General features: G+C 38.5%; 2 long non-coding RNA genes and 1 other non-coding gene across 3 annotated transcripts; all 3 read right to left on the minus strand.

The window, feature by feature from the left end:
- Positions 1–22,052: 22,052 nt before the first annotated feature.
- Positions 22,053–24,954, minus strand: LOC145107355 (uncharacterized). The gene is made up of 10 exons (XR_013707831.1): positions 24,869–24,954; positions 24,679–24,769; positions 24,397–24,496; positions 24,116–24,199; positions 23,375–23,433; positions 23,173–23,272; positions 22,616–22,687; positions 22,451–22,517; positions 22,292–22,345; positions 22,053–22,180 (listed from the first exon to the last, which is right to left on the minus strand). It is a non-coding gene; the product is annotated as an uncharacterized LOC145107355 (long non-coding RNA).
- A 508-nt stretch (positions 24,955–25,462) lies between these two features.
- On the minus strand, positions 25,463–25,893 carry LOC145107362 (uncharacterized). Its single transcript, XR_013707833.1, has 3 exons — positions 25,865–25,893; positions 25,608–25,774; positions 25,463–25,530 (listed from the first exon to the last, which is right to left on the minus strand). It is a non-coding gene; the product is annotated as an uncharacterized LOC145107362 (long non-coding RNA).
- An 18,128-nt stretch (positions 25,894–44,021) lies between these two features.
- LOC145151677 (small nucleolar RNA R71) lies at positions 44,022–44,128 on the minus strand. Its single transcript, XR_013732238.1, has one exon. It is a non-coding gene; the product is annotated as a small nucleolar RNA R71 (small nucleolar RNA).
- Positions 44,129–72,089: the final 27,961 nt, after the last annotated feature.

Genomic DNA, 72,089 nt, shown 5'->3' on the forward strand with positions numbered 1-72,089 from the left:
CAAAGGGAGACGTGTCCAAATCCGAAGCGTGCACTGATCAGCGGTGGAGGGTCCAGATGCTGCCACGTCATCGTTTCTCTCTTTAGCTTCGCAAATCCGACTCCGAACTTCAAAAATCCGTATCTTCCTCGTACAAGCTCCGTTTTTGACGTTCTTTATATCTACGCGAAGGCGGAAATGTACTCTACAACTTTCGTTTAGACTCCGTCTGCTAATTTTGACCTTATTTTAAATTTTATATTTTTAAAAGGCCGGGACAGGATTGGTCCGTTAAACATCTGTAACATATTCATCCGACGTCCGTTTTCGTCTGTCTTTTTATCGTTACGCTACTATTAACGAGATCTTCGATTCTCGTTTTGGTTGTGTCGGCTAAAAATCGCTCGATCTAATATTCGAACTTCGGGCTGTACACTGCTAAGCCGAAACTTCGAAAAATCATAACTTCCTCATACGAAGTCAAATTTGGGCATTCTTTTTATGGACGCTCTCGGTTTAACGTTTTCTACGACTTTCGTTTAGATCGCTAAGGCTAAAACTCGCTCTATCGTAAATTCACTATTTACGCTTCCTGGTATCGTGCCGGTTCCGTCGCGAAACTTCGACGGGTCATAACCTCTTCGTTATAACTCGGATTTCGGCGTTCTTTATATGTACGGAACCCTTGAGACATATTCTACAACTTGGTTAAGATTATTTATTCTAAATAATCTTTTGAAAAGTCGTTTTCGACCCCTATTATCTCCGGATTGACTAGCCCGGATCTACGGGCGTTACAATCCGCCCCCGGACGTTTCCGCCGTCCCGGTTCGGGGGTGTGACAGATTGGTATCAGAGAATTGTTTATAGTGAACTAGTATATCTAACCATACAAGATATTCAACTATAAATACAATGGGACTAAAAACACTCTGACTAAAAGTATACCTTAAGAATATAAGTATTTTCTAAAAGTATACGTACTTGCTAGAACCGTATCATAGTACGAACAAAACAAAGGTATTTAGATGCTGAACACTACTGTCAAACCTGGGCAGTTATGTAATCATATCTGGAATAAATAGAGTCTGATCAACTGCATTTATTCGAGATACGACCAACATGTGTTTGGGAGTGATGGTGGTGTTGCAACGAGTCTAAAACTTACAAATCCTACATGCAAGGGAGCATTAGAATCAAACCTAAGGTTTAAAATACTATAGGAGTATTTTATGATACTAAACAATAACAACAAGTCTAAAAACGTATCGATTTCGTACATCAGGAAGCCCTAGGATCAAATATGTGGTAGCAATTTAGAATACCATATGACCTCCATACTTAAATATTCTACATGTATCTCATACCTCCACTCTCGTGAAGACAACATGACTGAGCTTCACCCCGAAGACCCGTGCCACCCTACGGTAATAGCCAACGAATGGATCGAGGGAGAACCAGAGGATGTGCAAAGGGAGAACCCAGAAATGGGTCCAGAAGAATACCAATAGATGAACCACGAGGGAATGGATTTTGATGAGGAGTCAGACATGGATGAAGGCGTCAGAGAGATCCTTAGCAATCCTTACCCCCTCGGAAGCAATACCGAACCAACACGCAGAACAGGAGGACCTTACCAATCATCTCCGCCCCTTAGAAGAGGAGGTGACCACCTTAAGGCAACAGCTCATGCAAGCTGAGGCTAGGGCAGCCTTAGCAGAGCAGAGAGCGGAAGAGGCCACTCGTGAAATGAGCGAAATGGTTGGACACCTTTACGCTATTTAGGCATATGAGAGTCATCACACTATTCTCATTAAGTCCTAGGTTTACCATGTAATTCGTCACAACTAGTAGTAGTAAATCAAGAGAGGTACGCCCTACAAGAACTCATGTAACCTGAGCCAGCTTAAGGATCAGATGTCTAAAATCTATTAGTGTAACTTAACATTTGTACAATACCTATTTCTACATACTACCATTAATACATCATAGGGATGTAGGTCGAAACAACGAGAATCGTACATCAAAACATGTGATTTATATGCGTACATGCATAAGTTCATATCTATAATCATAGATGAGATATGACTAGAAATAACCATAGTTACTCACGAACCTATTGCTCATCATGCAACAGAATCATGTCTTCCCATGGAAACAACCAGCTAGCCAGCGAAACACCAGTTCTGCAGATGGACCCCGCAACCTTCCAAGCCGATGTAACAGCTGTCGTGACAGCCGTCATGGCACAACTCAACGCCAACAACCCAAATGGAAATGGAAACGGTGTCTACAACTCCAACCGTAGTAACAACCAAGGAAGCAAACGAGGGACAACTTACCCAGACACCCCAAACTCCAAACCTAAGTTCATGAAGCGAAAGCGGTGGAACAAGAAAGGAAGCGGATCGACTCAAGGGCCTACCAAAGGGCAACAAGTTGTAGCAGCCCCTACCCCCACTGGCCCCCTACCTCGGCACCGAGAAGACCATATCATGGAAACTCCCCGCTCTGCAGCAATTGCAGCTACCATCATTATGGAGTCTGTCGGGAATTGCATTGCAATAGGTGCAACAAGAAGGGGCACACCTCCCGCTACTGTAGGGCCCCGACCCCATGCGTCACTCCAACCCCCAACCCAGAAGTAAGTCCCGTATGCCACGCATGCGGTGAGACGGGACACTTCAAGAGGAATTGTCCAACAGAGAAGAATGACGAAGGACTAGGAGGACTTTAACAACTGAACGTGAAAAGGACAACGAGGAACCCTACCGAGGTTTTTGGTACGTTCCCAAATCACTCAGTCTCACTTAGTATAAACGTAAGCCTGTGTGTAATTAAGATTCTACAAGCTTAGAGTGCGCAGTTCCGCCTTTATTCCTGTTTCTTGTCTAACTGTGGATTTAGGGCATGACCACTCAGTCTACAATCTTTTCAATCTTAAATTATGTACGACTAGGCTACATCAAACCATCATAGAGAAGTCTAATAGAAATCAAACTATGAAATCACATCATTTATACCAAGGCACTCGTATTGCTAAGACACTCAAAAATTCAGAACGAAATAACCATAGTAGTAATACCAAGAACGAAATGGGTAACATTACAAACGTGTACATAGAACACACTATCATTTCAAACAACCATCCCTTTTCAGATCAATTCAACATCTATTACAATGAGGAGCCCAACAGTGTCAATTGACATGAGCTGACTTGATCCTCACCATACGAAATTCGTGTACCAACGAGGCTCTTCTCCCTAATCAATCGATTAACGAAACCCCTACAACTTGTAACGACAATCCTCGAATTATCTCGGGTATCTAGACCCTTAGGCACCCATTCAATTAATACTACACTTTTTCCTAGCCCTTAATAGGGATAAGGAAACAAGAAACAAAGGACACCGAGGGTAACCTAGAGAATTATAACCCCCCTAAGATGTTTCCAACATTCCTTTGAGAAATATCACCTACATGCCAAGTTGAGTTCGGAGATCGACTCAACTCATGGAGCCATCCTCATAACTAGACCACCAAGACCACTTAGCAGCAATATAAACACCGAAGATATCCGGTCGATGGGACGACCCAATAAGTATGAGAGTTATCAAACCAAGACTTGAACATTAGAGAACGCCTATATATAACTCATAAATAGGAAAGGCTAAGTGTCCATAGAACCACTGACTACTAAGAATCAAACGAAACCATCCTCTAGGATCTATATCCCTATCCCGAATTGAAGACTTACTCGACCTGCCCTCAGGAACAAGCAAAGATCGACCTCCCACTAGTTCAGAATCCCATAGTAAGAAACTCCACTGCCAACTTAAGAAGTATGAGGCCAACTATGCCGCATGAAACTTTAACTTTAGTGAAAATAGTGCTCGCCCTAAGGTTTCGAGCCACTACTTTTGGGGTGTCAAGAACACGGACCTCATTAACCGTGGCCATCTATTCACTTCCCCCTTATAGAATGCAAAGGTAGAATACCTCTGTGTTGGGTTGGGATGACCAACACCCAACTAACCAAATGAGCAAAGTCAAGGGCCGGTAGTAAAGGTTCGTTAGAACACTAAGCAAAGACTTAAATTCTTCTAAAAACGAAGAGACTAGACAAAACCGAGACACTCACACTTTTTCCTTAGTACTTGGGATGCTGCTTTAGAATGAATTTCGGGACGAAATTCTCTCTAACGGGGGGATGATGTCACAACTGGAAAAATTAGGTCAAGATGTGAATTCCTAAACAATATAATCTTCTTCGTATAAGCCCAAGAACTTAAACCGATAAGCTAAGACTACTCAATTTTGGGCCTTAGTCCAAGCTTTCTCGGCCCAAATCCACTACTTGGGCCAAACCTTCCTTATTGGGCCCTAATGGGCCGATAACCTCTCATTGGGCCTTAATGGGCCGAAAACTTTTATTAAACATTATTTTGAACCAAAAACTCCTAGTAAGCCCTTCATTGGGCCGAAAATCTTTATTGGGCTAACCAAAAATCGAATTTGACCTTTTGGGCCAACATTGGGCCGAATATCTCCCCCATTCTCGGCCCTATACAAAAAAAAGAACACCAATAAGAGGAAGGTTGACTTTTGTGTGCCACCTCAAAGTTGTATAACATACATCTAGGTTGTTACCTAGCATGTATCTAGAAGTGAGTTTATTGTCCAACATATAACAAGGAGGGATCCTCCCCCTCCTCTCCCTTATCTCGGCCAAACATCACCACCATCCCCTCTCCATTTTCACTTTCAAATTTCACTCACTTCTCAATTATCTCTAACCTTCAAAGTGTTTTCTCACTCCCTTTTTCTCCAAGAAATTCGTGGATTGTGTGTGGGTGTTTCAAGAAGTTCTCTTCAAGCCCTCATAACTTGGTTCACCACCATTTCGATATTCTCTCAAAGAACTCAAGCTAGGTTCAAAGATTCTTCTTCATCTTCATGTACATCTCAAAAACCCCCAATGTGAGCTTCGTACCCCCTTGTTTTCGGTTTATAATGTTTTTGGGGGAGGATACAAGTGCTTTTGTGTTAGATCTATGTATATCTGCATGTTAACGTGTTTAACTTTTAGATCTTTACTTGAAAATGAAGTTTATCACCTAGATATTCATAAAAACCATGAGAAAAGTATGTTTTGTCTCATATATTACATGTGAACTTGTAGATATGAGATTATACACCCTAAATAGCAAAAACAAGTGTTGTGTTCAAACATCTATAACCTAAACTCAAAAATTCAGCTTTAACAAGGTAATATTTTTAAAAACTGTTTTACATGCAAAACGTTCAGGTTATTACCTTTAAAATTACTACTCTCACGTTTTCATACGCTTTTTCTACAATTTTTGGCGAATTTTACAAAACTGCCTATCATATTTGAAATAATCTCAGACCAGCCTGTGAAGGTGAGTAATTTCACACTTCTTTGAGGCCATTAAAAATTATGAGAAAAATTGTGAACAAAGTAGACAAAATTTCCAAACTTCTAGAGTTTACGGATCCAAATTTCGTCTTACGATGATTTTTCTACAAATTTTCCAACAACCGGGTCAGAAAAGTTAAAAAACAGAAAAATGTGTATTTTCACAAAAATCAAGCCAAAAATGATATTCTTGATAAAAATGGGTTAAAAATTTTATTTTTACCTACAACCAGCCATAAATACAAGTTTGAACAAAAGGGGAACTAAAGTGCTATTTTTACTAAAATTGGGCCTTAATTGAAAGTTTGTGGTATATTGGGCCAAGAACGTCATTTTTACAAAAAGAGGGCTTTTTTGTATCAATTTAGTAAATAGTCGAGCTAAAACTAGCAATATAATAACAAACGGGCTAATTAGGTTATTTACATGTTTATTGAGCCTCATTGACCCATTAACATGAGCGACGGACATTGGATTCTATTTGCGTGCTGTTTGGGCCTGTACCATACATGTGAAATGGGCCTTAGTTGTCCTTTTACATATATTTTGGGCCCAAGTTATATAATCTCATTCCTATAGGGCCTTTAAATGACTTACATGTTTAGCGATACCTTAGTGGTTCACTTACATGGTTCATTAGGCCTTGGAATGAGTTTTGTATGTTTTTTTTTTCTTTTTCCGCGTAAACTTTGATTAAGGATCTAGTGAGACGTTTCATTTGGCACCATATAAGTGTACAAACGTAGCCTGTAGTTATAACCAGAGTCTCCCGGAGCGAGAGCGTGAGTTTGTGTATAGATCTATACGGGGGTGACACCCCACACCTGAGCTGTTCGCTACAGTTAGACTAGGCCAGTCTAGGGTGACAAACCATACCTTAAGCAAGTCGGCATCTAATAGACGTCATGACAGACGAAATTTTCATTATCAATTATGGTTATAATGGCTCACTTAAAGGAATTAACATTAAAAAATTTACGGGAAACCATTCTATGTTCTTTTTGGATGAAACGGGAAACCATTCTATGTTCTTTTTGGATGAAACGGGAAACCATTCTATGTTTTTTTGGATGAAACGGGAAACCATTCTATTTTCTTTTGATAAAATGGTAATCTATACGCACTGGTACTCAACCACGGGGTTGAGATTCCAACATTCTCTATCGCAGACAACATCGGGTTGTCTGGAATCATTCTCTTTCTATTTCTGCAAACATTAACACACATGCAATAATATAAGATCAGGCACAAATATTTCAAACCATTTCTTTTTACAAAATATCGGATTTTCTGGAAACGTTCGCTTTACTTTTACAAACAAAAGATAACAAAGGACATGCATGAATATATTCATAGTTTTAGAATGAGACTTACAAACTATTTTATAGAAAATATCGGATTTTATGAAATCACTATGAAAACTACTCTAAACAAGTACAAAACCATTTTATACAAAAATGCTTATGAACTCACCAACTTTTTAGTTGACGCTTTTCAAATCCACTTGTATCCTCAGGAAATCCAGTAGCAGGTAATATGCTCGACTAGAAGATCGAGTGGTGCGACTTCAAATTTTTTTAGTTTTATTACTTTTGTGTAACTGGTGAACAAGTTCAATATGTAAACTATGTAAGTGTTATTTCTAATGTATGATGTTTGGTTGGTATGCTTTATTCATATTCAATTGTTATGATAATGTACAGGAAGTCATCCGCCATCCCGGTTCGGGGGTGTGACACACACAAATGTTCTTTGTCATACTTCAGAAGAGGGAGTCCTCACACAAGGTCACCAAGTACGGTTTTGTTGATGTCCTTGAAATTTAAATGCGAGAGGCTTCGGTGCCAAATCCAACTATCATCCGAAGATGTTTCGAAAGAAGGCAAATGGATGGCTTCCCGACTATTGGTTTAATGTTCAAATAAAACATCTCTCCCTTTCTGTTGGATTTTAAAAGCACCGCCTTTGTTTTCTTCTCAATTATTTCAGATCCTTCATCGTTAAAAGAAACCTTCAGTCATGTACCTACAACCAATTGAGAAACGCTTATTAGGTTGTGTTGCAGGCCTTCTACATAGGCTACCTTCCGAATAAAGAATTTGCCATGTGATCATGTCATATCATTCGATCTCTCCTCTGGCGTTATATCCATACTTCACTTTGCCACCATCCTTTAACGTTTGGAATTCCCTGAGCTCTTCCCTCATCCCTATCATGTGACGCGAACAGCCAATATCGATGTACCGTTTAGAGTCGTACTATTCGTCACGAATTACCTACAAAAATCAGAGAGATTTAGGAACCCAAATTTGCTTGGGTCCTTGTGAGTTTTTCGTAATAACAGGAAATGTTATTGATTCATCTACTAAATAATATCTCTTTATTAACGTAGAATTCTCTCTTTTCATTATTTTGAAAACAATAATCCTTTCATCATTGGGATTTCTTTTAAAAGGAGTTTTTGTTTGTTTTGAGGCTATTTGTTGCTTAACAACCTTTTTGGCAATTTTCTTTTCCTCCTTTTTCAACTGAGCTTCGGAATCTTTGGAAGAGATTTCGGGTTCCGAAACTAGTTTGCATTTGCCTTTAACATCATTGAAGATATTGGCAGTTTTTTGAAAAGTTTGATTTAGGAGAAAAAGTTTTTTTGGCCTATACAATTGGTTTCGAAATTTGAGGTTTTGCACGAAATTCTATTTTCACAACAGGTTTTGTAACTGAAGGTTTCACAACCTGTTTCGGAACAAAATTTGGTTTCGAACTCTGAACAGGAGTAGATTTTACATTTCGAACCTGAGATCTCATTGAATGAACAGAATTATACTTAGAATTATGACTTTTCCAGAATTGTTCCTAGCTTGTTGATTTTTCTTATATCTACTGTTCATTATCTTTTTCTTAACTATCATTTCTTCAGCAGACAAATGAACCTTAGCTCTAGGATTTTCCTTTCGGATCTTAGGACAAGAATGTTCGGAAGAGGTTTCGCATGGGATGTCTTTTGTGCCACTAGGACTTTCCTGATTGCTACAGGGATTGGCGGAATTGATGGGATTTGAGACATATTTGACTTTCGTCTTCCAAGAGGTCAATTCGGACAGACCTCTTGTCTTATCGGCATTGTCTATGGGGCCATCCAAGAAAAATTCGGGACAACCATCAGCATTATCATCATTCACGATGGTAGTGAGTTCTGGAGTATCTTTTGTATCTAGTCCGGTCGTTATGAACACTTGGTTCAGAACTATTTTGACTTTCAGGAAAATGGCAACCTTTTCTTTTAAAACACCTGAACCTTTATTTTCAACAGTCCGAACATATTCAATAGAGTATTCAGAAATTAACTTATTCTTGGGTTCAGATTGTTTTCAAACAAAAACCGAACAATCAACCTCATCCTCTACAGAAATTGCACTCATGTCGCTCTCATCAAATTCAGAAACATTGCTAGCACCAAAAGTGTTTTCTGAACTCAATTTTGTGCATAACGAGTCAAATTTTTGCACAGTATCCGACTTAATTTTCTCTTTATCTTTTTTTATCCAAAACTGGTTTTAACATGTTCTTATGGTCTTTGGAATGAATGTAGGCTTCGATTTTGTCAAGTCCAACTCGGTATGCATCTTATACCTCTTCGGAAGAGACCATGGACTCGCACTTGTAGCAATTTGCATCGATTTCATCCTCTTTCAATTCAAGGAAGGGCAAAATCATTATGTGTATCTTTTTGCCTATTTCACAATCAAGATGCAGTTGGGTAATGTTAAAGTATAACCGTTTCGCAATCAAACAAAAATATTTTGTTGTTTTAAAAGCGCTAAATTGTCTCGTTTCAAATAAATGACATCATCCCTAGAGCTAGTCAACTCTAACTCCTGCTTCTCTATCCAAATTTGTCTCTCTTCACTTTTACTTGTTGTCCTACTGATTTGATCAGTTAGGTTAGAATTGTTTAGATGAGTTCTCTTTAAACTATCACTAAAACTAGATAAAGTATAATTCAAATCATCTAATTTAGATTCACAACGTGTAGCAGAAATTTTAACAGATTGAAGTATCGAGTGTACCTTGTTGATGATGTTTTCGCACTCCTTCACTTTTTTGAAACAGACTTCGCTGCGAAATAGCTTTCAGTAGGACGACCTGCATCAGTTGCGAATTCCTTCTGCTCCGAGACTTCGCTTTTCACCATCAGACATTTCTTAGCATACTTCTACATATCATCCTTCGCAACTAAGCATTCACCATGCGTCGGCTTTTGAACCTCTTCATCCTATGAATCAGTTAACCATACCTCAACTCTTCCAAAATCATCCCCATCCTCTTGCACAACCAAGGCAGGTTTCACATTCTCTGCATTCTTTCTCTTTCTCAGCTCTTCTATCTTCTGAAGATAGTCAGCTTCATTCTTTTCTTCTTCTTTTTTCTCATTCATCTATCTCAGTGTGCATTCTTTGGAAAAATGGTTCTTGCCATGGCAGTAGTTACAATCGTAACCCGAATCACCAAGCAACTTTTTCTCTTGGTTTTCCTCATCCTTTTGCGAACCTTTGAAGCTCTCATCTCTAGATTTCTCATAATTGAAGCTTCCCGCCCTGTTTCTGCCCTTGAATCAACTGAAGCTCTTTTTAATGAACTTTCTGGGATTAGAAACCATCATTGCATATTCATTTTTGGTTGGTTCATAATCCGAGAGGTCAGATTCTGACTCTTCTTCTGAAACCGTTTTACCCTTCGTAACCAGGACCAACGAACCCATACTAGATACAAGTTTCACGTCTTTTGTCACTTCATCTTCATGGGATCTCAGAATCCCCACCATCTTCGCCAACGTATAGCTTTTAAACTATTCATGAGATTTCACAGTTGAAACCGTTGCTTTCCATTCAGACCTCAAGCCCTTCATGAAAGTGACTTTTTGCTTTATAGTTTCACGCTTTATCTTGTGTTTCAATATTGTACTCAAGAGATGATTAAAGCGATTGAAGGTTTGATCCAATTTTTCTTCTGGCTTTTGAACGAAAGAACCAAACTCCGACAGAAGTAATATTTGAACATAATGTTCAAGATCTGCATTGCTTGAATAGAGTTCTTTCAACATGTCCCATATTTCCTTCGCAGTTTCACATGGAATTACCAAACGAAATGTGTCTGGAGGCAAGGCAAACCTGATTATCCTTGTAGCGTTTATTTTACTCAACAACTTTTCCTTACCATCTTGTGCAACGTCCTTAACAGTAAGAAGAAGTTTGTTGTATTCAGCTTGAGTCTTAATGGTTTTTCTTGTACTAGAATGCATGAAAGTCTGCACCGTGACTACCTCCCATATTAGGGTTCCATTATCCTCAAGACCAAGGATGTAGCCTTCAAAGTGTATAGCCCAAACTTCAGAGTCTTGTGGGAATAGGATTGGGATCCTGGTTGTCGATCCAATGCTGCTAGAAAGATTGAAAGATAAAGTATGTGGATCTTCTGGATTCATCTTTGACAAGATTATCGATACTGTAATGAATCTGATGTGTAAAATACTAATCGCGATTAGGGTAAAACAAAGACACAAATCTAACGTCTATAATCGATGATAACGATAGAGACGGCTAGAACAGATCTGATTAAAACTCAAAACCCTAGTAAACTCGACAAGAGATAGGCATATGTATTACACAATCTCCTGCTCTGATACCAATTGTAGCAACAATAAAATAATAATCGATAGATTCAAAACAGTTTATATGAATCAAACTACAAGAACAAAGATAGAATATGATTGAAAGGGTGCCGAATGCTTTATTATCAATATCTTAGAAGAGTTCGAGTAGAACTTCTATGTAAAGATACGTAGGGCAATCAAAACATTAACCCTAAAACAATACATGCACGATATATGTATAGTCTAACCCTAGCACCATAATGACGGATGGATAGGCCCAATTCGATAATAATAAAGACTAAATACATGGATAGCAAAATTGACACAACAAAATAAATATCCTAACAATAAAGGACTTCAGGATTTGGTGTTGTATCATGGGAAGCGATTGGGGTTATCAGACTTGTTGAGATTTCAGGGAGTAGTCATCTGGATTTCAAGATTTGTGTGATGATCGAGATTGGATAATAATGGAACGCTAGTATTGGTAAGTGCAGGTCATCGACAATTCAAATTATAAGGAGGTAAGATGGGTTGGGAATCCATCAAATTTTGTGGGTTGGTAGAGCTTCAATGAATCCAAGTGGGGGAGAATCATTTAGTTTTCCAGGAGTTGAATCAGGTGTGAAACTAGGGTGAATTTCACACCCCAATCGACAGGGAAGACACCTTAAGTGGTCATCTGGCTTGAAGTTGTGTAAGTTGGGAGTTCAGGAAACTTCCAACAGCTAGTTGGCATTTTCTTTGTGGTATAGCAGGCATGTGGATGGAACTAGGTGTGGGTTGTGTTAGAGCCTCGCTGTCGGTTCTTGCTTGATGAAGGCTTTGGGGTTCGAAGCATGACCTGAACACCTTATTAGATTTCAGATGGATGTGGGTTCGACTCAGGATGACTGGGGTTAATGTGGTAGAGGTATGTTAAGACCATGGGCGGTAACAGTGGCTGGATAGGCATGTCGTAAGACTACGGGGTGGCCGTAGCATTCACTGGATTGGAAGATAGTATTGGAAGTGTTGTAACTCTACGATGAGATCTTAGCATTCGCCAGGTTGAGATAGACCATCGTTTGGGGGTCGTTGGTATAAAGAAGGATTAGTTCATGCCTTGGGAAAGGCGGATAGGATTGTCGGAGAGCGTTTCTCTATTATAGGAGGAGGACCATTGGGGTCTTAGGCGGGGTTGGACCTTTGTAGCTATCAATGAGGGGAGACTCGTGGGCGTGGCCCGTTCGTTGGTATAGACTGGGTGAGACATGTGGGTGAGGCCCATGTGATTATGCTAATGCAGGTGGGACCTGGTAGAGACCGTTTGGGTCAAGGTATTGGATCGTGGTTTTAGTAGGGATGATTATGTATTTAGTGAGTTGAAAAGGGTGATGCATAGGATAGGGTAGCCTTATCAGTTGGACTTTCAAGAACCTGGTGGTTGGACCAGGTGTGAGACTAGCAGTCTCAGCGGTGGTTTGGGGATCTTTATATCCCAGTTTAGTGAATAATTGTCGTGAACCAGAAGATTTCAGCTGAAATACAAGTGTAAATCCTTGGATCTCCGGTTATAAGTTATGTACCGAGTTGTCTTTTTGTTGAAACTTGCGTTGGGAATTATGAGTATATATGTACAAGGTGTTTATTTAAGCAAGATATAAATTAAGGAAACTATATGCCAAGGGCATCAACTGAATAGTTTAGGGCAAATAGGGATGTTTTGAGTTATGATGACAGAAAAGGCCTTTATGATCGTGCTTTGGAATGATTCTACCTGTGCATAGGTATGGCAAGTTATGGGACTTCAGAATTATAGCACTAGCATATCGGTTCAGCTGTTAAGGAATCAGTGACTTGTTCAACACTAGAAGGTTAATTCCCAGATTGTCCCTTGTTGTGCATTATATTCATGGATTTGTTAACTTCAGAATGAGTATTTTACTCGAAGGATTATCTAATCCCTTTTTGTCAAGTAAAAAGTTTCCGGCAGCAGCAAATGGTCAATGATTTTGCTTTCCAGTGGAAACAACAAGTAATCAGAAGTTGGGTAGTCATTCTGGAATTCAAAGTGGAATTGAATTAGTAGTTGTTCGATATGGGTTGTCTGTTGTGGGGTCAGACAAGTTTAAGATTTCAAATTTCGAGTAACGTAGAAATGGTTATTATTCAGGGGTTAATTTAAGTTGAGTAAGGACCCGTTCATTGTCAGCATTTGGGAGCCCTGCTAAGGCTGGGTTCGGTTGCAGAATTGGTTCCTAGGGGGGCAGATTTTGCCAACCTTGAGAAACAAGGTTCTTGAGTTGGTGAAAGTCCAGTGGCAGCGTCTCAAGGTTTTTGATTGGACGTGGGAGCTGGAAGATGATTTGAGGGAGCACTATCCATAGTTATTTGGAGCAACGGATTTTGACAATGAAGTTTGATTCAATTTGGGGAGATTTGTAACACTCGATTCCAGGTATGAAATTATTTTCGATTGTTTATAATATTTTCTTTTGAAGGCCACGACGTGGTTATAAGCTTTTGGGCTGCGGGAGTTTAATGACCCACCACGACATGGTGTTTTTTGCCATGACGTGGTGGCGGCTGTTGGAGAAAATCCTAAAGTTTAATGGTTGAGCATATTTAAACTCCTTAACCCGTTCATAGCCCCCCTCCCATCAGCCTCCATCTCTCCAAATCGTCTCTTGCAAACCCTAGCTCCCATGTGTGAGTTTTTAGCCTCAAATTGTGTGTGTGTGTTTGGTGCTTGTAAAGGAAGAAGGTGGTGGAAGATCTTATTAGGAGTCCAAAGTAATGTAGGTCCAGGATTTTATCTTCCTCAAGCATCTCAAGAAGGTATAAAGTCTTCATCTTGATGAGTTAGTTGATAGATCTATGGATTTTTCCCACTTTTCTCTATGCCTTGTTGTTTTGGAAGGTTGAATCTCATAAAGCTTGCAACTTTATGAATCGCCATGCCATTTGGAGCATATGGCTCTTTAGATCTGACTTAGATTTAAGTTTTGAGGCCATGCATGGAATCTTGGCCCTTTTGACCAAATTTAACCTAATATGAATTCAAGACATGCATTGGTCATGCATATCTGAAAAGCACTTATTTTTATGATGTGTTGGGTGTTAGAAACTCTTCTAGAGCCTTTGGGCAAGTAACTTTAAGGACTGAGTGAATATTCCTTAATCCATGTAGTATTTTGGGCCTTAAAGCCGAGATCCATACACTTTGTAGGGTTCTATTGGATAAAGTTGGAAACTTTATCCATTTAGACCGTATTATGGACCAGTTCTGAGTTGGAGACCCTTTAGAATCGAAGAAAATGGTTGAATGCGTTAGGCTGCTGAAAATCCTGTTACCACGACGTGGTGGAGGCATTTGTCGCGACTATTTTGTCGTTTTCGACACCACATCGTGGTAAAGGGCTACCACAATGTGACGGTCCACTGAGTTAGCTTTTCTTGACTTTTGGACCGTTTGACCCAGTTTAACCCAATGGGGTATTTTGGGTATTCAAGATTATGTTTGAGAATTGGTCTTTTGTTGGTTAAGCGTTGGTTAGAGCCGAGATTCGGAGTCGGGACCTCATCAACTATTGTTCAGATTCAGAGGAGAGTGTTCCTTACAATGGTTAGCGGGCCGATGACACTAATGCCGACCCATGGTTTATTATGTTAGGGTTCTAGATGTCTCCATCACTCTTACATGTGTATGTGTTTGTATGCTTAGTGGGCAGGGCCCAATAGGTAACATGTATGCTATTGTTTGTCATACTTGTATGTTTGTATGTTGGGCGGGGCCCGTTATGTGAGTTAGGGCGAGGCTCGTTATACTCAATGGGCGGGGCCCTTTATGCGAGTTAGGGTGAGGCCTGTTATACTCAGTGGGCGGGGGCCATTATGCGAGTAAGGGTGGGGCCCGTTACATTCATCGGGCGAGGCCCATTATATGTTGGTATGTGTGGTATGTGGTATTTGGGGAAAACCCACTAAGCTTCGTGCTTACGGTTTTCAGTTTATGTTTCAAGTACTTCTGGTGCAAGAGGGAAGAGCTCGGGGTGATTGCAGTGCACGAACAATATTGTACCGCATTTTCATGATAACTCTAATATTTTATGACGTATTTATACATTTGTTCCAATTGGGATTTATGATGATATTTTGGGATACTGTTTTATTAATTTAAAAATGAAACTTTTGGGTCTTATTTTTTTGGGACGTTACACAAAGAGTCAATTTGTTTCTACTATCAATTGAAGGGACATTGGAAATGAAGCTGCCCAAAATACATGAAAGATCTTAGAGATAGTAATGCTAAGTCGTGTGACTATGCTCCAAGTACATCCATTATCTGACTCCATTATTTTATAAGTTCCCATTCATAGACTCTTAATACATGATGTGATGATCATATTTTTATGGTATTAAAGGAGCTAAGAGAAAGAAGAAAGCTTGAGGAAGGTGAGCTAAGTCTGATCATGAGAAATGGACTTTGGTCACGTGGTTTGAAAATCATAATTTGGAGCTACTACTGAGGAGTTGGGATCATTTAATAGATTGCTATTACTCTTCGGAGATGTCTAGAAACATGGTTTTCATTTTATGCATTATAAGGACAAGTTCCAAATTTCATTTATTTTCAATAAAGTCAAATTTTGGTTTATATGGTTGCCTTATTGTATATTTCCTTGCAATGACATTTATGAAAGTGTAGGTTACATTTCTAATATTAGCAATATTAATTGTGGATTTGATTCTTATAATATCACTTGTAGTATTTTCATAATTAGCCAAGTGAAAAGAAATCTCATCACCAACTAGACAGATACTTGTTGTTGTACGCATTGTATATGAGAATCTTGTTCATCTAAAAATTACGATTAATTCATTGATCACATATTTATGTGAGTCAAATGAAGGACTATTGGATCTAGTACATGTTCATATGAACTCTTCAGATCCAACATAAATGACGATAAATCTATTCATCGTGATTTACTGATGCTTCTGTAAATATGGTTGTATTTTTTAGATTAAGCATAGTTTTGATATTTTGAAAGAATTCAAAGAGTACCCGAACGAATATGAACAATCTATTAGGTAGAAAGATAAAGTTCTCCAATCTGAGAAGAAAGAAGAATGTTTTAGTACCATGTTTTATGATCGTCTTAGTGATTGTGGATTTATATCATAATTGATCCTCAAAAAAAATATCTTAGTGCAATTGTATGATTAAGACGAGGAATCAGATATTGTTGGAAATAGTTTAATCAAGAGATGAGTCATACTTTTTTCCAAATCAAGTTGTAGAGCCATGCTCTAGTAACTATGAATCATATCTTGAAACATATTTCAAACTAACAAGGATGAAAACACCTCCAAATATGTGGAGTAAAATGTTTATTACTCTAGCACATATAGAATTGGAGTTGTGATGTTTTCGTTAATCAAGAAACAAAAGATAAACTAAGACCTATTCTATGAAGTTTTATCTTGTCAAGAATCCACATGAACTTTTGAAGATTTGTTTCAGGTCGGTAAGGAATGTTCCTTGAGAGAAAACTCATATGTCAAGAAGTCAGTGAGATTCGTATTGATCTTGAGAGTTTCAAATGTCAACTAACAATAAACCTTTTAGTTATGACTAGCATGCAACTTGAGGTTGATAACCTATCGTGTTTGATTGGCACATTCTTATTTCTCTGCACTTGTAGTTGAGTTGGCAATTCTTATGAGTTTTATGTTTTCATTTAGCTGCAAAAGTAAAAGCATGTTGGTCAGTGAAAGTACATTGATGAATAGCAAACACGATGTTGATCTGAATTGATGGTCATATGGAAATATGGATATGTTTCCATAATGGGAGATACTTGAAAAGTCTACATGTGAGTTGGAAACTTTGCAAGAGAAGTATTTAAGGAGTGTACCTTGAATTTGAGCCTTCATTACCATGGAACTGTTTCTAGCAACAAATTTCCAATGGGATATTCTGTAATATCAAAGACTCAGTCTTTGAGACTTTGGAATCTTGATATCGCAAGAGATTAATACATGTTAAGTTGGAATTCCATCACATCTTGGATAGAGATAAGAATTTGGAAGTTTGAAATGAACATCATTGGAATAATGTCAAATTGATCTGTTCACAAAGGAATGACCATAGAGAGGCACAGTATGCATGTTTATAACATGACATGATTGATGTTTAATTCAAGTGGTTAGTTAATTACTCGAAACATTATACAATGAATAAATTCGTAATTATTATGGTGATTAAATAATAAAGATTATTTATATTCAATAGTTTTGAGACCATAGTTAATTAATTTATTATTGTGTTTTGTCACACCCCGACCAATGGCGGAAAACGCCGGGGTTGCGACGTGAACAATTGGATCACAGTCAACCGCATATATTGAACATTTAACTTATTTAAATTAATATATTATAGACGTTCTAATTCAGAATTGAAATTACATTAACTTTATAATAAATAAACACTAACAATTTGTTTATCGATTTACACAAGAAACTTTATAATACATACAATCTTATTATAGTTCGTATTAGTATTTTGCATCCGGGATTTTTGTGAAACAATAACCGAGCTATATTACTTGATCCCGCCTTCGTGAAGCACAATAAAAGCTTGGTGCTTGTTGTCCTAACGACGGTTCATCAACGTCGTGAATAAAAGCAAAAATAAAACAAGAAGTTGTCGTCCGTTTTGTTTCGTCAAACGAGGGTTGTAGCTAGCAACCACAGACGGGATGTCAACCCGTAAAGATCTATACACACATTCTTCGCTCACAAAGGATTAACGGTTATTACAAAGGACTTTACTAAGTTGCAACTCTTAGTTGAATGAATGAGAAACTTCCACAAAAATCCCAAGTTTTAGTTATAGTTCAACAATTGTCTTTGTTCGGAAACTTGTTAAAAAAAAACAGAAACTATTTCCTACAAGAATCTTGACTGTACCCCGACTGTAAGTGATTTTGATCCAAACCTGTTGTGTTCATAAAAAAACACCGAGACTTATTGACAATCTTTGTACAACACATATTTTTCGTTATAACGACACTTTTTATGTCTCAAATGAAAAATGAATAATATCATAAATTATGTCTTTTTCTCTATTATAATTTTTTTAGGTATGTGTTAGGTTACTTTGAAAATTTATAAATTCTTACGAAACGTATGTTTTAGGTTGAGAAGCTTTCAACACATATTTGGTGATTTTTCATGCGACCACAATATGTAAGGGTATTTTTGGAAATAAAAGTTGCATGCAAAACTTAATCTTTTCTTAACGTAAAAATGCCATCAAATATTTATATATAAACATTAATAGCTTAAGTTTTTAGTTTATTATTTACTTTCATGTGTATCCCCCCCCCCCCCCCCCCCCCGGCGGGATTGTTTATTAATAAATAAAAGGGGTCGTGAATACTCACTTTCGTCGCGTATCATTTTTAGGTTCAAGAATGTCGAGATGTTCCCGGTTCTTCCAAGGCTTACGATGGAAGTGTCTTTGGAGGATCTTTTCATAACAATGACAAATTATTAAGTTAGAAATCAACATTTATTCAAATAACCAAACTGGTTATATTTTTAAGGTAGAGTTTATAAGGTGAAGATGGAGTCATTACCTTTTTTCCTAAGTTATCAAAAGTAGGTTGCCAAAAGAAGGTTTGAACACAAGTTTATTAGCAACCAAAGAGATGGATCTTCTTGGGTTTGTGATTACTCGAAAATGGCTTCTTGTAGGGTAGTTTAAATATCGAAATTTTGACAGCAAAACAGTGAGTTTTTTTACAGCAAAACAGTGAGTTCTTGACAACAAACTGGTAAGTTTTTTGATCACTTTTGGTCACACGAAAACAACTTTGTATAGGGCTGATTTGTTCTCATTTTTTGACAGCAAAACATAAGGTTTTTTACAGCAAAACATTGGGTTCCTAGATGTTAAAAACCACTAAAAAAACGTTTTTGACGTACTTTATATCCATTCATAGGTATTTTCGAGTACTGCAACTTTCTTTTAGATTCCAATAGCTAATCCTTCGTGGCACCAATGACGGTTTTATTATGGCACCAATGGAGGAACCATTGGTGAAATCTTTTAATCAGAGGTCTTTATGTCATAGCATCGGTTACGGACTCATGGTAGCACAATTTTAGAAGCATTATACTTTGTCGATATACAAGTATGAATGTTAAGTAGCTCCTTGTTTCAATGTTTTGGCTCTCAAAAATTCAGCAAGAACATAATATAAGGAAGAGAGGCAGGTTAAGGGGTATTTTTGGGATAAAAACAGGGTGAAAACAGGTTCTAAATGGCTATGACAGAAAGTTAAAAAGGAGGAGACAGCAGCTTCATTTTTTCTTCTGTTTTTCATGGGTTTCGTGGAGAGGGGAGGGGTGTAAGGAGATTGATTTTCTGATATGATATTGAGGGTATTCCCAGAATTTGTTTGCTATGAATTTGAAGTAAGGAAGGTGAGAGGAGGATGGCATCGAATTTATAGGAAAGGAAAGAGTGAGGAAAGTGTCATCAAATCTCTTCAAGATTTTACATCATTAACTAGATTGGTAACCCCCGCTTCGCGGGGGGCAGACGGACCATCCAGTTTCTCCACAAAAGATGATTTAGAATTGTATTACATCTCCTGAAGAATCTCTTTAACTTAATAGTAACCACCATATACCTGATCATGTATATGCTAATGACATACCGTACACAAATGAGTAAATTCAAACACAATAACTGGACACTTGTTTACAACATTGGAGTTAAAACTGTTTTCTTATTAATGCATTGTAGTTTGAAGTAATTCCCTTGTCCTTCCCTTCTATCTTTTCCTACTGAAGATGAAGCAATGCAAGGTATATGATGTGCAGAAGATTTTATTCTTATGCGAGACGCAGACGTATATCTGAAACTTCAAACAACCAAGTTACGATAAATACGTTAACAAATAACAATATTTATTACCCTGAGTGACACATCAGAATAATGTTATGTTGTCATGCATTTGTTATTATTGAAATTTATTTTGGAAGAGAGAAAGGTTCTGGTGGGCAAACATTTTAGCGAACACCTTGGGCAAACAGTTTAACATCTAATCATCATATAACAAAACAAATGTCTTTCAATAATTTGAAGAAAAATGCATCTTGTAAAGCTTATTACTACTTCTGAAAATCACCCAATTTTATTCAGTGCCTAATCATCAGTGCTTTTATACTCAAAAATACTTCATAATTATCTAAATTCATTATAATGGAAAGCCAAACTTTTCTACGAATTTGATCTCATTGAACAAAGTACTTGACCAAACAGTCAATCAGGTAAACTTCCTATGAGGCTATGATTGAGACTGAAAAAGATAGAAATGAGAAGAAGTAACCAATATTGACATCAAAAACTTATTTCTCCCTTTTCAACTCCATGTGCTCAATTGTTTTAAAGCATTTAAAAGTTGGATTCATATATCCAAGAATTGACCTGCAGAATCAACCAAATGAATTATAATATCTTTAATTCAACTGAAAGATTAATTTTACAAAAAGAACCAACTACATAACACTAACACCATAAAACATATGTTAATTTTAACAACATAAAATACACATACATGTAAATATAAACCCATAAATTGTAATTTGAAAAACAATATAAAAACAAAAATGCAAACATCTAACAAATCAATCAATATGTAGCTATACCACAAACGTATTCTTTCTTATGGCTTTTCAAAGACTTTGGGATCTGACTTATTTGTGATGACATGTGTAACAGGATGCAGATCTTTCATTTTTAAACATACTCCAAAAATAAAGCCAATTTTTTTTAATTGAAAAGCTTTTTACCTAAGTAACCATCGGTTCCCTTCTTAATATGTGAAATAAATCACATTAAGGGCTTCTACACATTACCATATTGGCATTACAATGTTTAGCATGGAGCATTCTTTAGTGCTGAAATATTCAAAAAAATTAACAGAAAAATAGTGACTGTTACTTAAACCAAAAGGAAAATAATAATGGAAATGAAAAAGAAAAACGGGTACATCCATGTAACCTTCCATTAACCCATCTAATTCAACCCTCCATGCGTTTGGATCTTCCTGTCCGAAAGCTGTTGACACCTCAAGATGAGATAAAACATTATCTCCTTCCTCATAGTAATTCACCCTGTCAAAGTCACAGTTGTTGTAATTTGTAAATGTTATATACAGCAAGCTCAATAAATCTAGGGGTTGAGACAAATGTGTTCAAAAGTTACCCTGATTTGGTCTTGTAATGGCTCCACAAATGAGCGGTGTTAAATATGAGAAAGTCAGCTCCTTTCCATCTGGATGAGGTCCTATCAACAATATCAACCATGAATACTAACAGATTTCAGCATATTTGAATAAGACCTAATATGAAACATATTTTCACCAAATCTCCACACGAAAATCACAAATACAGGAGGTCATGGGCAAATGTAAGTTCTGTAAGCTCAAAACTCCAATTTAGAAAATACATACTTGTGGGTGTGGTGGTATTCCTGTTGTTTTTGGTATTGTTTACCCATCTCACTGTAGTGGCGATACAATCGTCGATCAATTGCCCGTCACTTTAGAAGCCATATTGGTGTGAAAGAGAAGGACGATAAAAAATTTTGGATTCCTCACTTCAAGTATCAGATAGAAGTTATTATCAGTAGAAATAAAACTCAAATTTGATATATGAAGAATCGTCTTGACGCTTTGATATGGCTGGATCTACTACGCAAGTAGCATACTCGGATCAAGAAACATCTCAATCCAAAAGATAAGGGTGTTCTGGTACAGGAAGTCTAATTAACGCATACTAAAAAGAAGCTAGTTTTCATATTACAATATAGAATGTTCTTTAATATTCCCATGACGATTATACAAAACGACAATCGTACATAGAAAGTCACATATAAAATAAAAACTATAAGATTAATGAAACAAATGTTTAAAGTTTACCTCTTTTGTCCAAAGACAGGTTTCCATCTGCTAATGTTTTAGACATGTGTTGAAAAACCCCAAATTAAGCTTTCAACACTGAAAATAGAATCCAATAGCGACTTTTCACTGCTGTTGCCCAAATTGTGCCTACATTTACGTTTTTATCAAGACTCCATTATATTTTGTGAGTTTGGTTATTCAAAAAATCAAATCAATCATTATATTGAATAAAAGTTAAAGTTTATAAATTAAACTAACCATTGCTGGTAAGCTTGTGGTTTGAGACCCAAAATTGCAAGCCTTCCATTTGACCTGCATCATACTTCCAATTTTTTGCTTCATAATAATTATATTAAACTGATAGAAACTTCAAAAAATATTTTCTTTAACATTCAAAGACTGGATGGCAAAAGAAACCTTATGAGCTGGTTACAATCGTTGTGAATGCCTCAAAGGTATGTCATCGAACATGTGGTAAGCAAAGCTGATAAGAAGAGCAAATTCCAATCTTAGAAACAAAGTAGAGAAAGCAGACAGAGTTGGTAGAAAAAGAAAGTGTCGATTGAAGTCAAAATCAATTACCCAACTGAATCCATTGTACTCATCTGCTCCCTTCACAATTTCTTTTCCAAAACCCATGGCGCGTTTCTAGGTCTGTAATCATCAAAATTACAGAAATCATTTTACAACATTGTTTTATAAACTCCCATGTATATAGATTTTATGTTCCCAACAACTTCTTTTTGTTGGCAGGTCAATGAAAGGGATTCATATTGTGCATTTTTCTTTCTTAGCACGTCGAAATGAGTTAAAGTTACTTTTTTGTTTTCATATAAAATAATATTTCAGTAATTAAAGTGAACATTTTCTAGAGCAATTGAAGTTGTAAGTGTAGAAGTAAGCATGGCAAAAACTTCAGGGTCTGGTCTTGGAACGGGAAGAATGTGTTTCTTACTTTCATTTATTTCTTTATTATAGTAACATACTTTTAATCCCTTCTATTATAGGATTGCACTTTAAAATCTACATATTAGGCTGTTGCAGTTTAGATTGGTAACTCATCTAATAGCTGATTGAAAAAATTTGAAATTAATTTCAGTAAATACATAGAAAAAAATTTAATAAGTCAATAAACTTACTTTTGCGGTCTCTTGAAGAGCTATGAGACTTTCTTCAACATGTTTCCTCTTTAAAGACACGTTATCAACTTCTTGTAGCAATTTTTTAAAAAGGGTCTCCCTGTTAAAAAGTGAAAAAGACATAAAATCGTTAAATTTATTTAAAGTAAATTTCTGAAACCAAGTAAGTTGAATCTGCCAGATGGAACGACAACATCACCACCTCCAAAATGGAAACCATTTGCAGCTGCGTTGCCAAGTTGCATGGCATCATCTTGTATTCTGCATAAGGGAAGAAAAAACAAAACACCCATTAATAAATTAATATTTGATGGTGCTTTTTTATTTACCCAATGATTAAGTAGGCTTGCATGGGACGGAGGGTGGTGTTTTTGGTTTAGATGTGTATACATAAAGTCAAAGTGGGATGCTCTAATTGGTAGATTTTCAAAGTACAACGTTCTAAGTCAAAAAGTACGATGTCGGAATTGGTAAGTGGATGTATAGCAACACAACTTTCGTTATTATGTTTGTTATAACATCCTACTTTCTTTTATTTCTATTATGATATTATACTTTTATTTTTTTTCTTATTAAAGTACTGTACTTTGAAATATCAACCTAATTATAGCAGTGTACTTCCACTTTGAAAAAAGCTACTCAATTTTAAAACGAAATTTGCTTTGTAATTAGATGATATTGCTATAATATGATAGATTTTGCAAAGTAATCTCTAGAAATGTTGAATTTCACCAAAGAAACACCAGGGGCAAAATGGTGAAAAGTTGAACTGGATAGGAGAAAGCCATCTGTTCAATTAAAAATTACTATTTATGTGAGGGAATGACCATTTCACCCTTCTGTTTAGAGTAAATGACCGTTTTACCCTTATGTTTAAAAGTGATGTTGAATAACAAATGTGTAATTATGTGTGAAATTGACAATTTAACCCTTCTGAAAGTACCTTAATGCCCTGAAATGCAGCCCAATCCTTCAGTACATCTGGATCAACTGAGATGACAGCCACCAAAGAGAGTTCAAGCTATCACTTATCACAGAAAAATAGTAAACATGTTATATTTAGATTAATATGTTTCATAAAGCAAATGGTGTTCATTAATAGTGAACATGTTATACTCGCCACCATTTGCCATCTGCAGTTCCATGTTTACCCAACACCCAACATATCACCTGTTTTTAAAATACAATAAAATAAAAAAAAGATAAAAACACCCAACATATCACCTGTGCATAAAATCGTTCCCTAGAACCTTGAAATAAGAACCAACTTGGAGCTGCAATTCGGCTTCAAATGGTGTAAACATCTTTTCTTACATAACAGGTCCTGTGTAGAATAAAAGATTACATATCTTATTTTGTTGCTCCTTTGTAGCTTAAACTAACAGCCAACTCATTTGGTAAAATGTGACAATACTCATCAATTATAATGGAAAAAGTAACCCATTGGACACTAAGTTGACTGCAACCTCGTAAAATTACATAAACTTAAACGACATTCCAACATACCTACACCAAATCCTAAGTGACCGTACAATAGGGTATCTCAATGTCCTGTTTAAATCAACGAACCAAAAAATTACTCAATTCCAGGCGTAACCTAAAAACACAGAAACAGATGAAATAAATTAAAGATTGGGATCGATAGGTCTAGTATGAAATAAAAACTTCAGAATTGGATCGGATAAAAAAATGGAACCTGAAATTGATTGTTACTTAGATGCAGAAATCATCGAAAATACTAAACCCTCCCGAACTTGAAGTACAACAGAACGATTCTTTTTTAACCTGGGATTGTTTTCTTACGAAAAAGAAAAAATGAAAAATGAAATAGAATGAAAATCCTTGATGTACAGGTTCTTGGCACCAGTCGGTAGAAATGGATTTTTTTTCACCAAAAAGAAAAAAAAATGGCAAATCCTTGTTGCAAGCTGAACAAAAAAAAAAGAAAAATAAAAAATGAAAAATGAAAAATGATTACATTCCATCTTTGTGTCCAGCAATTCAAATGATATCAACTCTGGCACATAAGTATAAAGATCCAATCTACTATAATTGAACAGTTTAAATCTTTATACCAATTCACTTGATAAATAACTTCTTAAAATGTACCTGGTTTTGACAAATACAATTACAATCTGTCCGAAAGAGGCATAAAATAGAATCAGACTCCGATTTTGACTTTTGAGTAAAAGTCTATCCAGTTTCTTTAACCCAGAAGTGAACCTCATTCTTTGATCTTTGAACAACTATTAGCTTTAAATCTAGGGAATATCGAATAGAAAGAACTGATCCTTCACTTATTGTATCAGTTGTTGAAGCAAATTGAGGGGTATAAAGGGAAGTTTTCCAAGAAACAACCTAACACATGAGAACAAACTCATACATTTAATACCAAAGAATCAAAAGGAAATCGATGTAAGTTGTTCTATATGTACCTGTTTAGTGCTGGATGAGATTAATTTTTTTTTCCATCATCATAAAATAAATCCCTTAATCCATTGTTTGTGCATCTTAGAGGTGGATGTTGGTTGTTTCTCTTTTGACAGCTGTGTTCCTTGTTTCTCCTTTGACAGCTGCACAGATCGCCATGTCTGAAGAGATTCTGACGAACAGTATTCTTAATATAACAGGTATTTGCAATAAATCTATTAAAAGCATTTGTAGTAAAACTATTAAAAATCTTGATAAATACCTGCAATTCCTTACAGAGAAATCTCATCCACAACAAGGAACTGCAGCCCTGTGTAATACCTTTGGGGATATAACGGTGGTGTTCTCGAATAGGAAAACTCACTGAAAAGCAAAATAAATATAAATCAAATGACATCTGAAGTGCGTTACTTAAAAATTAGTGGTTAGCAGATTTAGGGGGAATTAGTTATCCTTGTAGGTATGTCGGTCAATTTCTATTCCATAGAAAATTTATTAAATATAAGCGAATAAATGAAGCCACCTTAGAATGAAATCGATTTTAAAATCGTCGGCATCAGACCACCTTTTGATGAAATCGACATCAAAACACCTTCGATAATCCGTTGTAAGTCGGGGTGTAATGGTTATGGCCGGGCTGCTGAGCCGCTTTGCTTGTCGCAGTCAGACCCTCATCCTTTCAGCATATAATTTGACAGAAGTTTGGAGGCAAAATGGATGGAAAATGCTAAAAAAAATATGAAGGTGCAGCCTTCAGTTTTGTTGGATGCACGGTATGCACAATATTGCTCTGTAGAATGATTAGGAAGTAAATGAGCATTTTACCCTTATATTCCAAATTAAATTTAGTCGTGTAGATTAACTGATTAACCCATTAAAAAGGTGGATTGTAGAGACATACTTTGGTTCTGTGTCGGTAACCGAAATTCCAAGAATGAATGAATTTGTACTTTTGGGTAACTTGTGTCAAAAGCTATAGCTATACTGCAATCTCCAATTGCATCAATGACTTCACCCAAATATTGGTTTGCAACAGCATGATTGTAGAAACAAACAGCTGCAAATGAGTATGATTCTATACTCTTTGATATTGCAACACTATAATGATCTACTGCTTCTGTATGCTTACCATTCTAAAAGGCTTCATTTCCTACATTCTGATTAACCCAACTAAAAGAAATTAAATTCACACTGAATGTTAAAACAAAGACGAATGTTAGCTATCTATAATTCCATACCTTGCAGTGTAAAACCAATGTTTGAAGAGTATTTGTTGGACAGATTTGCCCTTAATGTTGAAGAATATTTCCCATAGAGTGAAGTGTACCTCAGTACCTGGGATTCAAAAACAAAAACCAATATTTCATTCTTTGATTTGTTTGTTTGAACAAATCTCATAAACCAATGATCAGTATTAGTTAGAGACGACAAAAAAAAATATGAGAAATCAGTAAAACTTTTAACAAACAGTTGGTGGGCAAATGTTTCAAATCTCATAAACCAATAGAAGAGTATTTGTTGGACAAAATAGCACCATTCTGCAACAACACATCTGCTGCTGCTGCTGTGACTGAACCACCAACAGCCGCCCAATGCAACGCCGTCTGCATCACACCGTCAACCGCCTGCACATCCCCACCATGCTACATCGCCAACAAAAGTAGCCCATATTTGAGAATGGATGTAACCGATGAAAGCATACCTCGATAATGTACTGAGCAACATCGGGGAAGTTATTGACGGACGCCCATTGAAGGGGGTAATAGCCATTTGCATCAGGTTGAGAGAGAGAAACGACATCATCTACGACGAATTATCGCAGTTTCAGCAGATCGCCATAAGCAGGAGCGCTAAAGACATGAAAGACTGATAAAATTTCGATCTCTGATGAAGGCATTTTTTTTTGTATAATTTGGGGTTTTGATTTGGGAGTGCTAGAAACAACTTCTTGAGATGGGATTTGAAGGAGAATCACTCCTTTGTGGAGTGGTTGAAGATTGCAACTTGAAATTGGGTTTCTTGCAGAGAAACCCTGACAGAGGGTGGAAGGGTCGAGATGAAGAAGCGGTGGGAGATAAAAGGAAGACGGTGGAAGGATCCGGAAGTAAAAGGCGTAAGTATGTGGTAACCGATGAACAATATCCTGGTGAGGTACTGTTTAAGGTACTAAATTGAAAAAATAAACCTAAACAGAAATACGAAAACTACAGGGACTGAAATAGACAAAAAAGGAGCGATTTTACTGTTGCTAACTTTCATAACTTTAATATATATATAATTAGATTTTTCTGAGTCTTATCTAGTTGATGCTTAAGTGATTTAGTTAGTATTTAGTTGGAGGAAATAGAGGGTAATGAGAGAGGGATGGGAACGAAATGGAGGGTGAAAGGTCTAGCTATGCATGTGCATGAAATGAGTATATATGTAGTAGATATTTGAAGATTTTGTAGCTACATGTCTGGGAATGTTTTTAAATTGTATTGATAGCTTATCTTCTATTTGATATGTGACCTTATATTCCATGTAGACTCTCATCTTGTAAGATCCTCCATGCTTGTCATTTCTCCTTTTCTATTTACATATTATATAGATAAGGTAATTGTTATAAAATAGCAATATAGATTATAAATGTAGAATACATGTATTTGTCTTTTTAATGTTTATACTTGTATGTATAATCCATGAATGCTAAAATCTGTTTAGTTGCTTTTTATATAAATTTCATTTTCTTTTATATTTTTACAAAATGAATAAAAGTTTGATTGTCCATTGTGTAATTTGACATATTTATCATTTGATAAAGATATTACTTCTTTTCTGTTGTCTTCGTTCATAAACGACTAAGTTTGATTTCTAACCAATGGGTACGAAATTTCATTGATGGTATCAAACGTAACCATTCTAAAAATTTTCCATTACCGGAGCCGTATAATTCTAATATTTTTGAACACACGGGTTTTCATTCAATCATTTTCACGAAACCGGTTCTAGTTTTGATTATAAAATAACATCGTTATAAGACAATGTCTTAGATCATGAAATTTCTTCAAATTATTATCTAAATCAAAGCAAATTCTCTCAGATTTTTTAGATAATATAATATTCGTTATTTATTATTGATATAGTTTATCCTAAAAAATTCTATATTTTCGTCAATTGCTACATATTTCCCTTTGCATGTTTTACTTCTTGAATGATTTAATTATTTTAAATTCCACAGTCATTCATACTTTTAGAAGTAAGTAGTGAATTAAGGTTGTCATGAATTGAATTGTAGATTGTCTATGGAGATTAGACATAGCAATGGTTGCTACAATATTCATGAGTACTTAGAAAATGGAGATTTTAAGTATTAGATAAACCCATGCTTAGATAATTACTTCATGGATTCTATTACGAGTAGTGTGAGACAATAATATCTTTTATTCTTAGAATGAAGATATATGAGTTGTAATTTACAAATCGGTTGTGCATTGGTATTGTGTAAACGCATCAGTAACGTGATGTATTAAAACGTGTGTCATGCATGATTTGGTGAGTAAAAGATACAAGCATATAAGTCGAAGTTTATTCGTTCCTTTTGCCCTAACGGGAAAAGCAATATCTTTGGGCCCCTCGATGATTTGTTGTCGACATCTGAAGTGCTTCGCCAAGCCTGCACTAAATTGATGTATTCAATTAGTAGTCTTCATAGATTAGGAAATTAAGAAACAAAATCTTGGATTATGGGATTGATTATAATTCATTTCTCATGTCCATATGATATCTTGAAGAACGAAGGAATATTTGATCACTTATCTTAGGGCCAATGTCTGATTAAATCAAAGTTCGGCAGTGGCTTTCGAAAGCACTCTTGTTGTTTGGTTATAGTTGCAATTGTAGTTATAGACTTATCCAAATGGGAGACTGTTCGATTAAGGTGTCTAAGCTCATAACTAAATTGGTATAAACTTGAAAAATAGAATCAAAGTCCTTTTCTGTTGCCCTCATAGCCAGGAGTAGCTACATATGATATTAGGAGAGAGAGAAATGTTTTGTTAATATATATTAATTGGGAATAGATAATTCATATGTTAATTTGTTATATGATTAATAAATTAACATGAGATCAATAGATAAATAATTGATTGTTAACTTATATGTTTAATAAATTAATAAATAATCAATTAGAATTAATTAATTATTAATCAGAATTAATCTGGAATTAATTTGGAATTAATTGGAGTTAATTTGAATTAATTAAAGGTGCAACGGGTGGATTGTAATTGTTTAATAGTTGATCAAAAGAATCAATTATAAAATCATCCAGGGGGTAAACGAAATTAAGAGTCTTTCTAGGGTTTCTCGAACCCTCTTGGTTGAAAAAAAAGGAAATGATTTGAATTCGGATTAAATCTATGATTTAATCAATTCAAATTATTCTTTGCTTTCAAGTTACCTAAACTATAAATAAGACCCCAATGCCATAAATTTTCGTTCATGAAATTCCTAAGAGTATTAGGAACGAAATTTACCTCTCCTCCCTGTCTCTCCTCTTCATTCTAGGGTTTCTAGGATTTTGGGTGTGAGCCATCAGAGGCACGAGATTTCTGGTGCTTGCTTTCTAGAGCTTGTTCAAGAAGGATTTTATTGATTATTTACAACAATAATCAAAAGGTATGTAAACACTAATCCCTTTGTGAATTTCGATAATGCTAGGGTATTCCTATGGTTCTTGATGTTCAATTCTTTGTTGCAATCAATAGAGATAACTTAGATCCAATTGGTTGCTTGTAAACTTATGGTTAAGTTTTTCCGTCACAGTGTTTTTGTAACCTATAAAACCCATCAAAGAGTAGATAAGTGAGATTTAAATTTAGTGTTACCATATAAGTAAGTGATGCAATGTGTATCAATTAGGGTTTGATTTATGTAATGGGTACTGACAAATCTAGTTTTAAAGTCTTTCTTGAGATCACCAGCGTTATAAATGGTTTGTTTCATTTCAATCTTTTTGAAAAAGGAAACAAAACCTTCAATATCACCACCAATGATTTTATCAAACTGATCAGGAATTTGATCATTAATAATTCTAGTAACATTAAAGTCAGAAAAAGCCCAGTTATTTATAATAAGCTGAATGTTTTTCGCATGATCGACGACTTTTTCCTTTCAACGTGAAGAAAATTATTGGTCAGTGAGAGACAAGAATTTTCCTTATTCAAGAGAGAAAGGGAATTCTAAATGGAAAATAGTTTTTCTTTAAGATTTTTCAATTCAATTTTAAGAGAGGATTTTTCTTTGTTGGAGTTAGAGAGATCAAGATGTAAATAATCAAACATGTCAGCTTTTTCAACAGAGGAGTAGTTGACAATTTTTTTACCTGATACATTGAGGCTGAGTCCCAGTCCTGAGACTTAGAGTCCTTTGTAACTTGAGAAAGATCAACGTCAAAAGTACCGATGCTGACCCTTGATACTTCAGTTGGAGGATTATCAATTTAAGCCATGACACACTTACCTTTTGTAACCTTATCATTAGAAAGCCCTTATCTATCGAAAGCGGTTGATAAGGTATTCATCATCTCTTAGCAGTTGTGCAACTTTAAACCAATCGATAGACGTAATATGGAAGGTAATTTCCTATAGCAATCCTTGCCTTTACATCAAGGTTTAGAACTCTTTTTTTTTTGTAGCCTTTCTGCTTTAGTCCATTGGAAGGTGCATTGTCATAAGGATATTGATGTATGAAGATGATAGGACCCTTGTTAATGACATCAAGAATGTCATAATCCATGATCTCGAGGACATCCATAGCCTTAGATTTCCATGAAGCAAAGTTATCTTCATCGAAAGGAGGAATCTTGGTAGCAGTAGAGGATCTAGGATTAAGTGAGGAAGAAATGATAACTTGAATGTATCGTAAACTCTTTCTGATACCAATTGAAGGTTTGTATCGATCGAATACACTCAAGTATGAATAATGATGAACAAACAAACAAAACAATGAGTAAACAGAAATAGAAGAACAAGGATGATCACAAAGATGTTTTCACTAAAAAAGGTTCTCACCAAGAGAACAGTTGCACAAAGCAAGTCACAAAACTCTATTAGGGTTTAACCCTAATAGTATACTATATACGATTATAGAAACGGAGATCCCACTATTTTAGGGATATATTCTAGTCTATGCAAGGTCAGATCCTAATCACTAAGATTGCGGATCATATATCTATTTTATAATTACAGAGTATATCTATATAATATAAAAAACAACCACTATGATCATTAGGATCACACTGTCGCTAATGAAGTTGTTACTGGTGCTGACGTTGGTGCTGGTGGATAGTGTGTTATGTGCTTGAGTCATCAGATAATAATATATGACCTTACCATCTTATATGCAGAAAATTACACACATGAATTCACTAGAATTGAAGTGAAAGAGCACAAGATTTTGACACAAAAAAAACACTTGACTTCATCATTCCAACCAATTTACTAGAAATTACAACACAACACATGAGAAGAAAGACTTAAGAACTTTATTAGATATTTTAATCAATTTCTAGTCATAATTGAACCCACAAGAGATCACAAGAATAGAAGATGGAATGTAGAATGACAAAACGTACAATAACACACAACATGGTTTCAAATATCCAATCAAAAACCTATCACAAGAACTAATCACATGAGAATGAAGAGGCGAAGAATTTTGCCAGTTGCATAGATATTTCTTGTTGTGATGACACCTCACGAACTTGACAACCTCCCTCCAAATTTTCCTACTTCTCTCATTCGGTACTTACCTTCCTCATGCACACCCATCACTCGAATTTTCTTCTGTTGTCATTCCTTTAACAATATAATAATGAGTTAGAGATGCTTTGGTGTGCATGTAACATGCCAAGCGAAAAGCGAAGCATGCAAACCTCATTAAGCCTCGTAACCCATCAGACATAACATCTGGGCTATTACACCCGTTTTTCCTATTAAGTCCCTCAACATTTAGCCTTGGACAAACTGTACACTAACCCTAGATACCTTAGCATATTAAGTTTAGTTAATGACATTTCAGCCTCCTCAATTCCATTTACACCCTTTTAATGAATTATATTTATCTTACAATTCTACAAATCAATTTAGTTAAATTATATACCTTTTAAATATATCGATTAATTCTTTTAGGTATTACTTAACACCCTTTTAATTTAATTTATTTTATCCTAAACCCTTAGAATTGAAATAATTTTACAACAATTAATATTCTTATAACGGAAGCTAACATCATTGAAGATTTTATTTTTGGTTCATTACACAAAACATGCCTCTAGATTTAGCTTTGAAATTATGTATTTTTTGCAGACCATATTTGTAAATCAAGATCGTAGGACTTGTACATGTAGGAAATGGGAAAAAATGGTAATAATTGTGGGCACACGATAAACCATAATGCTTATCGTTTAAGATGTAAGACAATCACTAAATGGTTAATTTTAATTAAACTTCTACAATGTATCGAGGTATGCAGCTGCATACCGAACTGAGATGGTGAATCCTCTAACGCCTCATCCTTAGTGGAAATTACCAAATGAACTATTAGTCTTGTTACCCACTTCAAAACTAAGACATTTAGGTATGCATATGTAATTTAGAAGAACAATCACTACCTTTTATAGAATCGAGTTTAATGTCCTGTTTTATGTTGATCCTATGAGTTATACCCTAATTTAAACTTTTATTTAAGTTATAACAACAATATAGTTCAAATGAGAACCAAAAATGTTAGGAACTCTAAGAACCATTTTTTTTTAATTTTTTAATTAAGAGTGTTTTTGACAAATAAAACATTAATGAAGGAATCCCCCCCCCCCCCATTCTCTAATTACAACTACTTGTCACTTCTCGGACCGCCTCCGGACTACCGTCGAATCGCCACAAGAGCACCGCTAGACTGATGGCTTTTTTATGGTCATACTCACAGCTTAATGTAACAAATATTATAGCTCATGTTTCTCTGGTAATACTTTTGAACACATACTTTTTTTATTTTTGGATCCAGTTATACATAATTTAATAAAAAAAAATAGAATTATGTTTTGATAAATTCATTTTTCTCTCTTATAAATTGTAGATTTCTTTAAAAAGTGCTTCTTTTATTAGATATATTCATAGTTCAAAATACCATACTCACACTTTAATAAACATATTAATTAACAAATTCACAATCTATTAATTTCATGCATATATTCATTCATGATTTAACATAAAATTTATATAAAATACACAACTTAATACAGTCTATTCTTCGTTTAATATATAAAATTCACAATTTAATACAATCCATTATACAATAATTCACATATTTAGAGAAGTCAAACCCACCTGTGCCAACTACTATATGTCGTCACCACCCATCAGTGCCACAATTGCAACCATCTTTCCTTCCAAATCATATTTGTGTATAAAATTATGGATTCACAGCTTAAATATTATATTCACAGTTCAATAAACCAATTAATTCACTAAATCAGAATTTAATGCAAAACAATTATAAAAACTAATACATTCTTATATATTTATACAACACAAAAAATAAATATATTCACAAGAAAATTAATACAAACATTTGTAAATAAATCATTCATATTTTAGCACAAAATTCATCGAAAATCGTAGCTTAATGCAATCAATTTACAGCTTAATAATATAATATCACAACTTAATTCATAAAATTCACATGTTAATATAATAAATTCACATTTTAATGCACAAAAATAATTTATTCACAACCATATTTTCAATTTAGCAATTTACAACTTAATACACAAATTTATAGACTTATTCACACTTTAATGTAAAAAACACTATTTACAGTTGAAAATTTTCATTCAAGCAAATCATGGAACACCTTGTGCGCATCATAAAAATGGTTATTGATCATGAATTTTACTAAACCCTTAACACATAATCAGTATGTTCATATCTGGAGGTTAGTGCTTCTTTCAAAGTTTAATTTACATAATATTCACTATTTAGATTTTACATACTTTATTCAAAATTATAGAAAATCATATATGTGCAAGTACCATGCTTCCTGCATATCATACTTCAGAAGTAAACATGAAAAGAAAAAGATATACATGAATAATAAAAGAGGATAATTAATCATCAAACATATTATGTGCTACAAAATAATAGTAAGATCTCTTTAAAAGATCATGTATTTAGAGCTTAAAACTTATAAAAATTTATGCATTCACAACATAAAACTTATATTCTTTTTATTAATAATAGTCAAAACGGGCATTAACTTAATTAAATAATAATGGAAATATTAAAACATCACAATTCAAAACTTACAAAAACATAACTTCACACTTTATTTGAGAAAACACTAATATAGTAACACACATTCTAAATTCAAAACTCAATTCACAACATAAAAACCATAAAGCATAAAATATGAATAACAATTTTGTGCAAATATTATAACAAATAAGAAAACAAACATGGATTCACAACTTAACAACAGTCGATTAACAACTTAATATTTTATGCAAATATTATAGTAAATAAGAAAACAAACTTGGATTCACAAACTTGCTAGCAGTGGAATCACAACTTAATACCAATGGATATCAATTAAAACTAATATTAACATTAGTAAAAAACAAAAGAGAGATTAAAACAATTAATTCACGGCTTAACAAGAGAAAAAAGAATAAAAAAATCGACATACCTAATGTAGATCCAGTGATGTTTCATCGAAGATCAGAGAGAAAGAGATGGAGGCGGGTTATCAGTGTTTCACTGGATCGGCAAGGCAACCATGGTGGTGGTGGTTAAAGGAGCTGGTGATGATGTAATATAAGCTAATATGCCTTTCAAGAAGCGACCCAACACTTTCTTGTTGGATTGGTGATGATGGGGACGAAGTTATGTGTTTGAGCAAGTGTGGCTTTCTGATAGTTTAGTGACTTGAAATGAATTAGTGTCTTTATCATTTGTAGCCCTTAACTGCCATCTATAATTTTTGCATAACGAACACCTTTAAACCCGTCTTTTGTATATTTACTCATTCTTATTTGAAAGCCCTCAGTAACACATTTCAATCCTAAATTAAGCTTAACATCTTCTTTTCTTTTGAACAATTAAGACAACTTCACATACGAAGAATGATTGTGGACTATAACATCTTTACATTTTTTGATATGATAATTCAAGAAATCGTAAAGTTTCATGCATCCCCAATAAGCGATTTTTGTTTCTTTAGAATTTGAAAAATAATAAGGGAACTTTCCCTATCGGGCTTTTCAGGATTTCTAGGCTCAGTTTCCTCATCTTCAAATTTTGTTTCATCCCCAATAAATTCAATGAAACTATGCAATTTTCCATAGGTCTCCATGTGGAATTATATTACCATCATCAATCAATAACACTAGGTTTGTCTAATCATTTGAAAATTCATCAAGATCAATTGTTGGACCAACATCAGCAACCACCTTACCTTTGTACCTAAAATCACACCCTTGCATAGGCTTATTGTCAGATGAAACATGATTCAATGTCATATGTAATAAATTACAAATTTGATTACTTCAACAATGGAAAAACCATTTCCACTAGAGCGATTTTCCCCTAGAAATCGATTTATACAACTTTCCATAACATGATTAATAACAAATAGTTGTGTTGTGTAAGGAGGCATATTACTAACATAACTAAGAAAATATTTGACATCATTAATATCAAGAATCGACATAACTATGTTTGAACCAAGACATTTAAAAGATATATGTATTTGATTAATGTGTAACATAGATTTCAAAGCAACCAACGTAATTAACACATAAAAGTTGGTATCATTGGTTATATCTGTTACATCCCAATTTTCAAGACCAAAAATATTACTTATAAAACAGTTACTAAAAAACAGGATCATCATCATATCAATTCATCAAACCATGATCATATGTCTCAAAAATCATATCATCAAAATAGTAATAATGTCAGAGTACAATCCCATGGATCTCAAAATGCGGAATCATGTGTGTGCGATGCGCTGCTACCGTGCCGGCTCCTTCCCCTTCGACGAAGAGGTACCTGAAACCAAAACTGAAAACCGTAAGCACAAAGTTTAATGAGTTCCCCCATCATACCACATACCACCTAATGCCTATTCCTCGGTATCTTTTAACCGGTATTGGTATGGGATAGCTGGGAGCTGGGCTCCCCTTCGGTATCTTTTAACCGGTAACCGAGAACTAACCTCCCCTTCGGTATCTTTCAACTGGTAACCGGGAGCTATCCTCCCCTTCGGTATCTTTCAACCGGTAACCGGTAGCTAACCTCCCCTTCAGTATCTTTCAACCGGTAACCAGGAGCTAACCTCCCATTCGATATCTTTCAACCAGTAACCGGGGACAATTTCACCCCCTACCACTATCACATAACAACATATCATAAACATACTGTTAGGCATGCATGAGTTTTGACGACCCCTTCGGTATCTTTCAACCGGTAACCGGGACTAATCCCCCTACTACCACTATCACATATATCATATCATGCTAAACATATAAAACATATCAGGTAGTAGCAAACCTAGATAATTATCACAAAGACATTATCTATCAACCAACTCCCACTAGTGGGCCGACATTGTGGTGGTAGACCCACTCCTATTGGAAGGTAACTCATCTCGATGTCATGCAGTCTGAACTGTCCTCGATGTCGGGATCAACTCCTCTCAACTCCTGCACATAACAACCTTCCTTAATTTACCCTTACATACCCTTAACCCTTACAAGGGTTACTCAGGTCAAAGCCAAAGTCAAAGTCAACCCTGGTTCAAAGTCAACGTCTGGTTGACTCAACTCGCCGAGTTGACCCAACAACTTGTCGAGTCCCCAAATCCTCAAAACCCTAGAACCTCAATTCTACTCGCCGAGTATTGCACGCACTCACCGAGTTCTCCTTCATACTAAGTCGGGACCTTCTTCATTTGACTCGCCAAGTTCATCCTTGAACTCGTCGAGTCCTTCTTCATGCAAGAAGACACATTTAGCCCAGGACTCGCCGAGTTCCTTATGAACTCGTCGAGTACGCCTTCATGCAGTTGGGACTTTCCTTGAACTTGCCGAGTTATGTTCTTGAACTCGCCGAGTTCCATAATTTCCAGGTCCAGATTCACATCTAGCTTGTTGAGACCTCTTCTAGACTCAACCAGTTCGACCAAAGCAGAAAAGGGTTGGGGAACCATACCCCGACTCGTCGAGTCCCATGAACGACTCACCGAGTACCCCAAGTTCCATGTCCATACAGTTGATTTCAGTCGGGTTTAACACATCTAAAACATAGATCTAGCCTCCTAGGGTCCATAATACACGTAAAGTTACAAACTTGACGTTCATGCATGAGGTTTTTGGCTCAAATGGAGTCTAAAAGTTGCATGGGGCTCTTATGGCAATAAAGTTGGCACCTTTATGCCATAGGAAGCCTCAATGGTTTCAGATTTGAAGTCATACCCCTTTATAACCACAAAATCCCAAAACTGGCATTTCTAAGGCTTAGAAAAGATAGAAATGAACCCTAACTAGAGATCTAAGAGATAGATGGTCAAGGTTTCAGATTTATACCTCAAATGAGCTTGAAATGTGCCAAAACATCTGGATCTTCTTGCTTCCTCTTGATCTCTCAAGCTTCCTTCTTCTTCTTAAACTTCAAACACACACAAATGGCACCAAAAAGCTCAAGAACACTCAATAAATGATTAGGGTTTCGAGTTAGGGATTTTCTGGACTGGGAGGGACAATGGAGGCTGGGTTGGGACAAGATAAGGTGCTTAAATAGGGTGCAACCCCTAAATATTAGGGTTTCATCCGACTCGTCGAGTAGGTCACTTAAAACCCGCCCCTAAAGTCTTGTCTACTCGACGAGTTGGACCTCCAACTCGCCGAGTCCCAGGGTAAAATCATACAATTAATTAAATGTAATACGTACCGGGAACCGGGTGTTACTAATCTCCCCCATTTATTTCAGACTTCGTCCTCGAAGTCTGCTGCTGCATTCGGAAAAAGCTCGGGGTAGTGCTCCTGCAGCTCGTCCTCCGGCTACCAAGTCCATTATGAGCCCTTACGGTGCTGTCACTGCACCTTCACCCGCTCGGCCCTCTTGTTCCTTAGATCCTTCGACTTCCTGTCTAGGAAGCTACTGGTCGCTCAGTGTAGTTCAGGCTGTCATCCACCTGAATATCCTCTAAGGGTACTACTGCAGAGTCGTCTACCAGGCACTTCCGCAGTTGCGAAACGTGAAAGGTACTATGAATCTGGCTAAGCTCGGCTGGCAGATCCAGCCTATATGCCACCTTTCCCACCCGGGCTGCAACCCTGAAAGGACCGATGTACCTGGGGCCCAACTTGCCCCACTTCCTGAATTGGATGACACCTTTCCAAGGTGACACCTTCAGGAGGACCATATCCCCGACCTGGAACTCCAGGTCCGAACGACGCTTGTCGGCATAACTTTTCTGCCGACTCTGAGCAGTCTGGAGCCTGCTCCGGACCTATTTCATCCTCTTTGTAGTCTTGAGTACCACTTCGGTACTCCCCATGACTCTCTGCCTAACCTCACCCCAGCAAATCGGGGTCTTGCACTTCCTCCCGTATAACATCTCGAAGGAAGGACGATCGAACTCGCCTCGTAGTTGTTGTTGTAGGAGAACTCAGCTAAGGGAAAGTAGGTATCCCAGCTACCACCAAAGTCTAAAACGCATGCCCGCAGCATATCCTCCAAAGTCTGTATGGTCCGCTCACACTGACCATCCATCTACGGGTGAAAAGCGGTGCTAAAGTGCAGACGAGTACCCAACTCGTCGTGGAATTTCTTCCAGAATCTGGAAGTGAACCGCACATCTCTATCAGAAATCACGGAGACTGGCACTCCGTGTCGAGCTACAACCTCTCGGATGTAGATATAAGCCAGCTTCTCGGCCAAGATGCTCTCCTGGATCGGTATGAAATGAGCACTCTTGGTCAACCGATCCACGATGACCCAAATCGAATCCACTCCCCGCGCAGTCCTGGGAAGCTTGGTGATGAAATCCATGGTAATATCTTCCCATTTCCACATGGGGATGTCCAACGGCTACGTCTTGCCATGAGGCTGATGGCGCTCCGCCTTGACCTTCCTGCAGGTCAGGCACCTCTCGACGTACCAGGCTACATCCCATTTCATACAGGGCCACCAGTAGTCAGGAAGAAGATCTCCGTACATCTTCGTTGCCCCGGGATGAATCGAGAATCGGGATTTGTGTGCCTCCTCCATCAAAATTTGGCGCACCCCTCCATCATATGGAACCCACACTCTACGGTTTAGTGTCAACAACCCACGACTATCGTAGTCGAAGGAGGAACCCCACCCCACAATATGCTCGCTCTTCCGATGTTCCTCCTTCATAACCTCCTGCTGGGCTTCTCGGATCTGCTCCAACAGTTGTGTCACTACTGTCATCCGCAAGCAAATGTCTCTGATCGGGGCATCCTTGCGGCTAAGAGCATCGGCCACCACATTGGCCTTCCCCAGGTGGTAGAGGATCTCACATTCGTAATCCTTCACCACATCTAGCCACCGATGCTGCCTCATGTTCAGATTCGGCTGATCCATGAGGTACCTCAGACTCTTGTGATCCGTGTAAATGGTACAACGGACCCCATAGAGGTAATGTCGCCATATCTTGAGGGAGAAGACAATCGCCCCCAACTCCAAATCGTGCGTCGGGTAGTTCGCCTCGAAAGGCTTCAGCTGCCTCAAAGCGTAAGTGATAACATTCCCTCTCTACATCAATACCGCGCCCAACCCTGAGATGGACGCATCGCAATATACCACAAAATGCTCCACACCCTTTGGCAGGGCTAGGATAGGCGCCTCGCATAATCTCTGCCTCAATCTCTCAAACACTGCCTGCTGCTCAGGCCCCCATCGAAATACAACGGCTTTCTTCGTCAGTCGGGTCAAGGGTACGACTATCTTGGAGAAATCCTGAATGAATCTCCGGTAATAGCCTGCCAATCCCAGGAAACTCCGAACCTCAGATGGAGACTTCGGAACCTCCCATCTCATCACGGCCTCCACTTTGGCCAGGTCAACCAAAATACCGTTCTGGTTGACAAGGTGCCCAAGAAACTGCACCTCGCGCAACCAGAACTCACACTTGGAGAACTTGGTGTACAAGCTCTCCCTCCTCAAGGTATCCAGCACCTCCCGCAAGTGCTCTTCGTGTTGCTTCTACGTCTTGGAGTAAACCAAGATGTCATGGATGAAAACTATCACAGACCGATCCATCATCGGTCTGCATACGCGGTTCATAAGGTCCATGAACGCGGCAGGAGCATTGGTGAGCCTGAAGGGCATCACCACGAACTCATAGTGGCCATAGCGAGCCCGTAACGCAGTCTTCTGTACATCCTTGTCTCTGACCCTCATCTGATGGTAGCCTGAACGTAAATCTATCTTGGAAAACCAAGATGCCCCCTATAGCTGGTCAAAGTGATCATCAATCCTTGGGAGTGGGTAATGGTTCTTCACTATTACCTTGTTCAGCTCCCCAGTAATCTATACACATCCGATGCGACCCGTTATTCTTCTTCACGAACAGAATCGAGGCTCCCCAGGGTGAACTGCTCGGTCTAATGAATCCCCTGTCTAACAGCTCCTGCAGCTGTGTAGACAACTCCTGCATCTCGGAAGGAGCCAATCGATACGGTGTCTTGGCTATCGGAGTCGCACCGGGGACCAGATCGATCCTAAACTCCACCTGCCGCTCCGGAGGTATCCCAAGAAACTCCTCTGGAAACATATCCAGGTACTCTCGCACCACTGGCACATCGCTCACAGTCGCCTTGCCCTCCTCTCCGGTATCCATGACGTAGGCGACATATCTGGCACAACCCTGCTGAAGGTAGCGCCTAGCCCTCGTTGCTGAGCATAAAGCTGATCCGTGCTGTGGCCTTTCGCCCTGAATCACCAGCTCTCCCCCACTTGGGGTCCTGATACGTACCAACTGCTGCACGCAGTCAATCACAACCCCATTAGGGCTCAACCAGTCCATCCTGATGATGACCTTGTTCCCAAGCAATGGTATGGGAACTGATATTGCCAAATTTATACATAGTTTTAGGCAATATTGATCTACATTTTATTTAATATTTTGGTTATTTGCATAGAATTGTGGTACTTATGAGGATAAAATGTTATTTGCAGCCAAATAGAAGTATTTTCAAAGAAAGGGACCAGAAGTGACAATACTTGGAACTTTAGGGGACTTGAAGAAAAGAAGAACGAAAAAACACCCAAAAGACGTGCTCACGACGTGAACAGTTGATGGTTCACGACGTGAGTAGAAAGAGTTAGAAGATAAGCATCCGGGTGAAGGAATCCTTGCCGAATACGATTATCTCGAGTTCACGACATGAGACTTAAATTCTCACGACGTGAATGGTAAATTTGAAGATATTATAAATACCTTTGCCCATTACGATTTGGGGGACTTTTGGCTGAAGGAAGAGGTTCCAGGAGGTGATTTACAGCAGAAGTAAGGTCCTGGAAAAGGGTTTTCAACACCAAAAGAGTAAAAGTTCATAATTAAGTTAATTGTTTAATACTATTTAACATGTTTTCTTATTTAAGTTGTGTTTATGTGTTAGTTGCTACTATGAGCAGCTGAATCTAGCTACTCTTATCTAGCTAGATGAAGCTTCAAACTTATGAATAGCATAATTTTATATGGATTTATTTAGTTGGTGAATTGCTTGTGTTTGATTTATTGTTACCTAGAATGCTTATGTTGTTTCTTTAGTTGCTTAAATTCATGTTATGTGTAGCTTAGTGACCATTGACTGCATGAACTTGATAACCTAGTAAATTAGTGAACATTGAATTGCTAGAGCTAGGATCAACCAAAATCTTAGTTAGTAATTAAAGTAATTAACTTTGCTGTGCTAGAGAACATAGATTATGACCATAATTATGTTTGCATGATAAATCGTACATAGCATATTCATAAACATAATTGGTTATGTGTTTAATTGTGTGTGACCATACATAGTTTTACATGAATTAATTAACTATTGGTAAATTTAGACCTAAATTACTAATATAATAACAACCAACTTAATAATCCATAATTAATTGCTAGCCATAAGGACGAAGTGGATTCGAACTAGATAAGAGTGTTTTTAATTATTGAGTGAATTTGAGTTAAGTTAGTCTGATCTTGCAAAATCAGATAAAAACCCTTTTTAGTTTGTTAATAATTAGATTAATTTAGTAGTAAATAGATTATTTAATAACACCGTTCCCTGTGATCGACACCCGACTTACCTAAGCTATACTGTAATCTGACTAGGTACACTGCCTATAAGTGCATAGTTAGTCTAAGTTTGTTAGGTTATAAATATTAAAATTAGTGGGTACTTCCGTGCACATCAAGTTTTTGGCGCCGTTGCCGGGGAACGGCTTAGTTTATTAGTTTGTTTGCTTTAATTTAATCGATTTTTTTGTAGGATCAAACCTACAAGAAGTTACTTTTCTGTTATAATTTTTTTCTGTATTACAGGACTCACGACGTGAATCTTAAAGATTCACGACATGAGAACTGTGATTTTTAGTTTTCTTTAGTTTTTAGTTTATTTTTCTATTTTAGTTTAGTTTTACGTTTTTATTTTGTTTAGTTTGGAGGAGTTCATGACCAGAGGCTCTAACACACCTTTGGTGCCACCACTTGAAGATCCGGAGTCAGCCCTTCACAAAAATAAGAACAAGAACGCGAAGGAAGATCAAACGCCAAAAAAGACACCCTTGCAAGAACTAAAATCAGCCTTTTCAAGGAAGTCGGGGAAGAAAACTAAGACAGTGGAATCGAGTTCAGCCTCAAAGGATAAGGGCAAAGTTGAAGAACTTGGTCCAATTCCTATTCCACACGAATCAGAATACGAATCCGACACAGAATTTGGACTTTATAAGAGTGAACCCGAGGACGAGCCGGAGAACGAGATGGCAAATATAGATGAGATGGCCATGGGGGACTACAAGAAGCGCATTCGAGATGATGTGGGGCCGGGTTTAGTACATCCCACGATTCCGACCAATGCTACATTCGAGTTGAAGGGACATATCCTTACTGCACTTAAGGATATCCCATTTTACGGGAAGGATCACGAGGATGCTTTCAAACACTTAGACGAGGTGAAAGATATTGCAGATTATTTTAATACTCCCAATATACCAAGGGAGACAGCTTTGCTAAGGATGCTACCAGTCACTTTCAAGGGAGCAGCAAAAGACTAGTTGAAGGCACTCCCACCTGGTACAATCACCACATGGGCCCAATTGCGCGAGAGATTTCTAGATCAGTTTTGTCCACCCTCCAAAATCTCTAAACTCAAGAAGGCAATTGCCAACTTTGAGCAAAATCCGGGGGAGTCGTTATACGAGGCCTGGGAACGCTACAAGGGGATGTTAAGGAATTGTCCTCAACATGACCTCAATATTCAGCAAGAGATGTCAATATTTTATGATGGGGTGAATGTTATGACTAGACAACTCCTTGATTCACAAGGACCACTAACGAAGAAGAACCCAAATCAGGCTAAGGAGTTGATTGAATAGTTTTCAAGGCACTCTCGTGAGTTTCACAACCCAGGGCGAGATGGAATACAAGACAGTGGAGGTACACAAACTGAAGAGATGGCGGCTGTGATGACAATGCTTAGCACTATGGATAGGAGATTGACTCAATTGGACCAATCAATTCATGCAATTCGAGTTGGTTGCGAGAGATGTAGTGGCCCACACTTGACAAAGGATTGCAATATGGATGAATATGGAAACAAGAAAGCTCAAGTATGTTACTCAAGTGGGGACAAGTATGATGAAGATTGGAGAAAACCAAAGAAAGAGTGGCTGCCTTACGAAGAATACAAGAAGCAAAAAGAAGAGAAATTTAGGAAAACTGGCCGAGGCTTCTACCAAAGAGAGAAACCACCAGTTGAGAAGAAATCAGAATTAGAGACCATGTTGATGAAATTCATGGAAGCTTCAGCAAAAAGACACGATGCTACTGACACTGCAATGGAAGAACAAAGAACTATATTGAAGAATCATCACGAAATGATGATAGATCAACAAGCATTAATAAAGAATCAACAAGCCTCTATCAATAACGTTGAAATACAACTTGGTCAACTTACCACTTTGGTTAATGAGAAGATGTTCCCGAAAAATCCTGAAAAAAAATCCAATCTCACGTAATGGCGATAGATATTGAAGAAGAGGCGATTTCTGAGTTCCTAGAAGCCTTAGAAGTGGAGCCACAGCAGCCCGATCCAAAGCCAAAGAAGCAGAAGCTCGAAATTAAAGAATCTGCTGGAACACCTAGTTCACGTCGTGAGTCCGCTATGCTCACGTTGTGGGTTCAGTCTGAACAGAAGAAATCTGTATCTGTTCCAACTTATAAACCACCTTTGCCATTCCCGTCTAGAGCTAATCTCCGTCCACTGGAGAGAGAACATCTGGAGTTTATCAAGCAATTGAAGGGTATTCCTATCAATACTCCTTTTATTGATTCACTTGCAAAAGTTCCAGAATATGCTAAGTTCATACAAGACTTGTTAGACACTCGTCAACAATTAAAGAAGAATTCTAAGGTGATTCTAAGTGAGCAAAGCTCAAAAGCTGTGTTTGGAGAAATACCTAAGAAGATGGGGGATCCTGGACGACTCACTCTACCATGTGAGTTTGGGAATAATATGAAGATTTATGCTTTAGCCGATTCAGGGGCTAGCATAAATTTGATGCCTTACTCGTTTTATCAAAAATTAAATATTCAGAAGTTGAAGGCTACAAAGATGACTATTCACATGGCGAACCGTTCAGTGACACAGCCCCGGGGCATTGTGGAAGATATTTTAGTAAAAATTGGGAAATTTGTTTTTCCAATAGACTTTGTGGTATTGGATATGAAAGAAGATCCCAATGTACCGATTATTCTTGGTTGGCCGCTACTAAACATTGCTGGAGCTCTTGTTGATATTCGGGAGTCTAAGCTGACATTGTGGGTTGGTGATGAAAAGGAAATTTTTGGGATAGAAGATGGCTTTCAAGGGAATCATGCTCAAGAAGAGGTTTTCAACATTGATGAAGAAAATGAACTTGAAGAATTAGAGAAGCTCATGGAAGAAGAAATCAAAACAATTCAACAAGTTAAAAGAACAAAACCAAGAGCATCTGTTCCATTTTTAGTTGAAGTCATTGCCTACACGAATCCAACTTCTTGGGTGAGCAAGGAAGATGATGAGATGACGAGTGATGAAGAGGAGGTTACATCAAAAATAACAAGTCCAGTGGTAAAGGAAGAAAAGGATACTATGGAGTGTAAGATAGAGACTAAAGGGACCAAACGCAAGCTTGATGGAGACGAGGTCAAAGCTAAAAAGGAAAATTCGAAAAAAGCGTATAAAAGACGTGTTCAAGCTTACAAGAAGCGTTTCAAGGAGCAAAAGATCCTAGTGGTGGACTCTTCAGATGATTCAACATAGGAAGCACGGAGTCCAGCTCAAGACTCCTCAAAAAGAAGCGCTTTTCGGGAGGCAACCCGAGTTTGGTTTGCATTTTCTTTCTTTTTCTTTTTAGTTTTTAGCATATTTTTAGTTCTTAGGAAGTCGATCATCTCATCCGAATTATTATCTGCATAAGGAGTCATTAAAATCAAGTAGTAACACTTATTGAATATCTTACAAAAAATTAAAATTGGAGAAATTAATAAATTTCATGATCAGACAGGACTCACGACGTGAACCATTATGGGTTCACGACGTGAATTCAGATGAGATACGGGCATGAATATTTTAGGATAACTATATTTTTAAGCCTGCCCACTTTCAGTAATGACCCAATATATGCCTTAGCCCACTATCTATTTAATTGGCCCAATTTTAGAGTCCAGACAGAACTCACGACGTGAACCATTATGGATTCACGATGTGAGTGGTAAACCACTCGGGACCACAGATTAAAAGATAAAGAATCAGTTTGACCAGACCACTTTCCCAACCTCACGAAGTGAAGATCGTTCTCTGGTCCCCCACCCGGTTTTGGCATAGTTTTACTTAATTTAATCTTTTTGCTTACGTAATCTTCATCACAAAGGTAAATATCTCTCATTTCTTTTGTTAATTTTCACTAATTTGTTGATTTAGGGACTAGGGTTTTTCATATGTGTCAATGTCGAAATTTGGCCCGAATTGTGTTATTCGTCCATCATATGTCACTTGATTGTGCTTAGAAATGGTTTATGAGTAAACCCTAACAACAAGATTTAGTCCCGACCTTTGATTTTTGAGACCATTTCTCGCTGTGTATAGCGACCTCACGACGTGAGTTTCATATGACTCACGACGTGAGTCCTGTGCATCAACAAAACTGTTCTGTGGTTATCTAAATTATTGGATATTTGGTTTTGTGTTTGTTTCTTGTTTTTTGCAGAGATGGGTCCTAGAAGGGAGGCACCTCTTGGGGTTGCGGATTTACACCCGTTTTACAATTTTCCCACAACAATGTCCCGCGACATCATAACCCGATGGAACAACAAATTAGGGTGGCTCTACAACCGAGAGATTGCAGTTGCTCCTACAATTAATTGGACGCGGTTGAGGGAAGTCGGGCTCGTGGAAAGGCTGTCCCCATTTTTGACAAAAATATTTGTTGGAGATGGATACTCGTTCACTTGCTCGGGTTGGCTCAACCTATTTCGGATCCAAGAGCGGGTGTACAAGGAATTTTGTGTTGAGTTTTTCTCAACAGTGACATTCCAGGAGACTGTCCAAGACCCACATTGGCCGCAAGCTTTGGTATTCCGGTTAGGGGGTGAGTATCGGGAGTGCAGCCTCGTTGAATTCGCTTGGAGGGTTGGACTATATGATCGACGAGAGGCAATGACTCCCGAATTTGGTATGTTCTTGAGCGAGGCAGCTAGAGGATACACGGAGGGTGTCACTGGATATGCTTTCTGGCATAATATTGCATCCGAGATTTTTAATTCCGGAGTATCTCCCGAGAGTAGTATTCGGTCCCCTATCCACCGCTTACTCCACCGTTTCATCACATTCTCCATCAATCATAGGAGGCATGGAGATAAAGTAACAAAGCAAAATCTATTCTTCTTATGGTGTATCTTGCAGCCCGGAGTGTGTTGCAACATTCTGTATTTTTTGGCACGTTTTCTGGCCGGGTCTGCAGCTAGTTCTCGCCCGGGGAGCCCCATTTGTGGAGGGCAATTTATTACACGTTTGGCCCGCTCATATCATTTTCTTGTCCCTGATATTACTCGTTCCATGACTTGTGTGGATGAGCATGAGTTTGGCATGGGGTATTTGAAGACCATGCGGGTTGTCAGAAATTTTGGGTCGCATTGGGGAATGGTACCTTCAGATGATGAGGGTAATGAGGGTGATGAGCAGCCTGATACACAACCAGAACAACAACCACATCCACGACCTAGGAGAAGAAACGTGAGAGGAAGAGGAGAGAGAGGACAGCTGTCACACCCCCAAACCTAGGATGGCGGAAACGTCCGGGGGTGGAGGACTTCATGTATAGTATCATAACAACAATTTGCAATAGTGATCAAAGTAAACACAACCAACATAAATATAATTGAAAAAGTTACATCATTGTATGAGTTTACATGTTTCCAAATCAATTACATTATGTTGACAAAATGAAATGTTTGACGCCTTAACGTACCATCCTCAAAAGCACTTGGTTACCTGTTTATTGATTTCCTGAGACTACAAGTAGTTTTGAAAGAGTGTCAACAATTAAGTTGGTGAGTTCATAAGCTTTTGGAGGTGATGCTAAAATCCTTTTCTTGTAAAAATGATGTTTGTTCAAGAAAGATCCCATATTTTCTTATGTAATGCATTGCAGTCTTAAAAATCAAGACTGAAGTGTACAAGTATTTTACCATACTTAAAGAAATTTATGCAAGTTTAAATCGACATAAACTCGTTAAATTTAGAAGTAAAACCCGTAAATCTTATGTTTTGTTAATACCACATGTGAGTTATTATAACCATACTATGACTCAGACGGCCTCGTAATACGACGTTCTTCAGGCGTCGTAAGTTAAATGACACTTGTCACCACAGACCTGCCGGTCTAGCTGTTGCATGCAGCTCCGGTGTGAGTTTGTCAGACCCAATATAGATCTATACACAACTATCACGTTCTCGCTACAAGAGACTCTGGTTACAATTTACAGGACTTTTGATTTTTGTTACATGGATGTAACACGAAGCAAATATCTCACAAATTTATTGATTAACAGATTTACGTGAACTGAAAACCTTTGGTAAAGATTTTGTAATGTAATGAAACATAAACTGTACCTATTATAGTTTATTATAATCGTTTGTAATGTAAAAGCAACATAAACTATACTTCCATAGTTTATCAAATGTTTGTATGAAATGGATGTAAACTTTGTTGATAACCTTAAACTAATTACCATACTTGTGAAGGTAAAATCCATTTGTTTTATGGTGTATGTCATTACACTAAGACGAAATGACATATAATGTAAAAACGTATATTCACATAATGATACACACCTTGCTCAACAAGTTACAAGGTGCAAATGAAATTGATAGCATTTTTCTAGTATTAACATTTCTATTCTGTTCTTAGAAATTTTATAGAAAAATCATCAAAGATCCAAATCAGAATCTGTAAATTCTGAGAGTTTGGAAAATGAGTCTAGTTTGTTCATAACTTTTATTATGATTTTTAGTGACCTCCATCTTGTGTGAAAAAGTCCTTAATCACAGACTGGTCCGAATTTGTTCTTGAAATGATAGGCAGTTTTGTAAAAATCACCATAAATTGTAGAAAAATCGTATGGAGATGTGAAAGTAGTCATTTTAAAGGTATGAACCTGAACTATTTGCACCTAATACAGTTTTGAAAACTAAAATGTTTAAGTTGACCAAAACAGTCCGTGAATGGAGTTAAACTTTTCTGATGAAGGCTGTTAAATGAGTTTAGTTATGTTCTTAGTGTTTTAACTTGTATTCCCCCCCCCCCCCTTAAAACTTAAGAAAAACATGAAAAGATAGGGGTATGAACTCACCTTATGTGTTCTTAGTGGATGGATGTTTGAAGAATGGAAGTGTTCAACTCAAGAACACTAAGAAGATGCCTTGATGATTCGAGAACCTAACATGAAGGTGACGATGTTTGTGAAAGATATCTACGATTTTGAGTAGGAGGATGTGTAATAATTATATGAAGGATGATGATACTTACCAAACGAAGAAGGAAAGCTTGAAAAATGCCTTGGAAATCTCGAAATTGTGAGAGAGAATTTGAGAGAAAAGATGTGTTTGATCTTTGGTGGAAAGTGTGAAAATGAGAGAAGTGTGAGGAGAGAGGGGGTTTTCCAGCCCTTAGAACGTGGGAATAGCTGGGAAATGAGTGGGAAAGGACTATGAAGTGACTAGGTATGGTGGGGAGGAGTGGCTGGTCATGGAGTGGGTGTGGGGGTGGTTGCTTGTGTCATAAACTGAAGGAAAGTCAACACTCTACCTCTAGTACTTCACCCACTCTTCTTGGATAAGATTTATCCCCAAAACGTGATTAATTATGAAATAAGGGGTTTTATATGTTAAAATATGATTTTGGGTGAAAACCCCAATCTAAAATAATTGAAATCGGGCTTAAAATGCAAAACTAGTCGAAAACCGGGTGAATTTGGCCTTTCTGCGAGACCTCTCGGTACTGGGCCGAGGTTCGGTCCCTTCTGGTCATGGACCGAAGGCGAAATGGGGCGAAAGGACTAGAAGCGAAATGGACCGAAGGGCTTAGGAGCGAAATGGACTGAAATGGAGCGAAGGCGAAGGTAGAGTTCGGTCCGAGAGGACCTTCGGGTTCGGTCTATGCGAGGTTCGGGTTCGGTTTATGCGAGGTTCGGGTTCAGTTCATGACAGCTTCGGTCCTTCAGCAGTTCGGTCCCTAAGAGGACTTTCGGCTCTAAGAGGGTTCAACCCTATAGAGTGGGTTTCGGGTCCTTAAGGGTATTTTACCCGTTTTTACCCCGTTTTATGTGGTTTTTGACCCGGTTAAGGGTCGGGATGACCCGAATGATTACAAAAAGTTACGGGAACTTTTGAGAGAGATTTGGGAGAGATTTGACATTCTTGGAGAGATTTGGCATACTTGGAGAGAATTGGGAGATATTTGAGTTAGGGAGAGATAGAGTGAAAGAGATTTGGAGAGGCTTCTTTTGCGACCTTTTTGAGGGTCCGGCTTCGCAACTCAAGGTCTGTAAACCCCGTTAAGCCACGTTTAAAGATCTTACACACTCCCGATGAGTATGCAATAGTGTTTTATCACTTTGGTTCATTACTAACCACAGTTTTTGGTTAAGGAGATCTAGATATACGACTTTTCATTTGATGATTTCTCATTAGAATAGCGAGTTGTACAGTAATTACATAATGTAAACCCTAGTATACAAGAGTTAGTAGAGTTGACCGGTTTGACTTGTTGACTTTATTTTACTTTGACTTGACCAGAATTTGACGGTTGTCACATCATCCCCCCGTTAGAAGGAATTTCGTCCCGAAATTAGCTTTTTGAATGGGACTTCAAGAATTTGGGAAGAGATGTGGATACTTTTGTTTCATTTGATCCTCGCGTTCCCAGGTGAATTCGGGTCCTCGTTTAGCGTTCCAGCGGACCTTCACAATGGGAATATGACTTTGCTTTGTTCTTTTGATTTCTCGATCCATGATTTCTACCGGTTCTTCCACGAAGTGGAGACTCTCGTTGATTTCAATTTCGTTGAGTGGTATCACGAGGGTCTCGTCGGATAGGCATTTCTTTAAGTTTGATACGTGGAAGGTAGGATGTACGTGATTTAGTTCTTGTGGTAATCGGAGTTTGTATGCCACTGGGCCAATCCTGGCAAGGATTTCGAATGGTCCGATGTACCTTGGGTTCAGTTTCCTACGTTTATCGAAACGTATCATTCCTTTCCAAGGGGAAACTTTTAGTATTACTCGATCACCGACCTGGAATTCCAAGGGTTTGCGTCGCCTATCCGCGTAACTCTTTTGCCGATCTCGGGATGCTTTCAGTCTTTCCTGAATTTGAACGATCTTTTCTGTGGTTTCTCTGATTATCTCCGGGCCAGTGAGGGTGCTATTAGGGACTTGTCCCTTAGCTAGTTGCGTGTCACCCACTTCAGCCCAGCACAAAGGTGACCTGCACTTGCGGCCATAGAGGGGTTCAAATGGTGCCACCTTGATGCTAGTGTGATAACTGTTATTGTACGAGAATTCGACAAGTGATAAATAGGTATCCCAAGATTTACCAAAGTCTATCACACACGCTCTAAGCATGTCTTCTAGCGTCTGAATGGTCCTCTCACTTTGCCCGTCAGTTTGTGGGTGATAGGCTGTACTCATGTCAAGCCTAGTCCCCAGGGATTTCTGTAAAGACTGCCAAAACCGCGATGTAAATCTACTATCCCTGTCAGAGATAATGGATATCGGCACGCCATGCAGTCGTACAACCTCTTTGATGTATGTTCTAGTCAACTTCTCCATCTTGTCGGTTTCCTTAATCGGCAGGAAGTGCGCTGATTTGGTCAATCTGTCCACGATTACCCATATGGTATCAAGCCCACCCGTGGTCTTAGGTAGCTTGGTTATGAAGTCCATGGTTATTCGTTCCCACTTCCACTCCAGTATATCAGGCTGTTGCAGCAATCCTGAGGGTTTCTGGTATTCCACCTTGACTTTGGCGCAAGTCAGACACTTGCCCACATAGGTAGCAATATCGGCTTTCATGTTCGGTCACCAGTACAACTTCTTGATGTCTAGATACATTTTATCCGATCCTGGATGGATGGAGTATCGAGTCTTGTGTGCTTCGTTCATGACGACGTCCCGGAACCCACCGAATTTCGGTGTCCAGATTCGGTTCATGAGGTAACGAGCTCCGTCGTCTTTGACTTCTAGGCTTTTATCCATTCCTCTTAATGTCTCACCCGTTACATTTTCCGGTTGTAAGGCCTCCAGCTGAGCCTCTTTGATTTGAGTGGACAGGTGTGAATGGATTGTCATCGTTATTGACTTTACTCGCTGCCCCGAGTATTCCTTTCGACTTAAGGCATCTGCTACTACGTTTGCCGTACCTGGGTGATAACGAAATTCACACTCGTAATCATTCAGTAGTTCTACCCATCGTCTCTGCCTCATGTTGAGCTCCTTTTGGTTGAGAATGTGTTGAAGGCTCTTGTGATCGGTAAAGACAGTACACTTTGTTCCGTAAAGGTAGTGCCTCCAGATCTTTAGGGCGAACACTACTGCTCCCAATTCGAGGTCATGCGTGGCGTAGTTGACCTCGTGTGTTTTCAATTGCCTTGATGCGTAGGCAATGACCTTTCCTCGCTGCATTAAAACACACCCAAGCCCCTGGTTTGATGCATCGCAGTAGACTACAAAGTCTTTGGTTCCTTCTGGCAGAGACAGGATTGGTGCGCTGCACAGGGCTTGTTTTAACGTTTGGAAGGCAACTTCTTGTTTATCTTCCCATTTAAACATCACACCTTTTTGAGTCAATGTGGTGAGCGGTTTCGCGATCTTGGAGAAGTTTTGGATGAATCTTAGGTAGTATCCAGCAAGCCCCAAGAATTGTCGGATTTCCGTTGGTGTTGTAGGTGCTGACCAGTTCTCGATTTCCTTGATTTTGGAGGGATCCACATGTATCCCTCTCTCACTGACCACATGACCAAGGAAATCCACTTCTCGGATCCAGAATTCGCACTTAGAGAATTTAGCATAAAGCTTCTCAGCTCTCAATGTCTCTAGCACTTGTCGTAGGTGTTGGCGGTGCTCTTCCTTGTTTCGCGAGTAGACCAGAATGTCATCGATGAATACGATCACGAACTTGTCTAAGTAGGGCCGACACACTCGATTCATCAGGTCCATGAAAACCGCAGGTGCATTTGTTAACCCGAAGGGCATCACTACAAACTCGTAGTGCCCATAGCGAGTCCTGAAGACTGTCTTGGGGATATCTTCTTCTTGAACTCGTAGCTGATGGTAGCCCGACCTCAGATCGATTTTTGAAAAGTAGTTTGCACCTTGGAGTTGGTCGAAGAGGTCGTCGATTCGGGGTAGAGGGTATCGGTTTTTGATGGTAAGCTTATTTAACTCGCGGTAGTCGATGCACATGCGAAAAGATCCGTCCTTCTTCGTCACAAACAGGACTGGTGCTCCCCAAGGTGAAAAACTCGGCCTGATGAACCCTTTGCTTAACAGCTCGTTCAATTGACTGGACAATTCTTGCATTTCTACCGGCGCTAGGCGGTATGGAGCTTTGGCTACTGGGGTAGCTCCGGGGACCAAGTCGATTCGAAATTTGACTTGCCGTGCGAGGGGTACGATTGGAAGGTCTTCAGGGAATACGTCAGGAAAGTTGCACACTTCTGGAATGTCTTTGATATCCTTCATCTCTTGTTTCTTATCTACTACGTGGGCTAAGAAGGCGTGGTATTCCTTTCGGAGATACTTTTGAGCCTTGACGCAAGAGATGATTTGTAAGTTTGCATTGGGTTTATCACCGTAGACGAGAAAGGTTTCGCCGTTTGGCAGATTGAGGCGATCGGCCCTTTCGTAACATAGAATGTCAGCACGATGAGAACTTAACCAATCCATACCGATGATTATGTCGAAACTTTTTATTGTAACCGGCATTAGGTCGATTTTAAATGAATGATTATCTAGAGTGAGGGTACACCCTGAGTATATATTGCTAGCGCGCTCTGCCTTTCCGTTTGCCATTTCTACGATGTATGTGTCTTTTAGTAGTTGGGGATTTTGTCTAAGTAAGTGTTTGAATTGATGGCTCACAAAACTCCTCTTCGCTCCACTATCGAAGAGTATACATGCATATGAGTTATTGAGAAGAAACGTACCAGTAACCACCGTGGGGTCCTTGATTGCTTCTCCATGTCCTATAGCCAGGACTCTCCCCACGCCACCAGCATTAGGGGTTTGTGCCTTTCGGCCGTTTCTTTTGAAGTGCCCTGTCTCCCCGCAGCCGTAACAGGCTTGACTTGCCCCTGTATTGCCGACTTGAGTGATTGGTTGGGCTGGCGTCCTACAGAAGCGAACGGTATGCCCCTTCTTGGTGTAATTTTTGCAGTGCATTTACCGACAAGCACCGGTGTGGTGGAAGTTACATTTATTGCACTTGGGAAGGGTTCCCGCATATGGCTTCGGTGGTGCTGGAGTGGCAGGGGTACTGGCAGCGTGGACAGCCACTGTCTGTTGCTTTTTGGTGGAGTCTGGCACCGACTGCTTCTTTTTGTTGTTCCAGAATTTTCTTTTATTGCTCCCCCCCCTTAGCTTGATCGCGGGTGGTGGTAATAGTACCGTGGCTGGCTCTATGATCGATAAGTTGTTGTGCCAATTCCTTGGCACTGTCAAAAGTAGTGGGTTTCGAGGCCATCACACTATCTTGAATCTGGGATGATAGCCCCCAGAGGTATCGTTCCACCTTCTTCTCTTCTGGAGTGACCATTGCTGGGCAGAGGAGTGCGAGGTCATTGAATCGGGTAGTATAAGTTTCAAGGTCTGTGCCCGACATCTTGAGGTTCCAGAGTTCTTCCTCAAGTTTTTGCACCTCGCCCCTCGGGCAATACTCCTTTAGCATCAAAGCTTTCAAGTCCTCCCAGCTGATAGAGTTAGCCACCGCAGGAGTAAGTGACTTAACTCGGCCATTCCACCAAGTGAGAGCTTTACCGGTGAAAGTGAATGCCGCATACTTGACCTTGCTTGCTTCGGGGCAAGCACAGATTTCAAAAACTGCTTCGGTCCTTTCGAACCATTGCATTAGTGTGACCACTCCCCCGCTTCCATTAATGAAATTAGGTTTGCCATTCGTGAAGTCTTTGTAAGAACACTCTCTTGTACGCCCCGTACTGTCTCCGTGGTTAGAGTGCGTAACACCCGATCCAGAACCACCAGCACCGTTTGTCCCTATCTGCGACATGGCGGCCGCCACGGCTGCTGTTACTGTAGCCTGGAACATCACAGAATCAAATTGTGGAGGTGGCGACGGAGGAGGTGGTGCTGCGCTGCCGGAAGGTCTGGGTCTTTTCCTTGGCGGCATAGTTCTGTCAAAAGTTATAAAGACGAAAAAATCGGTAAGTCTTCAATTGTAAGTCGGAGTTTACTGAATTTGATTATTTGTTATATGACACGTCTTAAAACATTCAGAAATTATTTATGAAGAAAGTTCTTGCACTCAAACTCCCCGAATTTAGTAATGACCCAAATGTAATTTTGTAATCTTTGTTTATGCCTGGTCCTTTCCTATGATCACTCGATGCACACCGGTAATTTGTGATTATGGTCCAATAGGCCGTTGAACTTAATGAGTCTATCCTAGGCCCACAACCAAACAAGGAACGGGACCTAAGGCGGACTCACCATTTCTAAGTCGATCGTCTCACAATTACAACTAACCAGGAGGTGCACATTAAGAATCTCAGAAACACCGAAAGTAAATTGTTTGCACTGCCATGCTATGAGATTTATTATAAACTCGCAATGAAATAAATACATGCCAATTTCATTGATATAATTTGATACATATTGTTTAGGAGAATTTGACCTTTAAGTAGGTCTACATCAATGTAACGGAAAATTTTGGCATATCGTAGCCCCTTGAGTAGTGTAATCACTTAATTGCGGGGTTAGCTTACATGCAAAAAGAGTAGCACCAACGCATACATCATAAACCTACTCTACGAGGACGTGCGAGTAGAATGAGTTCTACTCACGGTGATCGGCCCCTGATGGTGCTTGGGACGAGGTCGATGCACCCTGGAGTTCAGCCAATCGTCGCTCGGCTGCAATCACTCTTTCCTCGAGTGCCAAGTATTTTTCTTGATACTCCCTTGCTTCTACCCGAGCAGCGAGAAGGTCCTTGATGAGTTGGTCCCTGAAGTAGGAGTCTCACTCTAGGTCTCTGGTGCGGGTAGTAGTAGCTTCTATGTTGGCACTCAGCTCCCGAATTTGGTTCGTCGTCGCCCTACCGCGATCATCGATGTTAGTTATTTGTTGAGTCATGACTGGAAGCGCTCTGTCAGTCGGTCCCCCGTGGCTGAGGTCGTAGTAACCTCGTTGATCACCAAATGGTGATCGTTGTCGTTGCTGACGGCTCCATCGCTCGATCGCTGTTGCCCAACGGGGTTCGGGCCCGTTGAAGCCAAAGTGGTTCACAAGCACCCTGGCGATGTAAGGAGGGTTGATGACTTCCTCCTCTGGCTCTTCTTCTTCTTTGTCCTCCATTTCCTCTTCCTCCTCGGGTTCCTCTTCGGGGTCTTCCTCAGGATCTTCGGGGTCTTCCTCAAGATCTTCCTCAATCATCTCCTCGAGTTCTGCCTCGAGCCATCCAGCGTTTCCTTCATTAGGGAAGTAAGGATCTCCAGGTAGATGGAATCCCGCCATGTTGTCTGTACGAGAATAGGGGTGTAAGAGATATGAAATGAATCTAAAATGTCGAGTTATAAATTTACAAAATACTCCTATAGTATTTTTAAATGTTATGTTTGGTTCTTAGCGTATTCATTTTAGAGTGATGTTAGGTTGTCAGATTTGTTGTCCACTACGACTATCCCCCAATATATGCAGGTCACTTCTCGGAAAGGTATAGTTGATCAGGCTATACCCATCCCAGACTTGACCACATATCCCAAGGCATACGCGTAACGTACAACTCCTCCTCTTTTACTTTATGTTTTCCTAGCTATGACACTATGCGAGCATGTATGCATGTACTTATACTTTTAACGAGAAACCGTTTACTTTCTAAAAGTATAGTCATTTGAAAATGTTAAATCAGAGACTTTCAGTCCCAATTGTGTTTATAGTTTGTATATCTTATGTGGTTCGATATGCTTAGTTCACTATAAACATTGCTCTGATACCAATCTGTCACACCCCCAAACCTAGGATGGCGGAAACGCCCGGGGGTGGAGGACTTCATGTATAGTATCATAACAACAATTTGCAATAGTGATCAAAGTAAACACAACCAACATAAATATAATTGAAAAAGTTACATCATTGTATGAGTTTACATGTTTCCAAATCAATTACATTATGTTGACAAAATGAAATGTTTGACGCCTTAACGTCCCATCCTCAAAAGCACTTGGTTACCTGTTTATTGATTTCCTGAGAATACAAGTAGTTTTGAAAGAGTGTCAACAATTAAGTTGGTGAGTTCATAAGCTTTTGGAGGTGATGCTAAAATCCTTTTCTTGTAAAACTGATGTTTATTCAAGAAAGATCCCATATTTTCTTATGTAATGCATTGCAGTCTTAAAAATCAAGACCGAAGTGTACAAGTATTTTACCATACTTAAAGAAATTTATGCAAGTTTAAATCGACATAAACTCGTTAAATTTAGAAGTAAAACCCATAAATCTTATGTTTTGTTAATACCACATGTGAGTTATTATAACCATACTATAACTCAGACGGCCTCGTAATACGACGTTCTTCAGGCGTCGTAAGTTAAATGACACTTGTCACCACAGACCTGCCGGTCTAGCTGTTGCATGCAGCTCAGGTGTGGGTTTGTCAGACCCAATATAGATCTATACACAACTATCACGTTCTCGCTACAAGAGACTCTAGTTACAATTTACAGGACTTTTGATTTTGTTACATGGATGTAACACAAAGCGAATGTCTCACAAATTTATTCATTAACAGATTTACGTGAACTGAAAACCTTTGGTAAAGAGTTTGTAATGTGATGAAACATAAACTGTACCTATTATAGTTTATTATAATCGTTTGTAATGTAAAAGCAACATAAACTATACTTCCATAGTTTATCAAATGTTTGTATGAAATGGATTTAAACTTTGTTTATAACCTTAAACTAATTACCATACTTGTGAAGGTAAAATCCATTTGTTTTCTGGTGTATGTCATTACACTAAGACGAAATGACATATAATGTAAAAACGTATATTCACATAATGATACACACCTTGCTCAACAAGTTACAAGGTGCAAATGAAATTGATAGCATGTTTCTAGTATTAACATTTCTATTCTGTTCTTAGAAATTTTATAGAAAAATCATCAAAGATCCAAATCAGAATCTATAAATTCTGAGAGTTTGGAAAATGAGTCTAGTTTTTTCATAACTTTTATTATGATTTTTAGTGACCTCCATCTTGTGTGAAAAAGTCCTTAATCACAGACTGGTCCGAATTTGTTCTTGAAATGATAGGCAGTTTTGTAAAAATCACCATAAATTGTAGAAAAATCGTATGGAGATGTGCAAGTAGTCATTCTAAAGGTATGAACTTGAACTATTTGCACCTAATACAGTTTTGAAAACTAAAATGTTTAAGTTGACCAAAACAGTCCGTGAAAGGAGTTAAACTTTTCTGATGAAGGCTGTTAAATGAGTTTAGTTATGTTCTTAGTGTTTTAACTTGTATTCCCCCCCCCCCCCCCTCAAAACTTAAGAAAAACATGAAAAGATAGGGGTATGAACTCACCTTATGTGTTCTTAGTGGATGGATGTTTGAAGAATGGAAGTGTTCAACTCAAGAACACTAAGAAGATGCCTTGATGATTCGAGAACCTAACATGAAGGTGACGATGTTTGTGAAAGATATCTACGATTTTGAGTAGGAGGATGTGTAATAATTATATGAAGGATGATGATACTTACCAAACGAAGAAGGAAAGCTTGAAAAATGCCTTGGAAATCTCGAAATTGTGAGAGAGAATTTGAGAGAAAAGATGTGTTTGATCTTTGGTGGAAAGTGTGAAAATGAGAGAAGTGTGAGGAGAGAGGGGGTTTTCCAGCCCTTAGAACGTGGGAATAGCTGGGAAATGAGTGGGAAAGGACTATGAAGTGACTAGGTATGGTGGGGAGGAGTGGCTGGTCATGGAGTGGGTGTGGGGGTGGTTGCTTGTGTCATAAACTAAAGGAAAGTCAACACTCTACCTCTAGTACTTCACCCACTCTTCTTGGATAAGATTTATCCCCAAAAACGTGATTAATTATGAAATAAGGGGTTTTATATGTTAAAATATGATTTTGGGTGAAAACCCCACGCTAAAATAATTGAAATCGGGCTTAAAATGCAAAACTAGTCAAAAACTGGGTGAATTTGGCCTTTCTGCGAGACCTCTCGGTACTGGGCCGAGGTTCGGTCCCTTCTGGTCATGGACCGAAGGCGAAATGGGGCGAAAGGACTAGAAGCGAAATGGACCGAAGGGCTTAGGAGCGAAATGGACCGAAATGGAGCGAAGGCGAAGGTAGAGTTCAGTCCGAGAGGACCTTCGGGTTCGGTTTATGCGAGGTTCGGGTTCGGTTTATGCAAGGTTCGCGTTCGGTTCATGACAACTTCGGTCCTTCAGCAGTTCGGTCCCTAAGAGGACTTTCGGCTCTAAGAGGGTTCGGCCCTATAGAGTAGGTTTCGGGTCCTTAAGGGTATTTTACCCGTTTTTACCCCGTTTTAAGCGGTTTTTGACCCGGTTAAGGGTCGGGATGACCCGAATGATTACAAAAAGTTACGGGAACTTTTGAGAGAGATTTGGGAGAGATTTGGGATAGATTTGACATTCTTGGAGAGATTTGGCATACTTGGAGAGAATTGGGAGAGATTTGAGTTTGGGAGAGATAGAGTGAAAAAGATTTGGAGAGGCTTCTTTTGTGACCTTTTTGAGGGTCCGGCTTCGCAACTCAAGGTCTGTAAACCCCGTTAAGCCACGTTTAAAGATCTTACACACTCCCGATGAGTATGCAATAGTGTTTTATCGCTTTGGTTCATTACTAACCATAATTTTTGGTTAAGGAGATCTAGATATACGACTTTTCATTTGATGATTTCTCATTAGAATAGCAAGTTGTACAGTAATTACATAATGTAAACCCTAGTATACAAGAGTTAGTAGAGTTGACCGGTTTGACTTGTTAACTTTATTTGACTTTGACTTGACCAGAATTTGACGGTTGTCACAACAGCTAATGCATCTACCCGCACCCATGGTAGGAGCCCCTTTTGGGAATGATATGGCTGGGTATTTTGACCAGTTATCTTTGAGTGTCAACTGGATTGGGGGTACCGTGGAGAACGTGGTTCAACACCTTGGGGTGGAGCAGCCGCCTCATTTGGGGTATCATTACCCAATTTGCCCGAGGTGGACGGAGTATCGAGGACATGGAGCCGACGGGGCGGGCACTAGTGGAGCAAACGAGGAGGATGAAGATGATTGATCATTTAGTTTTATTTTGTTTATTTTAGACTTGTTTGGGTTGTTTTTATTTTTGTTTGGATTGTAAGACTTTAAAATATTATATTACTTTGCTCTTCTTTGGTTGTTAACTTTCAGTTTGCTAAGGAGTCTTGGGGAAGGAGTACAGTCAAGTCAAGAGTCGTGTTCGTTTAAGCAAGTGTCGTTCAAGTTTAGAAGTTGAAAGTCGAAACCCACAATTGGAAATAAGTGTGGGGTGAGTCGAGAGAGAGATTATAGTTAGAAGAGTTGTCAAAATACACTGCATTTAGAAGGGTCTTAATTCGTTAAGATGATGAGTGGAGTATATGCATTTATAAGGAAGAAGGCAATTTTCATTCTGGTTTACCCAGGATTCACGTCGTGACCCAATATTTCTCACGTCGTGAAAAAGGTTTCAAGGAAAATCATAAAGCACGCTTCAGCAACTTCACGTCGTGAGCCTGTACTGATTCACGTCGTGAGTTGTGAATTTCCACCATATTCATTTCGTTCTGTTCTTCTTCATTACACAGAATTACTACCATTCCTTATGACACTTTTGTGACGATTCGATGGGCTGTTTTCTCTAATATACAATGTGGCATATGCTTTCCCACATTGTCTACATGATTTGGAGCCTTGCACCATTCTTTTTGAAGATTGAAGTTTTGATTGATGGTTGGTTTCGCAAGTTCAAGTCCAAGTTCTTATTTTAAAGAGGTCCATATTCGAAATGCACGTTTTTCCACACTTTTGGAGTTTTGATCACGCCATTATCCCAGGGGAGTCTGTTCCTTTTTCTCCCTTCTCTTAATTTTTATATTATTTTAAGCATACAATGAGGGCATTGTATGAAATAAGTGTGGGGTAGGGGGTAGAAAAAGTAAATTGCTAGATGATTTGGTACATTTTAAAATTTTTATTAATTGGATCTAGTAGTAATAATTTGAACTGTACTTGCTAGCGGAATGATCCGATAAGAGCTCAAATGTTTAGTTGAGCCGATATACATTATAATGCATTTGTGGCCTCCCTTATTTTAGTGAAATCATGGAACAAAAACATAACCCTGCTTAGTTTGAGGAATGCAACATGTTTAGCAGCCTAAACCTGAAATGTATCCAGGAAAGATATGTCTTAACCAATAAAGGTTGAAGTTAAGCGCCCCTGCTTAAGCATGTAGGTTTTTGAGTGATATAAAAAAAGGGAGTTATACATGTAAAAAAAAGAGAGAAATTACCAAAAAAGTGAAAAATTGAAGAATTTTTGGAGCATAAAAGTATCAAAGTAAGAATATCAAAGATCGAAAATTCTGAAGTTTCAAAAGTTGAAGATGCCAAAAATCATAAAAGAAGTGAATTCAAAGAAATTAAAGATCAAGCATCAAAGAAAAGAAGAATTCAGGAGCTCCAAGTTGTGGTATCTTCTAAAAGTTGTAATTCTCTAGTATATGTATGCTTGGGTAGCTTTTCAAAAATACTTTGAGGCTAAGTAAGATTTCTGGGGATGGATTCGGATGGTTGCATAAAATGAGCATTGTTCGAAAGAAGTGGGCGAGTGTTTATGAAGATTGTGAGTATTTAAAGTATGGGGGGTTACTTAGGAAAATTTTTAGACACAAATGCATGCGTTGAGGTCTTGGCATAATGGCTGAGCTGGAATTGGATTGTTCTATGTAATGCTAGTGATGAAGGTTTAAGTTTAAATAAGTACATTTGCTTGAGGGCAAGCAAAGCCTAAGTGTGGGGTATTTTGATATTGCCAAATTTATACATAGTTTTAGGCAATATTCATCTACATTTTATTTAATATTTTGGTTATTTGCATAGAATTGTGGTACTTATGAGGATAAAATGTTATTTGCAGCCAAATAGAAGTATTTTCAAAGAAAGGGACCAGAAGTGACAATACTTGGAACTTTGGGGGACTTGAAGAAAAGAAGAACGAAAAAACACCCAAAAGACGTGCTCACGACGTGAACAGTTGATGGTTCACGACGTGAGTAGAAAGAGTTAGAAGATAAGCATTCGGGTGAAGGAATCCTTGCCGAATACGATTATCTCGAGTTCACGACGTGAGACTTAAATTCTCACGACGTGAACGGTAAATTTGAAGATATTATAAATACCTTTGCCCATTACGATTTGGGGGACTTTTGGCTGAAGGAAGAGGTTCCAGGAGGCGATTTACAGCAGAAGTAAGGTCCTGGAAAAGGGTTTTCAACACCAAATGAGTAAAAGTTCATAATTAAGTTAATTGTTTAATACTATTGAACATGTTTTCTTATTTAAGTTGTGTTTATGTGTTAGTTGCTACTATGAGCAGCTGAATCTAGCTACTCTTATCTAGCTAGATGAAGCTTCAAACTTATGAATAGCATAATTTTATATGGATTTATTTAGTTGGTGAATTGCCTGTGTTTGATTTATTGTTACCTAGCATGCTTATGTTGTTTCTTTAGTTGCTTAAATTCATGTTATGTGTAGCTTAGTGACCATTAACTGCATGAACTTGATAACCTAGTAAATTTGTGAACATTGAATTGCTAGAGCTAGGATCGACCAAAATCTTAGTTAGTAATTGAAGTAATTAACTTTGCTGTGCTAGAGAACATAGATTATGACCATAATTATGTTTGCATGATAAATCGTACATAGCATATTCATAAACATAATTGGTTATGTGTTTAATTGTGTGTGACCATACATAGTTTTACATGAATTAATTAACTATTGGTAAATTTAGACCTAAATTACTAATATAATAACAACCAACTTAATAATCCATAATTAATTGCTAGCCATAAGGACGAAGTGGATTCGAACTAGATAAGAGTGTATTTAATTATTGAGTGAATTTGAGTTAAGTTAGTCTGATCTTGCAAAATCAGATAAAAACCCTTTTCAGTTTGTTAATAATTAGATTAATTTAGTAGTAAATAGATTAGTTAATAACACCGTTCCCTGTGATCGACACCCGACTTACCTAAGCTATACTGTAATCTGACTAGGTACACTGCCTATAAGTGCATAGTTAGTCTAAGTTTGTTAGGTTATAAATATTAAAATTAGTGGGTACTTCCGTGCACATCAGGAACCAAGTCTACTAGGTAGCGCTCCTCGAACAACCTCAAAACACAATCCCTTGACACCTCTGACACTCGAACTGATCGGTTGTCAGCAATCTCGACCTCTAGTGGGCAATCCAACATGCCCGGAGACTCAGGGAACCTCTTGCTAAGTGCAAGAGAGACAAATGATCGGGTAGCAACAGAATCGAACGACACCTGAATTGGAATACCGTTCACATGGAACGATCCTAAACAAAACACATAACATGTAACATAAATATCATAATCAATATATAATAAAAGCTAGGGAGAAGAAATCATACCCGTCACCACATCGGGTGCGGCGCGTGCCTCCTCGACAGTCAACTGGAAGGATCAGCTCCTCACCACTGGAGCCTCTGACTTACCCTGTCAGCCATCTGTGAGTCGCAGGGTCACTGGAGCTGGCGCCGCCACTGGCGCTGCTGTTGTCAGTCTCAGGCAGTTGGCCTTTTAATGGCCCTTCTGATTGCAATAAAGGAAATCAGGTCTGATGTCTGAAAGGTGGGGGCAGGAGCAGTACAATCTCTGCCAAAGTGCCTAGCCTTGCCGCACTTATAGCAGCCTCATCCCGACCCAGTGCGACAAACCCCCTCATGTGACCTGCCGCATTTCCCACAGCGGCTCCAGCCCTGCTGGCCCTTCGACCTAGAGTCGAATCCCTTGGGCTTTTTCCCCGAAGCCCCAGTAACCTGCCCCTCCTCTGCCTTTCTCTTCCTGAGGTGCTCCAAATCAATCTCCCTCTCCCTCACCCTGGCAATCATAGAATCCAGGGTCGGGCAGGTTGAGTAGCTGACGTGCTCTCGAATGTCCGCTCTCAACATGTCATGATAGCGGGTCTTCCGCATCTCCTCATCCCCCGCATAGCGAGGCACCAACAAGGCCCTCTCCCGGAACTTGGCGGTAATCTCCGCCACTGTCTCTGTAGTCTCTCTTATGTCCAGAAACTCCCTGGCCAGTTGCTAAAGCTCCACAGCCGGTGTAGACTCAGCCCTAAACCTGGTCACAAAGTCCGACCAGGTCATAGCCTCAACGGCTGAGGCTCCCAAGGAATCACCAACTGACTCCCACCAATCCCTAGCCCTGTCCCACAAACAACCTGCAACATGTCGAACCTTCGAACCCTCAGGGCAGAAGCTCGTCAACTGTGCACACTCGATGTCTTCTATCCATCTCCTGGCCATGATGGTATCCTTCGTCCCATGGAAATCTGGCACACCACTGATGGGTTTTCAGCATTCTAACACTCCTATGGTGTACATGCAACCCTAGAAACCTTGGATCTATGTTTGACTAAGATACATGCAAATAATTATTTTTCCAAGGTTCTTATCCTAACTAGCATGGCATGGGATACTTGAATCAAATAAAACTAGTAGAATTACTTACCTTGTAGTAGTAGTTGATTGCTTGTAGTTTGAGAGCCTAGCACCAATAATGTGGATGCCTCAAATGGAAGTCACAAATCACCACAAACTTGGAAACTTGAGAGAATAGTCACAAACTTCTTGAAATCGGCCCTCTTGGTTTACACACATCAACTAGTGCAATTTCAAGAACCAAAGCCTCCTTTATATAGTGTGGTGGATTAGGGTTACATCCATGTAAACCCTAATACCCATGTCTTTTCATTTCCATGAGATCCATGGGTTAAAGCTCCATGGAGTATCCATGGACTTTCCATGCAAGCCTAGCCCATTCCAAATAAGCATTAGCCCACACTATATAAATACAAGAGCCCATATTTAATTAGTCATACTTTTGATCTCTAAATTAATCCTAGATTAATTATAGATCAATACTAATTAAATAATATGATTTTATATTAATATATTAGAACTTATAATATATTAATAAATCATAACTTATACTATTCTCAAAAGATTATCCATAAATTGTTTGGGTGAAGTGCAACCCAAATGGACCATGCCGGGTCGGGTCAAGTACATACCAAATATAGTTATGGAGTTAGACACTATATCCAACAGTCTCCCACTTGGATAAGTCTAATAACTATAGTTGCAAGTATGACTTCAGGAACCGATCAGCAATCGTAGCTCTTTAAACTCTGTTGAACTATGAAGCGCCATTTTAGATAAGTGATCATACAATCCTCTGTTCTAGATATCAGCCAGACAAATACATGGAACAAGGTCTTGCTTATTGTCCAACATTTGTTTCCCGATTTCCGATTTGTTTGACATAGAACTTAACTGAACACATCAATTTAGTTCTGACCGGGCCCGGTACATAGGTCAAAACAAAATCATCGAGGGGCCCATATATCGCTTCTAATCCAAGAAGGAACAGATAAACTTCGACTCATATGTTTGCTCTACTACTTGTTGAATTACACAAAGGTACGTTTTATAACATCGAGTTACCAATGCGTTTTCGTATAATCAATGCATAACCAACTCATAGGTAACAAATCATATGTCTAGGTTTGAAGACTTATATGATATTACCATCTCACGATCACTCGAGATAAATTCCATGAAGTGATGCCAGTGAGCGTGGGTTGAATCCAATACTCAGAACTTATGAGCACTCATGAGTGTTGTAGCCCCGCTTTGTCTAACATCTTAGACCTCTACAAGCCAACCCATGACAGTCTTGATTCATATATACTTCCAATATATGACCGACTGTGGAGAGTTTGAATAATATGATATAAACCATAACATAATTATTCTGGAAGTCAAAACATGCAAAAAGAAATAATAGTAAACGATTGACAAGAGATAGCAACACTTTACTCATAAATAACAGCTTTTATTTATCATCAAATGTCAATTACATTTTACAAATTTCAAGATTATCTAACTACTAAAACTAATATCATCCTTCAGCCCTATGCTCCGAGCATGCTGGAGATGCTTAGCTCGAGTCAGTCCCTTCGTGAGGGGATCTGCTGGGTTCTCATCCGATGATACGCTCTTTGCCACGAGGATTCCTTCTTCTATTTGATGTCGGATGAAGTGATATTTTCTTTCAATGTGTCTGGATCTCCCATGATCTCTTGGTTCCTTGGCTAAGGCAACCGCACTATTGCTGTCACAGAAAATCTCCATTGGCTCCTTTATAGCTGGTACAACTCCAAGGTCTCCGATGAAGTTCTTTAGCCATATAGCCTCCTTTGCTGCCTCGCTTGCTGCTATATACTCTGATTTACAAGTGGAATCAGCCACTGTCTCCTGCTTGGAACTTTTCCAAGTAATTGCCCCTCCGTTTAGAGTAAAGACCCAGCCCGACTGAGAGCGGAAATTATCCCTGTCAGTCTGAAAGCTAGCATCACTGTACCCTACAACTCTCAAGTCCTCACTGCCACCGAGGGTAAGGACCCAGTCCTTAGTCCTCCGTAGGTACTTGAGGATATTCTTTACCGCAGTTCAGTGTGCCTTGCCAGGGTTCCCCTGATACCTGCTAACCATGCTCAAAGCAAAGGCTACATCAGGTCGAGTACACGTCATAGCATACATGATCGATCCTACAGCTGAAGCATAAGGTATTCGACTCATTTCTGCTATCTCAGCCTCAGTACTAGGGCTTTGTGTCTTACTCAATCTGGCGTTACTCTGGATGGGTAACTCTCCTTTCTTGGAGTTATGCATGTTGAACCTTTTCAACACTTTGTCCACATAGGTGCTTTGACTAAGTCCAATTAGTCTTTTACTCCTGTTTCTCAAAATCCTTATCCCTAGGATATAGGCAGCTTCTCCAAGGTCCTTCATAGCGAAACACTTCCCAAGCCAGGACTTTACTTCCTGCAGGGTTGGGATGTCATTTCCTATGAGTAGTATGTCATCCACATACAGTACCAAAAACCTGACTATACTCCCACTAGCCTTGATATAGACACAAGATTCATCTTCACTCCTTGAAAATCCAAATTCTTTGACTTTCTCATCAAAGCAAAGATTCCATCTGCGAGGTGCCTGTTTTAATCCATAAATGGATTTCTCGAGCTTACACACTCTACTGGGGTACTCTGTACTGACAAAACCCTCTGGCTGAACCATGTAAACATCTTCAGCCAACTTTCCATTAAGGAAAGCGGTTTTGACATCCATCTGCCATATTTCATAATCATGAAATGCAGCAATGGCTAACAGAACCCTAATAGACTTAATCTTGGCCACTGGTGAAAAGGTCTCATCATAATCAACTCCCGGAGTTTGAGAATAACCCTTTGCAACCAGTCGTGCCTTATAAGTGTGTACATTACCATCCATGTCGGTCTTCTTCTTGAAGATCCATTTGCACCCAACTATCTTACGATCAGGTACATTGTCAACCAAGTTCCAAACTTGATTGTCATACATGGACTGTATCTCGCTATCCATAGCCTCTTTCCATTTAGCAGCCTCAGGGCCTGCCATGGCTTCCGTGTAGCTGTTAGGCTCATCCAGATTTACCAGTGTGTTATCTTTGATAAGTGTCTCACCTTCTGCAGTAATATGAAAACCATAATAATGCTCAGGTGCATTCCTAACTCTGGTGGAACGCCTCAGAGGTATAGATTCTTCAGTCGGCTCAACAGGAGTTTCCTCCTCAGGTTGAGGGCTAGGGTTTGAGGTTCCTTCACCACTTGACTCTTGAATTTCCTCAAGGTCAATTTGCCTCCCACTGTCTCCTTGGCTCATGAATTCTCTCTCTCGAAAGAATCCTCTTCTTGCTACAAAGACCACATTATCACTGGGTCTGTAGAAGATGTAACCAAAGGATTTCTGTGGGTAGCCGATGAAAATACACCTTTCGCTTCGGGGTTCGAGCTTATCGTGAGTCTCGCGTCTCACGAAAGCCTCGCAACCCCAAATCTTGATGTAGTATAGATTGGGAACTTTTCCAGTCCACAACTCGTGAGGTGTTTTGGCAACCTTCTTTGTAGGGACTAGATTAAGGATATGGGCGGCAGTCTCTAAGGCATACCCCCAAAATGAGATTGGTAGCAAAGTTCGACTCATCATGGAACGAACCATGTCCAACAAGGTCCGATTGCGCCTCTCAGCTACACCATTCAACTGTGGTGTCCTAGGAGGTGTCAATTGTGAGACAATCCCACATTCCTTAAGATAGTCAAGGAACTCTGTACTAAGATACTCACCACCTTGATCGGATCGAAGCATCTTAATGTTCCTGCCCAACTGATTCTCCACTTCTTGCTTAAACTCTTTGAATTTCTCAAAGGTTTCTGACTTATGCTTGATTAAGTAGACATATCCATATCTACTAAAATCATCAGTAAAAGTCACATAGAAACGATTAGCATCTCTTGTGGCAGTTCTGAAGGGTCCACACACATCCGTGTGTATGAGGTCCAACAAACCTTCACCCCTAGCACAAGTGCCAGTAAAAGGTGACTTTGTCATTTTACCAAGCAAACAAGATTCACAACTATCATCTGACTTTAGGTCAAATGACTCCAAGACTCCATCCTTTTGGAGTTGGCCTATGCGTTTCTTGCTTACATGTCCAAGACGACAATGCCATAAAGATGATTTATCTAGGCTAGTGGAAGAGTCAATACACAATACATTATTTCCTAGATTATCTACAACAGATACAGTTTCATACACACCATCACAAGGTAATGCTTTAAAATAAAGAACATTATTAAAGAAAGCATCAATACTACCATTATTATTATCAAAATAAAAGGTAAAACCTTGTTTATACAATGCATGAAAGGAAACAACATTTCTTGCCATTTCTGGCGAATAATAACATTTATTCAAATATAATGTAAACCCACTATTTAGCACTAAGGAATAAACTCCTATCTTGGTGACAGGTGAAGCTTTCCTGTTTCCCATGATCAAGTTTATCTTTCCTTGCTCCACATTCTCACTTCTTCTTAGTCCCTGCAAATCACAACATATGTGAATACCACAACCTGTATCAAGGACCCAAGACTTAGAATGAGGTGAGTTATTAGACAATATAGTGTATATACCTGCATGGTTGGGTTTTACTTTCCCATCCTTCAAATCTTGCTGGTACTTTGGGCAGTTTCGCTTCCAATGCGATTTTTCATGACAATAGAAGCATTCAGCCTCATTAGGGTTAGCAGAAGGAGTGACAAAACCTTTATTGGTTTTGCTTGAAGAGGAGCCTTCAAGGGTCTTATCCTTGGTACCCTTAGAAGGGTTCTTTCTCTTCTTCCCTTTGCCATGCCTGATTGCCAAGACATTGGCCGCAATTGGAGTAGGAGTAGGAGTAGTAACGACCGACTTACCCTTTAGACCACTTTCGGCGGTCTTCAAGAGTCCTTGAAGTTTGCTGAGGGTGACCTCTTCCTTGTTCATGTGATATGTCATGCGGAATTGATCATAACACGATGGTAAGGAGTGCAAAATAATGTCTATTGCTAACTCCTCGGGGAAGTTCACATTCAGCTTCAGTAAACGGTCCACATACCTTTGCATTTTCTGCATGTGGCCCGTGATGGGTTCACCATCCTTCATTCGGGTTGTTATCATGGAGGAGATTATTTCATATCGCTCTTGACGAGCACTTTGATGGTAGCGGTCCATCAAGTCCTGGTGCATCTCAAAAGGATAATAGTCCTCATAGGACTTTTGGAGCTCGGCTGTCATGGTGGCCATCATGATGCATGCCACTTTTGTAGCATCTCTTTCATGTACCTCATATTCAGCAAGCTCTTCAGGAGTAGCAGTTGGCTCGGGTACCTTTAGCTCCTTGTCGAGAACATATTCTTTGTTCTCATACCGAGTGACCATCCTGATGTTTCTGATCCAATCTGTAAAGTTGGACCCATCAAAGATGACTCTCCCACAAAGATTCATGAGAGAGAAGGAGCTAGTAGGGTTTGAGCTAAAAGCATTGTTATTGGAAGACATCTGAAAAGAAGACGGAATAGATTAGATTAGATATAGAGATAGTCCTTAACAAAACACCCAAATGTAATATTAAGGCTAGGACCCAACACAATATTTTATAACTTAGAAGAGGGATACCGTAATCTAAGCTATAAGATATTTGAAGGTATGTGAATGACGATTCACCAATTTCCACCATGAAAAACGAAATATTTAATTAGGTTTTAATTGGTTTAGAAACTCCTAGATTCTTTGAGATTCATTGAACTTTCTTCATTGACATGTTTCAATCTCGAGTGTGCCCTTCAAGTTTTGTGACTGGGATGCCGAGGATCACAAAACAAGGTGTGATGTAACCATGCAAATTACTTGGTACCCTTAATGTATTACCCCTCAATCGATGTGCCGGTTAACCACACACGCTCCATCGATACTATGATAAACATTAAGTCACCCTTTACCTACCTTGTTAAGTTCAAGTTAATGTGCCGGTTAACCACACACGCTCCACTAACGACTTAAACAAAGTGTAAAGTGTAATTTCATGGATTAGCACCTTATTCACATTTTCCTAAAATAACTAAGATTGGGAATTCAATAAAGTTTAGTTACTTTAGTATTATCATTATACTTTTAATGAGAATTTATAAGTCCTTGTCCTACCCGTTCGGCTAACGACCCTCCACCGATCAAGGAAGCGGTGGGTGAGAGTGGACACCCATTAAGTTGCCATTTTATAGGCAACAACCTTATACCCCCCTTATAGACCGGCTTCGTGAATGAGGCGTACTAGCGGTAAGACGACTTGATCTTATACATATATAAATATTATTAAACTTATAATATTATAAAGTATAAGGGTTGAATTTTAACTTTTAAAATTCTAGGGGTTGGAACTAAAGTTTTTAATATGACTTTACATGTTCCAAAACTTGAGGGCAAGTTTTGTAAACTTTCAAAACTTTTCATTTCTCATAACTTATGAGTTAATGGTTATTAAAAATGAAGACTCTTCATTTTTTGTAACCTATGTGTTCTTTCAATGGTTATTTATAAATGTGACTTTTGGTTATCCATAACTTAAGAACTAGTTATGGACTCCATTAAAACACATAAAGATCAAGAATTAATCTAATCAATTATTAGCACATAATTTCTATGATCTTC

This window comes from Lactuca virosa, chromosome 1, assembly GCF_052849685.1.
Source record: "Lactuca virosa cultivar CGN04683 chromosome 1, Lactuca_virosa_CGN04683_v6, whole genome shotgun sequence".
In the NCBI taxonomy this organism is placed as follows: Eukaryota; Viridiplantae; Streptophyta; class Magnoliopsida; order Asterales; family Asteraceae; genus Lactuca; species Lactuca virosa.